We start from the raw sequence: 72,089 nt of genomic DNA, 5'->3' as shown, positions 1-72,089 counted from the left end.
AATACAAAACTGTAACTTTTTTGCTAAAAATTTAAAATGCTATTATTCTGGTGGCCAACATACAACAATCTTTGCATCTTTCAATTGAGTATGATATCAGTTATCAATTAAAATGACATTTTAAACACATACTTCTCTGGTGTCATCTGCAATGACAAACTTTTTGCATGGCTCTTTTATTTGGTCTTTAAGTTGAAAGATGTTTTCTTTCACTGTTTTAATAGTAAATGCATCAAGATTGGCACATATCTGGAAAAGAAACATTTATCAATATTTAAATAATTAGTTTTCTCTCTCACAATTGATTCAATGTAAGGTTTTTTTTTTGTGTGTGTGTGTGTGTGAATAGCATTTTAGTATTGCTTTATCAGTGGATCTGATTAACCAATAATCAATAATGTTTGTCCTGATAATGTAAAAAGGAGCTTCTAAATCAACTTGGTGGATAATGCCAGAAAAGCAAGTTCATTTTCATTCTTTACATTCTATTTTCTAGCTGGAAAAACTGACACGGAAGGAGTGTAGCAACTTGCAGAGATTAGCAGATAATGTTAATGAGAAAACCATATTGCACGAGGCATTTTAAAGGTCATTTTGACCTCCCTGGATCATATTACCACCCTCTTCTACAGGAGAAAGCTAGGAGCAGCTGAAGCCCATGTGCCTAGATCTAGATTAGAATTTGTCCTTAATTCCAGCAATAAAATATATCTTGGAGCCAATAATTGTACCTTTGTCTCCTCTACATGATTTTTGCTCTATTCAAATTAAAATAGGGACTTAAAAATACAAATGCAATTGACCTTGATGCCAACACACTTCTTGGGTTATTTTGAATTCATTTAACACTTGAGATCAACAAGAGTACTTTATGTGCTGTTACCATTTGGGGGTCGCTGAAGACTAACACGTTTTTTTGTTTTTAAATTCTTTATTAGTTAAGGTATTACAAATGTGTCCTCATCCCCCCCATTAAATCCCCATCCTCCGCCCCCGCCCCCCCCACACATGCTCTCATCCCCCTGTTGTCCATGTCCATTGGTTTGGCGTATATGCATGCATACAAGTCCTTTGGTTGATCTCTTCCCCTTACCCCCTCCCTCTGCAACTTTCCTTCTGAGGATTGATAGTCTGATCACTGTTTCTCTGTCTTTGGATCTGTCCCTGTTCATCAGTCTGTGTTGTTCTCTATAATCCACAAATGAGTGAGATCATGTGGTATTTATCTTTCTCTGACTGGCTTATTTCACTTAGCATAATGCTCTCCAGTTCATCCGTGCTGTTGCAAAAGGCAAGAATTCCTTTTTTTATACCGCAGCATAGTATTCCATTGTGTAGATGTACCATAGTTTTTTAATCCACTCATCTGTTTTTGGGCACTTAGGCTGTTTCCAAATCTCAGCTATGGTGAATTGTCCTGCTATGAACATAGGGGTGCATATATCCTTTCTGATTGGTGTTTCTGCTTTCTCGGGATATATTCCTAGAAGTGGGATCACTGGGTCAAATGGGAGTTCCATTTTTAGTTTTTTGAGGTAGCTCCATACTGTTCTCCACAGTGGCTGCACCAGTCTGCATTCCCACCAGCAGTGCAGAAGGGTTCCTTTTTCTCCACATCCTCTCCAACACTTGTTGTTTGTCGGTTTGTTGATGATAGCCATTCTGACCGGTGTGAGATGATACCCAATTGTCGTTTTGATTTGCATCTCGGTATAATTAGTGACTTTGAGTATGTTTTCATATGTCTTTCAGCCTTCTGTATGTCCACCGGAAAGTGTCTATCTAGGTCCGTTGCCCATTTTTTGATTGGATTGTTTATCTTCCTATTGTTAAGTTTCATGAGTTCCCTGTAAATGTTGGAGATTAAACCCTTATCAGTGATATCATTGGCAAATATGTTCTCCCATGTAGTGGGTCTTTTTGTTGATGGTTTCCTTTGCTGTGCAAAAGCTTTTTATTTTGATGTAGTCCCATTTGTTTATTTTCTCTTTAGTTTCCAATGCCCTAGGAGCATTATCAGAGAAGAAATTCCTTTGGCATATGTTTGTGATTTCGCTGCCTGTGGATTCCTCTAGTATTTTTATGGTTTCCCATCTTACGTTTAAGTCTTTTGTCCATTTTGAGTTTATTTTTGTGTATGGTGTGATTTGGTGGTCTAGTTTCATCTTTTTGCATGTATCTGTCCAATTTTCCCAGCACCATTTATTGAAGTGACTGTCTTGACTCCATTGTATGCTCTTGACTCCTTTGCCGAATATTAATTAGGCATAGTGTTTGGGTCGATTTATGTGTTCTCTATTCGACTCCATTGATCTATATGTCTGTTCTTTTGCCAGTACCAAGCTGTTTTAAGAACAGTGGCTTTGTAATAAAGTTTTATATCTGGTATTGAGATCCTACCTACTTTGTTCTTCTTTCTCTGGATTGCTGCAGCTATTCAAGGTCTTTTTTTATTCCAGATGAATTTTTGGAATGTTCGTTCTAGATCTGTGAAATATGCCTTTGGTAATTTATTTATTTATTTATTTATTTATTTCGTTTTTTTATTATTATTTTTTTATTGCCTAAAGTATTACAAAGGGTATTACATATGTGTCCTTTTATTCCCCCGCCCTTGACAATCCCCTGGCCACCCCTACCCCCCCCCCCAGTGTCTTATTTAATGGGGATTGAATTGAATCTATAAATTGCTTTGGGTAGTATGGACATTTTGATGATGTTGATTCTACCAATCCATGAACACGGTATGTTCTTCCATCTGTTTCTGTCTTCCTCTATCTCTTTTTTCAGTGTCCTGTAGTTTTTTGCATATAAGTCTTTTACCTCCTTTGTTAAGTTTATTCCTAGGTATCTTAATTTATTTGGTGTGACGGTAAAAGGGATTGCTTTTTTAGTCTCACTTTCTGTAAGTTCATTATTGGCGTAAAGAAATGCCATGGATTTCTTGGCATTAATTTTGTATCCTGCTACATTGCCAAATTTATTTATTAAGTCTAATAATTTTTTGATGGAGTCTTTAGGTCTCTCTATGTACCATATCATGTCATCTGCAAATAAGGACAGTTTTACTTCTTTTCCAATGTGGATGCCTCTTATTTCTTCTTCTTGTCTGATCGCAATGGCTAGTACTTCCAGTACTATGTTGAACAGAAGTGATGAGAGAGGGCATCCCTGTCTTGTTCCTGTTTTTAGGGGTAATGATTTTAGTTTTTGCCCATTGATTATGATGTTGGCTGTGGGTATGTCATATATGGATTTTATTATGTTGAGGTATGATCCCTCTAATCCTATCTTACTGAAAGTTTTTATCAAGAAAGGATGTTGGATTTTGTGAAATGATTTTTTCCGCATCAATTGATATGACTATGTGGTTTTTTTCTCTCAATTTGTTTATGTGATGTATCACGTTTATTGATTTGTGGATATTGTACTATCCTTGCATGCCAGGGATAAATCCTACTTGGTCATGGTGTATGATCTTTCTGATGTACTGCTGGATCCGATTTGCTAAGATTTTGTTGAGGATTTTGGCATCTATGTTCATGAGGGATATTTGCCTGTAATTCTCTTTCATTGTGTTGTCTTTACCTGGTTTTGGTATTAGGGTGGTGCTGGCTTCATAGAATGAGCTTGGAAGTGTTCCTTCCTCTTGAATTTTTTGTAGTAGTCTGAGGAGGATAGGTTTTAGCTCTTCCTTGAATGTTTGGTAAAACTCCCCTGTGAAGCCGTCTGGTCCTGGGCTTTTGTTTGCTGGAAGCTTTTTGATGACTGCTTCAATTTCTTCCATAGTTATTGGCCTATTGAGATTTTTATATCCTTCCTGATTGAGTTTTGGAATGTTGTATTTTTCTAGGAATTTGTCCATTTCCTGCAGGTTGTCTAGTTTGTTGGAGTAGAGCTATCTATAGTATTTTTTAACAATCATTTGTATTTCTGTGGGGTCTGTTGTTATTTCGCCTCTATCGTTTCTGATTTGGTTTATTTGGGTCCTCTCTCTTTGCTTCTTGGTGAGCCTGACTAGAGGTTTGTCAATCTTGTTTATCCTTTCAAAGAACCAGCTCTTGGTTTCATTGATTTTCTGTATTATCTTTTTGGTCTCTTTTTCATTTATTTCTGCTCTAATCTTTATTATCTCCTTCCTTCTGCTCACTCTGGGGTTTTCTTGTTGCTCTCTTTCTAATTCTTTGAGTTGTAGAGTTAGATGATATACTACCATTTTCTCTTGATTTTTGAGATAGGCCTGTAGGGCTATAAACTTCCCTCTCAGGACTGCTTTCATTGTGTCCCATAGGTTTTGGATTGTTGTGTTTTCATTGTCATTAGTTTCCAGGATGTTTTTAATTTCTTCTTTGATCTCATTGGTAACCCAATCAATATTTAATAACATGCTATTCAGCTTCCAAGTGTTTGAGTATTTTGGGTTGTTTTTTTTTTTGCAGTTCATTTCTAATATTATGCCATTGTGGTCTGAGAAGTTGCTTGGTATGATTTCAATCTTCCTGAATTTGGGGAGACTTTGTTTGTGACCCAATATGTGGTCTACTTTTGAATGTGTCTTATGAGCCCTTGAGTAGAATGTATATTCTGTGGCTTTGGGGTGAAGTGTTATGAAGATGTCAATTAAGTCCATGTGATCAAGTGAGTCATTTAGGGTTGCTGTTTCTTTGCTGATTGTTTGTCTAGAGGATTTATCCAGAGATGTCAGTGGTGTATTAAAGTCCCCTACTATGATTGTATTGTTGTCGATCTCTCCTTTGATATCTTCCAGGAGTTTTTTTATGTATTTGGATGCTCCTGCATTGGTTGCTTATATGTTTACCAGGGTTATATCTTCTTGTTGTATTGATCCCTTTAGTATTATGAATTGGCCTTCCTTATCTCTGGTTATGGCCTTCACTTTGAGGTCTATTTGGTCCGATATAAGTATTGCTACCCCAGCTTTCTTTTCCTTTCTATTTGCCTGGAAGATATTTTTCCATCCCTTCACTTTCAGTCTGTGTGAGTCCCTTCTAATGAGGTTGGTCACTTGTAGACAGCAAATGTATGGGTCATATTTTTTTATCCATTCAGCCACTCGATGTCTTTTGGTTGGAGCATTTAGTCTGTTTACATTTAAAGTTATTATTGGAAGGTACTTGTTTGTAGCCATTTCTTTTTTTGTGTGTGGCTGTTTTCTTTCTGAGCTTTTTATTTCTTCTTTTTACACCAGTCCCTTTAGCATTTTTTGCATTGCTGGCTTGGTGGAGATAAACTCCCTTAGCCTTTTTTTGTCTGTGAAGCTTCTTATTTACCCTTCAAATTTGAATGATAGCCTTGCTGGATAGAGTATTCTTGGATTCAGTCCTTTGCTTTGCATCACGTTGTAAATTTCCGTCCATTCTTTTCTGGCCTGATGTGTTTCTGTTGAGAAATCATTTGATAATCTAATGGGAGATCCCTTGTATGTAACTTTCCATCTCTCTCTTGCAGCCTGTAAGATTCTCTCTTTGTCCTGAACATTTGCCATGGTAATTATGATGTGTCTTGGTGTGGGTCTTTTTGGGTTCATCTTGCTTGGGACTCTCTGTGCTTGTGTGACTTTTTTCTTCCCCACCTCAGGGAAGTTTTCTGATATTATTTCTTCGAATAGGTTTTCAAATCCTTGTTCCTCTTTCTGTTGTTCTGGCACCCCTATTATTCATATGCTATTTCTCTTCAGGTTTTCCCAAAGCTCCCTTAGACTCTCCTCCTGTCTTTTAATTTTTTTCTCCAATTGCAGTACAGTTTGGGTGTGTTTTGTTTCCTTGTCTTCTCATTCACTAATTCGGTCCTCTGCTTCTCCTAGTCTACTGTTGATGCTTTCAATGGTTTTTTTTTTTTTCAGCTATATCTCTCTTCATTTCTTGTTGGGTCTTACATAAGTTATTGATTTTTTCATCTATTTCTTCTTGCTTCTTGCATAAGTAGTGGATTTTTTCATCTGTTTCTTCTTGCTTCTTGCATAAGTTTTTGACTTTTTCCTTTGTCCGGTATATGCACTCTAGGACCCTTATTCTGAATTATTTTTCTGTCATGTTGCATGCTTCTGTATCACTTAGCTGATTTTCTGGTGAGTCCTGCTTTTCTTTCTTTTTCGGGTTTCTTTGCCTACCCATGTTTGATCTCACTGACATATCTAGATGTTGAGTCGTTCAGTGGCTGCTCCCCGGGTGGCTGTGGCTCCTTGGGCTGTGGTTGCTGCTTGGACTGTTGCGGTAGCAGCTACTTCTCAGTTGGCAGCAGCTCCTCTGGTGGGTGCTGTTCACAGCTGTGGTGGCTCTTCTGGCTGGTGGGGGTAGGCTTCACGTACAGCTGCTGTTCCTCAGACAGAGGGTGTGGTGATCAGGAGGCTGCTGTTGCTTGGATATGCTGCGTTGATTTAAAGGCACAAAATACAACACAACAAGGCACAATGTTTCAGGCACTGAACACAAGTATATTCACGATATTAATAACCCCAAATAAAGGTGACCACCCGAATTAAGAGAATTAGGGGATGAGGAAGCAAGAAGAGAAGAAGATAAAAGAGAGAAAAGAAAAGAAAAATAAGAAAAAACGAACAAAAAAGGAGTGCAAAAATGGAATTGGGAAAAAAGAGGGGGGGGGGAAGAAAAAAAAAAGAGTGAAAAGAGAGAATGAAGTAGGAGAGGGGAAGAGACTGTTTGTATGAGGAGCAAACGCCGATAGAACTGCCACTAATCCCAACAAATTCCAGCAACAGATCCCTGGAGATGAATGTAAACTACAAACCACCAATAATATCAAGATGGGCAAGGAAAAACAGAAGCACAAAAATAACCGGGGGGGGGGGGGAGGGAAGAGAAAAACCAGCAGAAAAAAAAAATAAAAAGAAAAACAACCTCACAACCAGTCCTAAAAAAGAAAAAAAAAACACAAAACAAAACAAACAAACTAATAAAAAAAAACAATATATTCAACAATCAAGCAAACAGCAAGAAAACAATAGAAAGATAAGAGAAAAAATATGTTTGGATAGTGAAGAAGGATATAGGATAGGTGTATAAGGGTTTAGAGCAGTGGATTGGAAATAGGATATATAAGTAGGGTGGAATTATACAGGCGGTAAAAAGACAGAAAGGGGAAAATCTAAAGCAGGAATAGGGTAAGAGAAACAGGACACCATAAGGGGAAAAGTGAGGAAGAGGATTTTAGCATAGAGATAAAATTGTGGTAGGGAAAATTGATGCTAAAGGAACGATGAAAATAGAATGGAGAACACTACTCCCAAAATAAAAAAAAAAGAGAGAGAGAAAATAAAATGGCACTTTAAAAAATGGTAAAATGGTAGCAGTAATAATAATGGTTAAAAATAAAAATGTAGTAATTAAAAGGGTAAAATCAGGTGATGGAAAAAGAAGAAAAAGAAAAAAAAATTGGTTTCTTAGTTAAAAGGCGAGAAAAGAAAAAAAATTGCAGTAGTAAAGGTCTTTTGGTTCTTCTACTCTTCAGCCTGGCTCGCCTTAGTCCTGCCAGGTATTCAGGAGAGTGTTGAATTTCCCTGCAATACACTGTTCCTCCGTGTTAATCACAGTCCTGATTTTAAAGCAGGCCGTATTTGTGATCCAGACTGCCTTAATTTGTGTTCACCTAAGAGTCGGTTTGTGGCTCAGCCTCTGGGTGGCAGTGTTTTGGTGTTGGCCTCTGAGGCTATACAGCTTTTCTACCCAGCAGCAAGGGTTTATTTTTTTCTATTGCACTTAAAAATGGTTTGGGGAGGGCAACTGCCCAGAGCTGGTTCTTAAATAAATGTTGCCCTGCTCTGTGTTGTTGGTGGGACTGAAAGTCGCTCTGTAGGCCAGACCCTGGTAACTCCCAGGGACTAATCAGATTATTTTAATCCTTTATCTTGTACAGGATGGAATCTGGGTGTGGCTGTGCTCCTTGCCTGGGGGGCTGGGGGGAGGAATTCCACCCTCTGGAGAGAATGGCTGCCCCAGTCCTGGGCCCAGGGGTGTCTCAGCACTCAATTCGCTGCCACCTCTGCCGGCTCCCCCTCTCTCCTCAGCCCCTCCCCAGATTCCACTCGTCCGTACCTTCTGCCTCTCTTCAGCACAGTTGAGGGTCTGTATCCGAACTCTCCTATGAGCAGGGTTCAGTGAAAACAAACAAACAAACAAACAAACGCCGGCTGGCCGCGGAAACGTTCCTCTCTTACCAGCACTGCATGATCTGGGAAACGCTCCTCTCTTACGGGCACTGCATGATCTGGTCAGTTCCTCAGGGTGCCCCCTTTAGGCTCAGTTCTCTGCAATAACAAAATCCAAATCTCAAATCTCCGGTGCCAGCAAACCCGTGGAACTCCTTTCCCCAGTCAGGGGCTGTGTCTGTCCCAAGAGACTCGGCTGTCGGCCACGCGGTCTCCCTCCGACCCTCTGAGCTCAGAGGTCTGGCAAACTTTCCTGCCCAGATCCCTGGTTTTTTACCTTTCCAGGGGAGCTCTGCCCTTCCCGGTTGCAAACTGTCTCACCAGCTGAGTAATTTCGCCAATTCGGGGTGGGTGTTAATAGTTTCAGATGCTTACTCCGTTTGCTCCGGGACAAGACCTGGGATGCGTCTGCCTATATCGCCGCCATCTTCCTTCACCCATCCTCAATTTTGATTGATAGCCTTGCTGAGTACAGTATTATTGGATTCAGACCCTTCGTTTGCATGACTTTGTATATTTCATTCTATTCCCTTCTTGCCTGATGTGTTTCTGTTGAGAAATCAGTCACTAGTCTGATGGGGGAATCCTTTGGAGGTAACTTTCTGTCTCTCTCTAGCTGCTTTTAAGATTTTTGCTTTGTCATTGGTGTTTGCCAATTTAATTATAATGTGCCTTGGCGTTGGTCTTTTGAGGTTCATTTTGTTTTGGACTTGTGAGCTCCTTGGATTTGCATGAGTTTTTTTTTTTTTTTTTCCCTACATCAGGGAAGTTTTCTGTCATTATTTTTTCAAACAGGTCTTCTATTCATTGCTCAGATTCCTCTCCTTCTGGCACCCCTATTATTAGGATGTTGTTTCGTTTCATGTTGTCCCAGAGTTCTCTTAGGCTCTCCTCCTGCTTTTTAATTTTTTTTTCTAGAAGCTGCTCTGCTTGGGTATTCTCTCATACCTTGTCTTCTAGCTCACTGATGTGGTCCTCTGCTTCTTCTAGTCTACTGTTGATGCTTTTTATTGAGTTCTTTATAGCAGTGATGTCATTTTTCATTTCTTCTTGGTTTTTCTTCATTTACTCTTGGTTCTTACACATATTGTTGAATTTGTCTTCCATTCTCTTCACCCACCTTATGGCCATTTCTCTGAATTCTTTATCTGACAGGTTGCTTGCCTCCATTGCCTCCATTTCTTTACTTCCTTTTCTGGTGATGCCTGTTTTTCTTTCATGTGTGGGCTGGTTCTTTGTCTCACCATGATCTCTCTTCTCCAGGTGTTTGGTTATGTAGTTCTCTCTCTGCTGCGTTGATTTAAAGACATAAAATACAACACAACAAGGCACAACATACAAGGCACTGAGCACAAATGTATTCACGATATTAATAACCCCTATTAAAGGTGACCATCCTACCAAAGAGAATTAGGGGATAAGGAAGAAAGAAGAGAAAAAGAGAAAAGAGAAAAACAAAAAAGGAGTGCAGTAATGAAATTAGGAAAAGGGAGAAAAAAAGTAAGAGAGAAAAAAGAGAGAATGAAATAGAAGAGGGGTGAGACTATTTATATGGGGAGAAAACTCCAAGAGAACTGCCACTAATCCTAAAAAATTCCAGCAACAGATCCCTGGAGATGAATGCAAACTACAAAGAACCACTAATATCAAATGAGGCAAGGGAAAACAGAAGCACAAAAATAACAGGAGGGGAAAAAAACAACAACAAAAAATAAAAAGAAAAAGCAAAAAAATCTCACAAACAAGCATAAAAAAACCAATATACACAACAATCAAGCAAACAATAGCAAAACGATAGAGAGGAAAAAATTGGATAGTTAATAAAGATAAGAGAGAGGTGTATATGGATTTAGAGCTGGGGATTGGAAATTAGATATATAAGTAGGGTGATATTTAGACAGGGGGTAAAAAGAAGGAATAGGGAAAATCTAAAGCAGGAATAGGGTAAGAGAAACAGGACAACAAAAGGGGAAAAGTGAGGAAGAGAGTTTTGGCATAAAGGTAAAGTTGAGGTAGAGAAAAATGATGCTAAAGGAATGATGAAAATAGAATGTAGAACACTAATCCCAAAATAAAATAGAGAGAAAGTAAAATGACACTTTAAAAAATGGTAAAATGGTAGTAGTAATAATACTGGTTAAAAATAAAAATGTAATTAAAAAGGTAAAATCAGGTGATGAAAAAATAAAAAAAATAATAAAATAAATAGTTTCTTAATTAAAAGGTGAAAAAAGAATAAAAAAAAATAAAAATGTGCAGTAGTGAAGGTGCTTCAGTTCCTCTACTCTTCTTTGTGGCATGCCTTAGTCCTGCCAGGTATTCAGGAGAGTGTTGAATTTCCCTGCGATACACTGTTCCTCCATGTTGTAAACCACAGTCCTGATTTTAAGGCAGGTCATATTTGTTTCCAGACTGCCTTTATTTGTGTTTACAGAAGAGTCAGTTCGTGGATCAGCCCCTGAGTAGCAGTGTTTCTGGATTGACATTTGAGGCTATAAGTCCTCTTTATCCAGAAGTTAGGGTTTATTCTCCCTAATGCACTTAAAAATTGTTTGGGAGAGTCGACTGCCCTAGAGCGTGTTCTTTAATCATTACTCCCCGCCGTGTTTCCCAGGTTCCACAAACATAACATTCCCCTGCCGTCTCTGCGAGTGACCCCAACTGGGCAATCCCATGCACTGGGTTTAATAATCAAACACAAAGATTTAAGAGGAATAGAAAAAACAAGAGCCTGAGAAGTTACATGAATTCGCAACCCTCCACCTTCCAGCTCTGTGCCCAGTCTCTTCTGTGCATCCTCTCTCCCCTGGCACTAGGCAGCCGGCAAACTGGCAAAACCTGAGGCAGCTTTTTTGCATCCAGTCCAGCAATGGGCTTATTTTTAGCGTTCCCTTTTGCCAGCAGCCCTGCGGGAGCTCTTCCACGCTTGCAAATCACGCTGGCCCCAGTGGCAGCGGACTTTGTGGAGCCCAGATTTCCCCTGTGCGTGTTCCTCTCTCCAACCTGAATTGCAAACCGCACCTTTAGGGGAAATCTGACCTTTCTGTGAGGAGAAGCAGGGTTCCTCTAAGTCCACATAGTCGTGCTGCTTGAGATCCATTGTTTCCAGGTTAGTAGCGGATCTCTGGATGCTGTGGATACTGGGTCTTTGGATGTATACGCTTCCAATAACAGCCATTCAAAGTGGCGCAGTCTCACGGGCTGAGCCGACGCTCAGGGAGAGATTTCCGCCGCAGTCTCCAACCGCCCCCTTTCTCTGGGAGTCCTCTGTCTTTCCAGGCTGCAAACTGTCTCTCAGCTGAATATCTTCTCCTTATTCGGGCTGTATGTTACCCGTTTCAGCTGCTCACCCTTATCTGATCCGGGACAAGGCACAGGGCATGTCCGTCTATACCTCCGCCATTTTCTTCCCAGGCCTTGAGTAATACGTTTTTAATTACAGATCTGCTTGTCCCCAGTTTCCCATTTAATTTGGATTACCCAAAATCTGAGAATTACACAGAACAAAAAAGTTAGCAGCAAAGACATGATTTGAAATTCACTGAGTATGAAAATAAGAAACATTTATAGCTTTATTTATATTCCAATATCAAATACATCATTAACTTTTACACTAGGAGGAGATATTTAAAAGAAGGTGTTCAATTTGCCCCCACATTTCATTAATTATATCTGCTTTCCATAATCTTTGTGATTTGTTCTGTCATAATTATTTTTTAAGGCATATTACTGTTTTGTAGAAAACTGAATATACTTACTTTAACTAAAGCAAATAGATTTTATTTAACTAATGATCTTGGAATACCTCCTTTAATGCACTTGTGGAAAATGAAATAAAATTCAAGCGTTTAGCATACTACGAGGGCAAGAGTTTCATTTAATGATGTTCTTATAATTAATAACATTTCATAATACTTATAATTGTTAGATAACTATTATTTCATGCTAAAGCTGCTAAATTCACTCAATAAATTATGTATATTAATGTAGTCTTTATCCATTGAAAGTGGTCTGAGTGTCACACATTTGGGCTAGAAGTAGAAATGGGTGAAAAATATACACATAGTATGTTATTGACAAAACTTCTCTGGAAGGAGACAATATACAACTCTCTAAAACTACAGGTACTGTCTGATTAGCCATTTATATTTTTAAGGTCAGGTATCTTCAGTTATATTTACACACTGGAAATGACTCTTTTTAGGTATATAGTTTGACAAATGTTTACAGTTTGTCACCACCATCACAGTCAAGATTTTTCCATCATCTATAAAAACCCCTCACCCCCCCCCCTTTGTAGTCAGCTCCCTCCTGCTGTCCCCTGGCAGTCACTGACTTGGTTTCCGTCCTTATACTTTTGTCTTTCCAAAATATCATATAAATAGATTCATGGAATGTGCAGCCTTTATGTTTGGCTTTAACTTAGCGTAGGCAGTTCGAGATGCATCCATGTTGTTCTCTCTATCAGTAATTTGTGCCTTTTTATTGCTGACTAGTATTCCCCTGGGCATCTGTGACATCTATGATTCCCCCTTGCAAGCTGGGTAAGCCTATTTAGCTTAGGAAAGAATGGAATTACCGCCAAGCCAATCAGATAAGTGAGGTATCTCTCATCAAAGTTAAGAGAATGCTATTAATAAATTTGTAGAAAAATTCTCAATGAACACACATACTGTTTAAGTACATTAGCACAACATAAATATACTAATGTGAAAATACTGTGCTTATCAGTTGTGGTAGATTAGCTCTAAATCTCGGATTTGAGGAATCCCTTATGATCACACGGGGAAACCTGTACTTCTCACTGAGAGAATTTAAACATGGCACTTTGCAATTGTTGTTAGGAGCTCGGAGGTGAGCGCGGGATAGAGCTGTCAAGTAGAACAGTGTTTTTGGGCAGATGTACTGATGAAAAGAGAATGTGATTTGTAAGAAAAAGGCAAGGTGTGAAATGAGATGGGGAAAATACCATTGCAAGGATAACTCCCAATCTTAGATGTATATACCAAGATTTTAGAGACAAAAAAAATTAATTTTGACATGCTTTTCATATGCTGTATTAAATGTGGTACTGAGACTTGAAAACAATACCCAAAATATGGATAAATACTAATAAATATGATCTACAATCTAACACTGTAGTTTTAAGTTTCCAACTACGTGTAATCCAAATGGAAATTATATTTGATTTCTATTTTGTTTTCTAATCACTAACAGTTAAATCATAAACTTAAACCTGCTGCATGTAAGTGTATAGTAAAGATTTTCCCCAAGCTTTGTTTTAACATGCATACGATTGGGGGAACCTATTTAATGCAATGCATGGAAATAATTAGTGAATGTTAAAGACAGCTCCTACCCCAAATAGGGTAGGATTAATTAAGTTTGCGATTTGGATTATTTTCATCTAATCAATAAATCTGCAATGTGTCACTGAGCTTTGTGCTTTCACAGATGCAATATAAATTACGTTTTAAATTCTCAGCATCCTATGTGGTACATACCCATTATCACCTCCATGTTCTAGGTGAGAAATCACAGCTCAGAGAGGTTCGATCAGTGATTCAGATCACACAGCTAGAATAGGGCAGAGCTGGAAGTCCCATTATCTGATTCCATGTCCAATATCCCAGTGCCTTTACCCAACACTAGGCATGGCTGATAATCTATGCGACGCTTTGTAAAGAAGCAGACAATCCTGTAGCCATACTTCTAAGTGAAGTAAAGTTGTTGTTTTTTAAGCATATGAATAATTTCACTGTAATGTCAAATTTTCTATCAATCTTGAAACAGCTTGTCTTTGCAAGAAAAGTTGGATTTTTTATTTTGCTAATATTTCTGATTTCACCCATAGACTGTTGTTTACTTTACATTTAAATATCCACACTTATGTTGAAACAATTTTCTGCACACAAATAAAAGAATATTTATATCCTGTTGACGAAATTAATTGCAATAATTCTGCTAAAGATCATATGAAAGTGAAAGTGAATATCAGAGGTCTATTTGTCATTTTAAGGATATATGTTTCCAGTTTCTCAGTACAAATAAGTCTGTTTCCTAGACCGCAAATGCTTATGCATTTGACATATTTTTATTTCATATAATATAAGTACTCTAGGAAATAACTTTAATAATAGAAGAAAGTATATTGTATCTCCTATAACATTGAGAATATCTTCCCCAGATATTTGATTTTCTTTCTGTATTCATTTTTAAAAGTTATGTTACACACACACCAAAAAGCCAGATTGAGAAAGTGCTTAAGTGATACCAAAATTAAACCAACCTATTGAGTTTATAAGCCAAGAATTCCTGCAATGGACTATTTAGAAATATCTTGTTTCACTCTGTACTTTTCACAGTATGTCAATCTGAACTGATGTTCTAATGGATAAAGTCATGGGTCTATGATTTTAAAATAGATCAGATAAAATCAAGTCAATTGGAGACTGAGGATTGCCATGAAAAGAATACATGCTGTGCAGTCAGACAGATCGGTCTCCAGATCTACTCTCAGCCACTGCTAACAAGTGATTTAACCTTTTAAAAAATTTGCAATACAAATAGTAGTTTCTACTTTCTCATTTATTGTGAGAATTTATCAAGAAATAAATCATGAAGAGAAACATCTGAAATTCTTGTGAAGTTGCAGTTTAAAGAGGCTTTGTATATTGGAGTTTTATTACATAATACATTTAGTTAACTTTTACGTTCGTCTTACTTCCTCTAGGAAAAATACCAAAGCTAGTTATGAAACAGATCAGAAAATGCTGGTTATTTCTGTTAAAGAATAGCAGTTATTCATATCAAACTGTATGGAAATGAAGTAAAGTGTTACTCATCCAGTTAAAAGATAAGACTTTCTGTAATCATTTTGTAAACAACACAAAAAAGAACCCTTTAACTGCCAAAAGAACCCCATGTTAGGGTATAAGTCACAGTTCTATGCTTGCTGGGGCCATGCTTTGGCAGAATCTAAGCTGAGCCAAAATTACTTGCTACTAAGTGACAGCCAACATTCTCTATAAACACATAACTTTCTGAATTTCATTTTCTTTTATTAGCGTTCATTTTATAATATACTGGCGGCCCAGTGCACAAAACTCATGCATGGAGTGGGGGAAAGGGTGTCCCTCAGCTCAGCCTGCACACTCTCCAATCTGTTTCCCTCTCACAATCCAGGACTGCTGGCTCCCAAACACTTACCTGCCTGCCTGCCTGATTGTCCCTAACCACTTCTGCTTGCCATCCTGATCACCCCCTAACTAATTACTCCCCTGCCAGTCTGATCGATGCCTAACTGCTCGCCTGTCGGCTTAAGTTCCCCTAACTGCCCTCCCAGCCTGGTCACCCTTAACTGCCCTCCCTTTCAGGCCTGATTGCCCCCAACTGTCCTTCCTTTCAGGCCTGATTACCCACAGCTGACCTCTCCTGCCAGTCATCATGTGGTGGCCATCTTGTGTCCACATGGGGGCAGCAATCTTGTGTGTTGGAGTGATGGTCAATTTGCATATTACCTCTTTATAAGATAGGATAACATTTTATAATCTGTCTATTAATTGTATTATAGTTTAAATAATCATGTAAACCCATAACTCTCATATAGTAGACCCTTGAACAACATGGAGGATAGGGGCATTGATCCTCATGCAGTTGCAAGTTCATGTAAAACTTTGGATTCACCAAAAATTTGATTTCAGGGCCCCCTCTGGATAGTAAAGTCCAAGGATGCTCAAGTCCCTTATATAAAATGGCATAGAATAATGTATACAGTTGGCACTCTGCATCATGGATTCCCAACCACAGACTGGAAACAATTCAGGTATTTATAGAAAAAATCTACATATAGGAATTCAGGAGCACACCTTTATGGAGACCATTATATAATGACTCATAACTGTGCAGATTTAGACCTCCAGATTTTTTAACACAGTCATGATATTAAGTGCTATGTGCTAAGCTTTTTACAAATTTTATCTCAATCAATTGTCAAGATTCAAACTTGGGAACTGCAAGGTTGAAATTGCAATCAGGAAATAAAATTTAGGTGTTAGCCAAACAACTCATGAACTCTGTGAGGGTTTGAATTGATAGGCAAAACTGAGTGCCTACTTAGTGCCAAACATGCTTACTGAGCACCGGAAATCTTATTAAGAAAACGAGGATAAATCCTTTCTTTCCCCATGACTGACCTTGCAGTTGGTTATCTATATATATAAAAGCCTAAGTGACCGACGGACCAAAAGACTGAATATCCGAACAACCGGTTGACCAGTCAACAGGTTGCTATGATGCCCACTGACCACCAGGGGGAAGACGATCAATGCAGGAGCTGGCCCCTGAAGGTCAGTGCACTCCCACAGTGGGAGCAAGGCTCAGCTGACCACCCATCCCAGCAGCCCAGCAGCCTCGCCCCAGCCACTCACTCCCTCAGTAGTCCTGTAGGTCTAATCTCCGGAGAACAGGCCAGACACTGACAGACCAGCACCACCAGCATGACCCAGACAGTGCCACTGGAAGTGAGCCTCAGGCACTGCAACTGCTTCCCCTCCCTAGATGCTCAGCAAGGAAGGAACAGTATAAAAGCGCCTGCCAGGTGGCTCCCAACAACCGGCTGGAATGTCAGCGGGATGGATCCAAATCCCAGGAAAGCAAGAGCATCCCACTGCCCACCCGGATGGGCAATTGTGTCCTGGAACCCTAACCCCCTTTGGGATGGGAGCCAGATGCAGGGCTCATGGCTGCTGAGCACTGCCTTGGTGGCACGAGCCTTTCCCGATTGGGACTGTATGGGCACGAGCCCACAGCAGGCACAGCGGGGCCAGGATGAGCAGGAGGAGCAGGCAGGAGAGGCAGGTGGCTTTGTACTGCTGGTTTCTGCCCAATCCCCCCAGGCCACCCTGAGGGACCCCACCCATGCACAAATTCGTGCACCAGGCCTCTAGTTCAGTAATAACTTTCCTTAATCACTTAGGACTTATATTCAGCTACAAATATCAGATACTCAGCATGGACAATAGTGTGATGATTGCCGGGGCCAGGGGTGGGGGGTGGAGGAGAAAAAGGGCATAGCGGGGATAAATGGTGATGGGATAAATAAAATAAAATAAAATAAAATAAAATAAAATAAAATAAAATAAAATAAGATAGTGGCTCATTCCAATGAAGGGTTTTTCTCACACAATGTGCAGTAGTCAGTGCAGAAGCAGAAGGGCAGCTCTGTAATGTCATCAGAGCCCAGGCTTCCCTCTTTCTGCTCCATCACCTGAGCGCCTGCTTGCCTCATGGCACAATATGGTTGCCATCCTCCAGCCATCCCTGTTGCCTTTCTGGCAGGAAGTTGGATGGGCAAGGAGTAAACAAAACATGCCCACCGAGTCAGCTCCCCTTCAATGGAGGTTTCCCAGCATCCTCACCTAGTAGCTTCCTCTTGCTTCTCATTGGCCAGATTTTTGTTACCTATTCACCCCTAAATGGAAAGGTGGCTGAGAAACTGGGAAGAGGGATGTTTGCTATCCTAGGCCTGCCGCGCACCTTTGAGTGTTGGTAGACTGTCTCTTGCTTATACAGTCACTCTGATAACTCTTGGACTGGGGCTCTAGGCTTACGAAGACTCAGAGCTGCCCATACATTGGGGATCAAGGAGTGCAGAAGGCTCAAAGGCCAAGTACTGTAGCTTGGTAGTGGCTATATGACTAAGATTTAACGGGTGAATGACATGCTCTAGGACAGGGGTGGGCAACCCTTGGCATGCGTGCCAAACATGGCACACCAGTAACTTGCTGGCAAGAGAAACCCTCTCTTATAATCTTCCATTTACAATTTTTTTCTTAATATCGACTTTTTTATTTTTCATATAAATTCAGTGTAGGTGCATCTTAGATAAATAAATAATTTTACATAACAAGTTATCTTAAAGACCACAGACATGGGTTGATGAGAGAGGGAAAGATCAATTTCAATAGTGTCGAAAACGAACTATTGAGGACTTGGAATGCCATTCCAGAACACTTGTTCTGTTTAAAAAACTTCGCAACAGCGTTACTCTCCATGTTTTCATCCACATATGCTTGTGAATCTTTGTTCTCAGTGATGAATTTTGTTAAGTCTCATCATAGGAGTAGCCTGGCAGATGAAAGTAGTAGTTCGTGCATATCTCTGAAGGTCACGAAATATAAACCTGATGTAAAATCTCTGTCATCAGTGATGCAGCAGCAAAAGTCCCACTGATAATATCAAACGGAGTCATAAAGTTTTCTGTCAGACTATCAGTGTACATGTATACATTAAAAAATAAATGTATTTTTCATCATCATATACTGTGTTTTTGTCGCTTGAATAAATTTGATTATTTCTTGAAGGTTCTTCACGTACATGCACCTTAAGAGATATCAAGTAGGTGTAACATGTTCTCAAAAATTAAGGTTGTCAGGCAGAAGAATTTTGAGTCAGAGATTTTGCTGGTTTTGGCACGCACTCATAAAAAGGTTGCCCACCCCTGCTCTAGGACATACAGGAAGGGGGTTTGAGTTAGCTTCTCATCCTGTGGCTTCCCCCACACTACACAAAACTCATAACAGACTTTAACCTCCTCAGTGCAAGTAGGAACATCCTGGGGTGGGCGAGTTCAAAGGTCTGGTGAAATATTCTCACTTCACTGTGAAGTGCATGGGAAATCCCCTTTTGGCCATGTTTGCGCTTGTCCAGGAGATGGCAGCAGACAGCTTCAAATCAGTTCCAGAGACAGCTCACTGGAGAGGGACCCAGCAAAGGCTCAGGTGCCCCTCCAGGGAAAGAATCTCAGCCAGACACAGCACAGAGGCATGTAAGCACTCTCCATTGCTCCAGTGCCCTCTGGGCGGATGTGGGGTGGCCAAGATCACAGCCTCTGAGAGTCCAGGTGACAGGATGGTCACAGAGACGTAAATGAGGGCAGAGGGAACAGAGTCAACAATATTGTGATAACTATGCCGGGGCCAGGTGGGTCCTGCAAATATCAGGGGAGCACTCTGTAAAGTACATAATTTTCTAACCACTATGCTGTACTCCTGAAACGAATGCAGATTGATAGTGAATGTAAAGTGTAACTATAAACAAAAGATGCTCGTGATGAGGGTTTTGGTAAGGGGACGGCCTTACCAGGTGAGGCTGGTTTCAGAAAAGGTGAGGCTGGCTGTGGACTCCTTAGAAAGAAACAACAAAACAACCAGCTTCATTCTGTGAGGACATGGACCCTCCCTGGCCCCGGGGAAATCTCCCCAGTGATCTCATCATGTTATTATCTAAATATTTGGTCTACACAGAGGAGTAGGAAGTGCAGGGCTGCTAAAGCCACAGGACAGGGAACAAGTATCACCTCTCAGTGGTGCTTGTCTCTTTTTGAGGCAAAAAGAGAAAAAAGGAAACCAAGAAAAAAAGCACCCAACTCCAAAAGAATCCTTTTCTGTGTGTCAAATGACACTGAGGCTTGTCCTCTACAGCTGCTACCAGCAAAAGTACAAACGCCTCCCCATGCGCCCTCCCTACCCTCACACTGAGCAGCCAGCCCACACAGCGTGAGGCAGGCCCCTGTCCGCTGGGCTCTGGGCTTGGTCCAGCTGTTGGGTCATGTCAGCTGCCTGTCCTTATTTCTAGAGCCCTTTCAGGTTCAATTTCACATTACAAATCAGTGCTTTCACCTGTGCCTTGAGTCACTAGGGCTTTACCCAGTGGCCCAAAGCTGTCTCCCTCCACAACCCCTCAGGTGTTTCTACTTCTCCCTGTTGAGTCCGTTTTCGTTTGGCGGGGTGCAAGAGTTTTTAGATGCATTTATAAATGTTAGCAAAATGATAGCAACTGAAGCCCTGTAGAGAACTTAGAGATCTTTGAAGCAGTCCGATTCAGAAACAGATAAATGGACCATGCTACAGTGTGCCTTTAAGCTCCCGCTGCCTGCCACAGCAAGCCTGTGGGTACATGCATCTGAAGCTCAGAGCCCAATGTTCCCTGTGCCCTTGCTACCCAAAGTGTGGTCCATGGACTAGCGGCAGCAATGCCACCAGGGAGCTTTTTAGATGTGCACGATTTTGAAGCTCAACCCAGAGCTACTGGGTTGGAGTCTGTATGTTAACAAGATCCCCAGGGGATTGGTATGCTCTTTAGAGTCTGTGAAATGCAGCCCATGAGACCCTTTTTAAAGCTAGTTCCGATAGCTAGTAGTCTAAGACCAGGGAGGACCAGAGAGCTGTGCCCTGCCTCTCGGGTGGGCAGGTTATTATCAATCACCCGGAACTGTTTTCTGTCCCATCGTCCAATCTGAGGAGAGACTAGGGATGGAGGTGGGTATCAGCACATTTCCTTAGATAATAGTCTGGGGCTACGTCTCTGGGCCATTTCAGAGCAAAAGGCGTGGATTAGTGACCTAGAGACAAAGATAGCTCTACTGATGAGCAAGTAATGAACACAGAGTGTCCTGGAGGGAGAGGAGGCGGGAAAGGGCAGGAGAGCAGTGGGATGTTGGCACAGACACGTTAGTTCAGCAGCCAGAGACCTGGAAGTGTATGGCAGTTCCTCCCATGAGAGTGGGGTGAGCAGCTGGAGCTGAGCATACCCAGCCTTTGCAGGGAAAACCAAAGATGCCATGGGATTTTTTCGGGCTAAGGGCTCCAGGCACAGCCTCAGACTGCCCAGGGCTGTCCCCAGTGGTGCTCTGTGCTTAGTGAGACAATCTGAGGAGAGACTGCATAGTTGGGTGGGAAATGGAGATAACATGCAGGCAGCAGTATGCAGGTGACAGCACTCAGGGTGAAAGATTTTCGTGCCCATTAAAGAGGATATTGGTGCCTAACGAGGCCATTCCTGTGCTTTCCCTGACCATCACAAATGCCAGTCATGTCTGCCTCTGTGCAAGGGCCACAAGTGCTTTGAAGCTGGATCCAGCTTTTGTCTGAGGTGAAGACAAACTCCTCTCTATTAAATTCACAGACTAGTGCAATGGATATCGTCTCGGATCTGGATTCTCTTACTTTTAAATAAGAGCAATGTTCATTTCTACCGTTCAGGAAGGAGATGGAGTGAGGGAGGTGCCGCCCTGCAGAGAGGCATGGCCCCAGCTTGGGTGGGGAGAGCGCAGGTGGCGTGTTTGGGTGGAAGCAACATACGGTTCCTTTCTCATCATTAGACACCAGGCTGCCCATTCAGATGCTTAGTTTCCCCCCTTACCCCTGAGCTCCAAGGCCAGCCAAGTCTTTGGAATTTAGTCTTGGCACAAGGAGAGGAAAGAGCACCCCTCTCCTGCCATGGCTCCTTTATTCCCGGGGCCTCAGCTCCTGGGCAGGCTCTAGTTCCCATCTGCAGGATACAACCAGGGAGCAATAGGACCCTGAGGGGAAGTGGTGCTGGCCTCTGCCGGGCAGGTAGGCCTTGAAATTAGGCCAGAATCTCAAATCCGGAAGCTGAGTCCCCTGCAGTCAGGCTGTGTGCCCCAGTGATTCCTCAGCAGCCAGCCAGCCACTGCTCTGGTCTCCGTCCCTTCAGTGTCCGCCCGAAGGACGGGGTCCTGCCATGTCCTCTCCTGCAGGTGTGTCTGTGGCTCGCCCCCCTCTGGACCCTGGCGGGGGAATCTGAGCCACTGGATGCTGGGCCCCACCAGCTGTAATTAAGCAGGTGGTTTTATTCTGATGTTTTGACATCTGGGCCCTGGATGACCCTGGAGAGACTGCCCTCCAGGGTCACCAATTCCTCATCATAGTGAAGATCCCACCTAGGAGAGACCCTTCAGATGCAAACTATCCAATCCAGGGCCCATACCCACCACCTCCCCTACCAGGCTCTCACCCTTGGGCGCTGTCTCCTCCTGTAAGCGCAGCAGGGCCAGCTGCTGGACAACTAGGGGCAGCCTCGATGCCCGGAGCCTGCCATGCCAGGCTGCTCATCCATTCCTTCCCAGGGGAACCACGAGGAGGGTGGTGCCCAAGTTTCCTCCTCACCCCCATGTCTCCTGGCTGACCCGGTGCTCCCCGACCTGGCCCTGTGTCGCGTACTATGGCTCCTGTTCTAGGAATTGTGAGTATAAACACTGCTTTTCTGCTCTAGCTGATTTGGCTTGGTGGATAGAGCATCGGCTTGAGGACTGAAGGGTCCCGTTTGATTCTGCTCAGGGACACATGCCCGGGTTGCTGGCTTGATTCCCCAGTAGGGGGTGTGCAGGAAGCAGCCAATCAATGATCCTCTCTCATCAATGATGTTTCTATCTCTCCCTCCCTCTCCCTTCCTCCCTGAAATCAACAAAATATATATATATATATTTTTTAAAAGCCATCTTTTTGTGTGACAGGTATTTGGAAATACATGTCTGTGTGTCTTTCCATCCCTGTCTTTCCATTGAAATCTGGGATACGTTTTAAAACATGAGCCATCCTACCCTTAGATTGAGACTGGTTCCAGCTCCTTGACCCACAGTTCATGTCCCCTCTGGGTACACTTCCTGTCCTTCCTGAATTCCAATTTGGAACCCACCCCCACCTTGTGATACTTTATTTTTATCTGATTAGCTATTCCAGGATCAGCGGCATCTGGAAATGAGGAACAGGACTCTGGTGTACACGCCAAACACTGCACCTGAGCCTCTGAGATGCATTTCCTGAACTGGGGCTCTTACTTCTGGTGGGTGGATTCCAGGAGTGAAACCGCTGGGCTGGGGGATGCCTCTGCAGTTCATTTTGGTAGATGTTTGCAGATAGCTTTCCAAAGAGCCTGTCACATTCACATTTCCACCAGCAGGACGTGAAGTGACCTTTCCCTGCCAGCCCCTGGGGATCCTGGCATTCTTTGGAGTCTAACCCTCCAGCGGCCCAGGAGTGGTGCTGGCCTCTGCTGGGCAGGTGGGTTTTGAAATTAGATGCATTTATAAATGTTAGTGAAATGATAGCAACTGAAGCCCTGTAGAGAACCTAGAGTTCTTTGAAGCAGTCCAATTCAAAGGGTTTGCCTTAAGCAAACCCCTCTCTTCCAGGAGCATGGGGCACCAAGGGGGCTGGGGTGGGGCTGCTGGCAACTCGACTGTGTTGAAGTCACCCAAGAACGCAGGCTGACTGAAGGCTGGGTCCTCCCACAGGTAGTGTTGGTTCTTGAACTTGAGGTCATGCAGTGATGTTGCTCTGGCCATGCTGCCCGAGGGGCAGTTACTGTGCTAGAATGAATCTACAGGGCAGGAGGAGAGAAGTCCCTCTCAAATGGCTTCTGCTACATTTGTTTTCATGAACAGTTGGATACCAAGAATATTTTGGTTACTGTGTTGTCTTGTCTGTTTTCTGACTTTCTCATCTACGTTAATGCCAAGTTAAGACCAGTCTTGGTGGCAGGTAGCTCTGTAGGGCGTGGGATTTCCTGGTGACACTCAGGACCCAAGGCCTTGCTGCTTACTCCTCAAGACCATGCCAGTGACTTCCCCTGTTGTGCGGGGCCTCCCTTACAAATTTTTTAGACTATTGCAACATTATTTTTTACTAGTAGCCTGATGCACGAAATTCGTGCACTGGGGTTGGGGAGGGGGGGAGAAGGGGCCCCTCAGTTTGGTCTTCACCCTCTCCAATCTGAGACCCCTCAGGGAATGTCCAGCTATCTGTTTGTGCCCACACTTTTAACAGATAACAGCTCAATTGTTGTTTCTTTCTTATGCTTAAAACCATTGGAATTAGTAGGTATTCAAAGTGTATATACATTTTAGGGGACACCCTGTATATCTCTAGTCAGTGGTGAAAGAAACCAACAGCAGATTTGGAACCCCCAGACAGGGAACCTTGCTCACGCCCCACATGTCTCCCCACTTCACCTTCGTGGGCAGCAGGAGAATCAACATTTTCTCTCATTAATTCGGAAAAGCACGTCCTGTCACCCGTTGCCCGGAAGGAGTACGCTAGGCCCCAAGCAAGCAAGGCTCAGTCAGGGCAGCCTTCGCTCATGGGTGCTGGCACCCAAAGTGCACATTCCTCCTCTACAGTCGCCCCGACTATCCCACTGTTTCACTGAGAGGACGGAATTCCTCTCTGCCTCTGGGCGCTTGATCTTGATCGCTGACCAAAGGCACCTCAGAGAGGGCTGCCCGCGCCTACCAGGTGTGTCTGTCTGCACCTGCTCCTGCCTCAGCACCTGCATTAACTCCCCAGAGGTGATCTCATAGCTGCACTGGCCTCTGTGGGAACAGTGCATCACCACTCCGCCCTCTCACTGTCATCTCACAGGCGCCCACTCTCAGCACCCAGAACACCCAGACACTCTCCAAAGGATGTGAGCGCATCAGAGGGGATGTGTGCACAACCTTTAGGGGTGTTCGGCATGCCGGGTTGATGGAAGTGCGGTGGAGAGGCAGGGGGAACTTGTGCATGCCTTGGTTTGCAACTGTTGCAGACGTGGGAGGGTGACAGTATGCTGGGGGATGTTCGCCCGCCAGGGGGTATGTGCACACCAGAGGCCTCTGGCTTTGCAGATCCGCAAACCCCCGTGGTGCGGCCAGGAGGACATCAGTCTGGCCCGCCAAGGTGGCTGTCCCTGTGATCCTGCACCTTCTGGGCCAGGAGGCAGATCTTGCGCAATCACTCCTGGGCGCTGATGGCTGCCTCCCCGCCATAAAGGGTGACGGATCCAAGTCCCAGGACCGTGCACAGCCTCAAGAGCTGCCCCCTGCCCGGCAGGGTCACAGATCCGTTTCTTGGTCCCGTGGACAGCCTCAAGCACTGACCCCTACCCGGCAGGGTCACAGATTCGGGTCCCGGACTGCAGACAGCCTCCCATGCTGCCCCTCTGCCCACCAGGTCACAGATCCAGGTCCCGGGACCACGGACAGCCTCAAGCACTGCCCTCCGCCTGGCAGGGTCACAGATCCGGGTCCCAGGACCTCGGACGGCATCAAGCACTGCCCCCCACCCGACAGAGTCACGGATCTGGGTCCCGGGACAGCAGGCAGCCTCAAGCACTGCCCTCTGCCCAGCAGGGTCACGGATCTGGGTCCCGGGACAGCGGACAGCCTCAAACACTGCCCCCCGCCCGGCAGAGTCACAGATCTGGGTCCCGGGACAGCAGACAGCCTCAAGCGCTGCCCCCCGCCTGGCAGAGTCACGGATCAGGGTCCTGGGACAGTGGACAGCCTCAAGCCCTGCTCCCCACCCGGCAGAGTCACAGATCTGGGTCCCGGCACAGCAGACAGCCTCAAGTGCTGCCCTCCGCCCAGCAGGGTCATGGATCTGGGTCCCGGGACAGCAGACAGCCTCAAACACTGCCCCCCACCCGGCAGAGCCACAGATCTGGGTCCCGAGACAGCAGACAGCCTCAAGCACTGCCCTGCCCAGCAGGGTCTCAGATCCGGGTCCCAGACCGCAGACAGCCTTGCCTGCTGCCGCCTGCCTTCAGTATGTAAATTAGCCACCATCTAGTTGCTTCAGGTGGGTGTCCCCACTGGGGTGCCTGGCCAGTCTGGGTGAGGGGATGAGGGCTGTTTTCAAGCTGGCGGGCGACTGAAGCTCCAAACCTCTCCTTTTTTTCGTTTTTTTTTTTTTTTATTCTGACATTTATTTACATTCTATGCCTGTCACTGGAGCTGAGAGCTGGCTTTCTCTCTGAGGCTCGGCTGCTGAAAGCAGGTTTCTGGCCTTTGTTTACCTTCTGTATTCGAAACAATGTTGCGGTCTTGCTGGCTGAAGCCTGGCTGACTAAAGCCAGTTTCTGGGGTTTTGTTTAGCTTCTATATTTGTTACAATGTTTCAAACTGCAAGCTGAGAGGCCAGCAGTGCAGGCGGGGAAGCTTGGCTTCCTCCGTCACTGAAGCAAGCAAGCCTCCCTGTTCGCTTCAAGCTGCCTGGCTGCCGGCCGCCATCTTGGCTGGCAGTTAATTTGCATATCTCACTGATTAGTCAATGGAAAGGGTAGCGGCCGTACGGCTAATTACCATGTTTCTCTTTTATTAGATAGGATAGGGAAAAGTACAGTTAATCAAAAGGAAAAAATAGCCCTTACCCGTTTGGCTCAGTGGATAGAGTGTCAGCCTATGGACTGAAGGGTCCCAGGTTCGATTCTGGTCAAGGGCATGTTCCTTGGTTGTGGGCACATCCCCAGTAGGGAGTGTGCAGGAGGCAGCTGATCGATGTTTCTCTCTCATCAATGTTTCTAACTCTCTATCCCTCTCCCTTCCTCTCTGTAAAAAATCAATAAAATATATCTTAAAAAGAGAGAAAAAATTACTTAAAAGCTCCCTCATCAGAAATAGCAATTACTAGCAATTTTGGTTGGGTTGTTTTCCAAACTTTTTTATGAAAAAAAAATTATTATTGGTCTGTAACCTGCATATTTCAACCTGAAAAAAGTCTTGCATTTTATTCCTTGTCAGAATATTGACTCACAGCAGTACTTTCTATGGATTCCTAAGTATTTTGTCATACCTCAGATTGTTTAACTGACTGCCTATTTTTGGTTGACTTTCCCTGACTTTTTGCTATTGCAATAACTTCTATGATAAACAGCTTTTCACATATCTACACTAATAAAAGAGAAACATGCAAATTGGTGTCACTCCGCAACACCCACCAGCCAATCAGATGAGTATGCAAATGAACTCAACAAAGATGGTGGTTAATTTGCATACGCAGGCAGAGCGAAGACTGAAGACAACTGAAGGTGGCGGCGGCCAGGAGCTGGAGCGAGGAGGAGGCTTGGGTTGCTCCCGGCAACGGAGGAAGCCAAGCTTCCCACCAGCCCTGGCTTCCACTCAAGGAGGGGCTGGGGGCCTGAGTCCCCAGGGGGGCGTGGCCAGCCTGAATGGAATCAGGGCACCCTTCAGGGCAAACCAGCCAGCCCCCACCCATGCACCAGCCTCTATCTATACTAATAAAAGGGTAATATGCTAATTAGACTGGGAAACCTTCCAGGAGACATTCCAGATGTTCTTCTGGACAAAGCCATGGTGGCAGGGCCGAAGTAGAGGCACTTAGAGGCCAAGAGGGGAGGGCAATTTTGGGTGATCAGGCCAGTGGGGGGGGGCTATGGGGGTGATAAGACCGGTGGGGGTGGGCAGTTGGGGGTGAGCAGACCAGCAGGGCAGCCAGTTAGAGGTGAGCAGGCCATCAGTGGGAATCAGTTGGGGATGATCAGGACTGCAGGGGGGCAGTTTGGAATGAGCAGGCCAGCAGGGGGCAGTTGGGGGCGAGCAGGCCGGCAGGCAGAGTGGTTAGGGGCAATCAGGCAGGCAGGTGAGAGGTTAGGAGTCAGCAGTCCCAGATTGTGAGAGGGATGTCTGACTGCCGGTTTAGGCCTGATCCTTGTAAACAGGCAGTTGGACATCCTTTGAGGGGTCCCAGATTGGAGAGGGTGCAGACTGGGCTAAGGGACACCCCCCTATGCATGAATTTCGTGCACTGGGCCATTAGTCCTATCTAATAAAAGAGAAACATGCAAATTGACCAGAACCCCGACACCATTCCCATTCGCTAATCAGCATATCCTTATGCAAATTAACTGCCAACCAAGATGGTGGCTGGAAGCCAGGCACTGAAGTGAACAGGAGGCTTGCTTGCTCCAGTGATGGAGGAAGCCAAAGTTCCCCACCTGCCTTGCTGGCCTCTGAGCTTGCACTCTAAGAAACAATGTTGCAAGTATAGAAGCTAAACAAACTCCAGAAACCTGCTTTGAGCCAGCAGGGCTTCAGCCAGCAGGACCACAACAGTGTTTCAATTATAGAACCCAAACAAACCCATACCTGCTTTCAGCAGCCAAGCCTTAGAGCTAAAGCTGGCTCTCAGCTCCAGTGACAGCCATAGAAGGTAAATAAATCCCAGAAAAAAAGAAAAAAGAAAAAAAGGAGAGGTTGGGAGCTTCAGTTGCCCGCCAGCCTGAAAATGGCCCTCAGCCCCTCACCCAGACTGGCCAGGCACCCCAGTGGGGACCCCCTCCCTGAAGGGGTGTGACTAGCTGCAAACAGCCCTCATCCCCTCATCCAGACTGGACAGGCACCCCAGTGGGGACCCCCACCCTGCAGGGGGTGTGACCAGCTGCAAACAGCCATCATCCCCTCACCCAGACTGGCCAGGAACCCCAGTGGGGACCCCCACCCTGAAGCAACAAGATGGCCAATAATTTCCATACTGAATGCGGGAGGCCTTGGGCAAGGCTGTCCGCAGTCCCGGGACCTTGGTCTGTGACCCTGCCGGGTGGGGGCAGTGCTTGAGGCTGTCTGCAGTCCAGGACCTGGATCTGTGACCCTGCTGGGCAGGGGCAGTGCTTGAGGCTGTCCATGGTCTGGGACCAGGATCTGTGACCTGGCGGGCAGGGCAGCAGCGCTTGAGGCTGTTCATGTTCTTTGACCCGGATCTGTGACCTGGCGTGCGGGGGGCACCACGGGAGGCAGTCCGCAGTCCTGGGACCCGGATCTGTGACCCTGCGGAGCAGGGGGCAGTGGTTGAGGCTGTCCGCGGTCTGGGACCCGGATCCATGACCTGACGGGCGGGTGGCAGTGCTTGAGGCTGTCCGAAGTCTGGGACCCAGATCCGTGAGCTGGCAGGCAGGGGGCAGCGCTTGATGCTTTTCGTGGTTCTGGGACCCGGATTTGTGACCCTGCTGGGCGGGGGGCAGTGCTTGAGGCTGTCCGCGGTCCCGGGACCCGGATCCCTGACCCTTCCCAGCGGGGCAGCAGCTCGCACAGGGGTGGATCAGCCGGGATTGGGCAGGGCAGGATGCCTGGCTTCCGCCTAGCCCCAGTCACTCTGGGCAGGTGAGCAGTGCAGAGAGCCTCTGGACAGGGGAGGCAGGCCGGGCGGAGGGCAGCCTGTACGCCACACATGGCGGTGGTGACAGCTGTGAGTGGCTGCGCAAGATCCGCCTCCTGGCCCAGAAGGTGCAGGATCACAGGTACAGCCACCTTGGCGGGCCAGACTGACATCTTTCTGCCCGCACCATGGGGGTTTGCGGATCTGCAAAGCCAGAGGCCTCTGGTGTGCACATACCCCCCCTGGTGTGCGAACATCCCCCAGCACACTGTCACCCTCCCACTCCTGCAACAGTTGCAAACCAAGGCATGCACAAGTTCCCCCACCTCTCCACAGCACTTCCGTCAACCCAGCATGCCTAACACACCCACAGGTTGTGCACACATCCCCTCTGATGCTCTCACGTCCTTTGGAGAGTGTCTGGGTGTTCTGGGTTCTGAGGGTGGGCACCTGTGAGATGACAGTGAGAGGGCGGAGTGGTGATGCACTGTTCCCACAGAGGCCAGTGCAGTTACGAGCTCACCTCTAGGGGGTTAAGGCAGGTGCTGAGGCAGGAGCAGGTGCAGACAGACACACCTGGTGGGCACAGGCGGCCCTCTCTGAGGTGCCTTTGGTCAGCGTTCAAGATCAAGAACCCAGAGGCGGAGAGGATTTCCATCCTCTCAGTGAAACAGTGGGATAGTCGGGGCTACTGTAGAGGAGGAATGTGCACTTTGGATGCCAGCACCCATGAGTGAAGGCTGCCCTGACTGAGCCTTGCTTGCTTGGGGCCTAGCGCACTCCTGCCGGGCAGAGGGTGACAGGACGTGCTTTTCTGAATTAATGAGAGAAAACATTGATTCTCCTGCTGCCCACAAATGTGGAAAGTGAAGTGGGGAGACATGTGGAGAGTGAGCGAGGTTTCCTGTCTGGGGGTTCCAAATCTGCTGTTGGTTTCTTTCACTAGAGATATACAGGGTGTCCCCCCAAAATGTATACACACTTTGAATACCTACTAATTCCAATGGTTTTATGCATAAGAAAGAAACAACAATGGAGCTGTTATCTGTTAAAAGTGTGGGCAAAAAACAGGTAGTTGGACATTCCCTGAGGGGTCTCAGATTGGAGAGGGTGAAGGCCAGACTGAGGGGGCCATTTCCCCCCCTATCCCAGTGCTGGAATTTCTTTCACCTGGCTACTAGTGTCTATATAATTGTCCAATTATATTCTTAAGCAAAATGCCTAGAGTGAGATTACAGAATGAAAGCATTGTCACAACTTCAAGGCTTTTGTGTTGAAATGCACTCCAGAAAATGTGCATCAACTTACTCTCTTCCAATAGGTGTTTGAGTAACTATTTCCTCAAACTGCCCAATAGTTAAAAATTCTTACTATTTTTCATCTTGGACAACTTGATAAGTGCATTTAATATATTCACCAATAAAGGAAATAAACCCCATTCTCACTTCCAATGAACCTCTATCCTTCACCACCTCACTGTCGCCCATGAAGGGCTAAGAACTTGGGGTCTGCAGTCAGAAAGACCATGTGTATATGATCCTAGGAAAGTCACTTGATTTTTGTGTCTCAGTTTCTCAACTCTAAAATGGGCATAATAGAGAAACTTGCATCACTGCATTGTTGAGGGTTTGAATGAAGTAATGTAGGGGAAGTGCTCAGCATGGAGCTTGGCACTCATGCACATTCTATTTTTTTTTTTTAAAGAATTTTTTGTTGATTTACAGAAACATCGATGTGAGAACAAAACACCAATCAGCTGCCTCGTGCAGGCTCACTACCAGGGATCAAGCCCACAACCCAGGTATGTGCCCTGACCAGAAATTGAACCAGCAACCTTTTGGTACATGGAACTTGGGACGATGCTCAACCAACTAAGCCACACTGGTTTCAATAAATATCTTTTTATAGAGTCTTCGAGATGTCACCTGGTCTGTCTTTTGCCTTAAGCAAACCCCTACTCAAGCCATAGGAACCTTTCTTTAAGAGGCAAGATCCCAACTGTGGGGAGCCGGCACGGCCATGGCATTCTCAGCCCCAGGGCGCCTTATTTGCCATGCCAGCTCAGCCTGGTTCAGTGACTCTGAGTGGGGGTGAAGAAAGGCTTAGAAAAGACAGACTTGAGAATGAAAGCTGGGTCTCGGTGGGATGCTGCCCCTCTGATGGACAGCGCCCATGCCCACAAGCCCTGTCTTTATTTTATAGTAGATGCCACAAGGCAAACTAAGGGCCTGATCAAAATGTTTACAACATTCTCATGGGTTTCAGTCCCACTCAACTGTATACACCTGAACTCTATCGAGACCACATCACTCAGGCACGTGGGGCCATGTGTTCAGACCACAGGCTCAAGCTTACTATAGCTGTTGGCTATAATTGTGCTGGGAGGGCTCTGCCATCCAAGCTGGGACTTGCATGTGGCCACGAGAGGACTGTGCCCTCTCCTTAGTCCAAGGCTTGAACCTGTCCGAAATACTGTAGCCGCACCCCATATATCCCCCTTTTCTTTTGTTTTTAAACAGGTCTATTTACATTATCAAAAAACTCTAAACAAATTATTCAGTACAATCAAAACAACAAAACAGACTTCTGGCTATTAGCAATGTTAACACAGCAGCTAGAGGGAACAAAACTCTGGCTAATAATAAAGCAATACCAATGCAAAACCAAATTTCAAGCATGTTTACGTTTTCCAGGATATCTTACTCAGAGTCCTTAGATTTAGCTCCTCAAGATTTTACAGAAAACTGGCAGTTCACCAACCTTAGCATAGCTTCCACTTGCTTTTCCAAACATCTGCTTGGCCTCAGTCATCATCTTCTTCAGTTCACTCCATGTTGATACCTCGGTCACTTGCGTAGTAGAATGCGGCTGATGCAAAGATGTTGTTGATGCAAAACTAGTCCCCTGGATTAGGCCGTTTGGATGGTTGGCCTTGGCACTGAGTGGGCACCAGTCCCAGTCAAATCAGCCCCGTCCACGAAGGTGAAAGTCTGGTCCCTTCACGGCTTCTTTCTTTAGCCGTTGCTGGATGGAAACAAGCAGCCCTCGGTCCTGCAGAGCTGGAGACCTTCAACTCTGAGTCTGGCATCTCACACAGACCCAAAGTCCCAGGGAATTATCAGGTCACACATGCAAAGACAACCAAAGCCTAGAAACAATGCAACTGCTGCAAGAGCTTACAATCCAGGTCAGAAATAAAAATTACTTCCTTAGACAACATCAACCACAGCCATTTCTTGCTTTACAGTGGCTTAACCAAAACCTAGGAGATTTCTACCTTACTTTGTACCTCCTAATTACTTATTTTCTACCGCTTGCAAAGTTATGGTGTAAACTCATATTCTGCCTATGAAGTTTTCTGAAACTGTATTATTCTTCGGTTGGTTTTTGTTACCTACATACTAGACACGTTAGCCAAGGACAGATGCTATTTTTTCCCTTGTGCCCTCTTCTGTTTCTCAGTTCTCTCTGTTTGAAAGGGAAGAGCATGCAATTTCATTTTGCACACTCACCTTTCCCAGCTCTGTGTTACATGTAGTCTGCTCGGGGGGGGGGGGAGGAGATACAACGTTGTTCTTCAGGCATCTCTTCTGAACGAATCAGCTGACACATTAAACCAGCTAACAGCAAATCCTCGAGTTCTACCAATCAGCCCCTTTCCCTCTTTTCCATCTGAACAATTAGTAAATATATCATTTTTTTTCAATTTTATATAATACATTTTTCAAAGTCAAGTCCTACCCCTCTTTCAACCATACTGCTCCTATGCCCTTCTTATGTATAAGGACACTTCTCTTGGGAAAAACCTGAAAGACCACAGAGACCACAGTGGTTTGTTATCTGTACCCTCATTTCTTTTTGTCTCTTCTTAATCCACTGTCAGTACATCTCCATCATTGTTTTGTGGGACAACTTCTAGTGGGTTCGTGTCGGGTAGGGATGGATGTGGAAGCCAACTGGATATCTTTGTTATGACCAAACTAAACCTTCTGTTTCCCCTCCAGCCTCTAAAAACCTCCTCCTCATTCAGTGTTTACAGCAAGTCCTTAAATAATATTGTTTTTTTCAATGTTGTTTTGTTATAACATTGATGAGATGCCACAGGAACTTAACTCATGTTTGTATCAATTAGCCTATGGTAAAATTCGTTTTATTGCATGTTGTTTTTTTTTCGCTGAAAGGCACAGAACCTATCAATGGCATTGGGTGGCATATATAATTACACATATCTGTACAGACAAATACATATATGTGTGGAAATAATAATAAAATAAATTTATAGATCTCTTAATATGGTCTAATTACATAAATAAATTTCCTAATATTAAAACATCCTTGGTAATTTGGAATAAATTACACTTGGTCATGGTGTATTAATGTTTTTAATATGCTGTTGGATTCTATTTGCTGATTATTTTTTAGGATTCCAAAATCAAGATTCATAAGCGAGATTAGCCCATACTTTTCTTTTTGTTTCTTCTATATTTATCAAGTGTAGGTTCCAATGATAGTTTATTAAAAGAATTAGGTCATTCTTCTCATTATTTCCCCTAGGCTTTGGAATAATTTATGAAGCATATTATTTACCCTCTCTTTGAAAGTTTGATAGATGTTCCATGAGAAACATTTTATGAGTTGGTTCTTTAATACCTTTGAATACTTCTTTTATGGAAATCATTTTGATCTCTACTAGTAACTATTTTTTAAAATTGCATTAAAAATGTATCCATATCTCTTAAGTTTTAAAATATTTTTATTCAGCACTTTCAGCAGTCTCAAATTTGTGTTAATTCACCTGTTTCAATGGTTATTTCCCAATTAATTTTATTTTATATATAAGGCTGGGAAAAGTAGGTTTATAGACATAATAAATATAAGTAACAGAATAATTAAGAAATAATAATACAGGAATAAACTCTGTGTTTCGTGTACTCACAACTGTAACTCTGCTCAGCCCTGTATTGTTTACTTTTATTCTTTGCTTAGGTTGGCTAGTGCTGTTCTATTTTATTACTTTTTATTAAGTCCTAATTTTGATTTATTATTCCTACAAATTATTTTTTTCTACCCAAAGTTGTTAAAGATTTTAACTTTATCATTATTTTCTGAGGGTTTAACACAATGTTAATTGGTCTTGAATTTCATTAGGTGTGTTTGCTACATTTTTTCAAGCAAGCATATTAATTTTCTTCTGTTTATTTCTGATAGTGTTGTGAATTACATGGGTGTGTAAAACATGATAAACCACCCAGAAATTCTTATAATGCACCATGTTTGTATTGTTATGTTTTTCTTATATATTGTTAGATTTGATTATTGATGTTTTGTATAGGATTTTTCACCTCTGTTCGTTAATCAGATTGGTCTTTTCCTTTTCTATAAAATCTGTAAGATTTTTGTATCAATATTATCCTGGCCTCATAAAATGAGCTGGGAAATATTCCTTATTTTTTTCCTTATTTTGAAGAGTTTTGTAATGTTGATGTATTTTCTTCCTTAAATGTTTAGAATAATTCACCTGTTAAGCCATCTGGGCCTGAAGTTTTTTCTGGAAAATTTTAAAAATAACACACCCAACTTTGAGAGTACAAAGAGGACTATTAAGATTTTCCTATTATTTGTGACTATTTTAGTATTATTTTTAAAATAATTTGTTCATTTAATCTAATTGCCAAATTTGTAAGGCATACATTTTTATGTAATACAGAGGTGGGCAAGAGTAGCTTTATAGTTTGTGAGTATGCTAAACACAGAGTTAATGAAGCTATTGTAATAATCATAACCCACATGTATTTTTTTCCATATGAACAACTGTAAACCTACTTTTGTCCATCCCTGTATGTTCTTATTACACTTTTATTGTTTGTAAAATCTTTAGCATTTTCCCCTTTTATTATATACTAGAGGCCCGGTGCACAAAAATTTGTGCACTCGGGGGGGGGGGGGTCCCCCAGCCCGGCCTGTGCCCTCTCGGAGTCTGGGACCCCTCCCGAGAAAACGACCTGCTGGCTTACGCCTGCTCCCGGGTGGCAGAGGGCACGCCCAATCCCTAGGTGCAGCCCCTGGTCAGGCTCAGAGCAGGGCCGATTGGGGAGTTGGGGCGCCGCCTCGTCATGCACAGAGCAAGGCGGATCCAGAGGTTGCGACGCCACCCTCAGTCACGCTCAGGGTAGGGCCGATTGGGGGGTTGGGGCACCGCCCCCTGTCACACTCAAGGCAGGCTCGATGGGGAGGTTGCGGCGCCACCCCCTGTCACGCACAGAGCAGGGCGGATCAGGGGGTTGGGGTGCTTCTCCCTGTCACTCACAGAGCAGGGCCCATCAGGGGGGTTGGGGCTCCGTATCCTGTCACACACAGAGCAGGGCCCATCAGGGGGGTTGGGGCTCCGTACCCTGTCACACACAGAGCAGGGTTGATCAGGCGGTTTGGGAGCTCCCCCCTGTCACTCACAGAGCAGGGCCGATATGGGAGTTGGGGCACCGCCCCCTGTCACACACAGAGCAGGGCGGATCAGGAGGTTGGGGCGCTGCACCCTGTCACACTCAAGGCAAGGCCAATGGGGAGGTTATGGCTCTCCCCTGTCACACACAGAGCAAGGCCCGTGGAGGCGGGTTGGGGCGCCACCCTCTATCACCCAAAGAGCAGGGCCGATCAGGGGGTTGGGGCGCTGCCACTGTCACACTCAGGGCAGGGCCTATGGGGAGGTTATGGCTCTACCCCGTCACACACAGAGCAGGGCCCGTGGGGGCGGGGGGTTGGGGCGCTGCCCTCTATCACCCACAGAGCAGGGAGGATAGGGAGGTTGTGGCCCCAACCCCTGTCACACACAGAGCCGCAGGGCGATCAGGGGTTTGGGCGCTGCCCCCTGTCATGCTGATCCTAGTGCCGGGAGGCATATTACCCTTTTACTATATAGGATAGCGGCCTGGTGCATGGGTGGGGGCCGGCTGGTTTGCCCTGAAGGGTGTCCTGGATCAGGGTGGGGGTCCACACTGGGGTGCCTGGCCAGGCTGGCTGAGGGGCTGAGGGCTGTTTTCCAGCTGGCAGGTGACTGAAGCTCCCAACGGCTCCTTTTTTTCTTTTTTTTTTATATTCTGGGCCAGCTTTAGCTCTGAGGCCTCAGCTGATGAAAACATTGATACAATGTTGCGGTCCGGCTGGCTGAAGCCCGGCTGACTGAAAGCCCGTTTCTAGGGTTTTGTTTAGCTTCTATATTTGCAACATAGTTGCTTAGAGTTGCAGCTGAGAGGCCGGCAAGTCAGGCGGGGAACGTTGGAGTCCGCAGTCACTGGAGCAAGCAAGCCTCCCTGTTCCCTTCAGTGCATGGCTGCCGGCCACTATCTTGGCTGACAGGTAATTTGCATAAGGATATGCTGATTAGCCAATGGGAAGGGTAGCAGTCGTATGCTAATTACCATGTTTCTCTTTTATTAGTGTAGATTAGAGGCCCAGTGCACAAAAATTTGCGGTGGAGCGTACTCAGTTTTGCCTGTGCCCTCTCACAGTCTGGGAGTCCTCAGGGGATGTCCTACAGATGTCTGGCCTCCCTCTGCAGGAGGTGACTGGACAGGCAATCAGGGGATGGCGCCGCCCCATCACCCTGCCTTTGCCACCCAGCCTCCCTCTGGGGGAAGCAACCAGATGGGCCTATCAGAGGATGGTGCTGGCCCCCCTATTGCCCCTCCACCATTGCTGCTGGTTGCAGCCCTCCTCCCCCCCTCAAGGCCATTCCCTCCCTCTGCCCCTTGGCATGTGCCTTGGCTGGCCTTGCTCAGCCTGCTCGCTGGTCTCACCCCCTGGCAACTGGTCATTCTGCCATTCAGTTGACTTGCATATTTCCTTTTTTTATATAGGATACTGGTAACTTTTTCTGTCTTTTCTTTTTCTTGCCTAGTCTTTCTAGGAACTTATTAATTTTACTAATCTGGTCAGAGAACAAACTTTTGGCTTTCTTCGTTTTTATTGCCAATTTTTGTGTATTTCATTATTTTCTTCTTTTTCATTTCCTCTAGTTTACTGTTTGAGAGTTGAAGTTCTTTTTTTCAATTTTTTGAAGAAAAAGTTACGCTATTGTTTTTCTAACTTCTTCTTTTCTAACAAATGTATTTAAAGCCATCTTTCACCCTTAAGCACTGCTTTAGTTGTATCTCCAGTTTGTATTTATTATATCTTCATTATCATAGAATTTGAAAGTATTTAATTTTATTTTACTATGATATCTTCTTTGACCCATGGGTTATATAGAAGTCATTGCATAGTTTCAAGCAGTTGTGAATATGTAAGTTATCTTTTTTTTTTTTTTTTTCGTTTTTAGCTTAATTCCACTGGGTGAAAGATCATACTCTAAATAATTTTAATAATTGAAATTTATTGATTTTTGATCCCGCATAAGTCAATCTTGGTAAACATTTAAAGTGTACTTAAAATATTAATTTTATTTTTCCTAGGTGCAATATACTATAAATGTTAAGTGTATTTAGTTGATTGAGTTTATCAGATCTTATGGATTTTTCTGTTGGTTTGCTCTGTCAGCTCAGCCCTGAGAAAGAAGAAAATTCTGCCATTTACCAACAACATGAATGAACTTTGAGGGTATTATGCCTAGTGAGATAAGCCTGACAGAAAATAACAAATACTGTATAATATCACTTATATGTGAAATCTAAAAAGCCAAACTCATAGAAACAGAGAGTAGAATGGTGGTTACCAGGGCCTAAGGGTGGGGGAATTGGGGAGACATTCTTTTTTTTTATTTTTTATTGATTTTTTACAGACAGGAAGGGAGAGAGATAGAGAGTTAGAAACATCGATGAGAGAGAAACATCGATCAGCTGCCTCCTGCACATCTCCTACTGGGGATGTGCCTGCAACCCAGGTACATGCCCTTGACCGGAATCAATCCTGGGACCTTTCAGTCTGCAGGCCAACGCTCTATCCACTGAACCAAACCGGTTTCGGTGGGGAGACATTCTTAAAGGGTACAAACTTGCAACTAGAAGATGAGTAAATTCTGCCATCTAATGCAGAGCATAGTGATTAAAATCCACAACACTGTATTATTTACTTAAAATTTGCTAGAAGACCACAACTTAAATGTTCTCATGCCCTGAAGAAATAATCATTATGTGACCTGATAGGTTTGCTAAAACTAAGGTGGTAATCATATTGCAATAAATAAATGTATAAAACTTGCTCATTGTACAACTTAAACAATGCTATATGTTGATTATCTCTAATAAAAAAAGCCTAATATGCTAATTAGACTATTCGTCCTTCTGGAAGACCTTCCAGATGAAGCCACAGCTGCGGTGGGGGCTGAGTTCCTTGTATTAATTTTGTGCACTGGGCCTCTAGTGTTTCAATAAAAAAGAGAGGAATGGAGTTGGCAATGCTGTATGTAAAAGCCAAAAGTGTCTGGCATGGCAATCGACATCAGACTGGCCCAACATTCTGGACAATGCAGAATGGGGAGATAGGGTACAAGGCATGATGGTTACTTAAATGTCAGCAGGTGCCAGGCAAGTGAGATGCCTAAGTAAAGTGGGTCAGGGGAAAGTGCCTACTGTGTATATTACATGGGTGTGGGTATATGAGCGGGTGTGCAGTTTGTGTGTGTGTGGGGGGGCTGTGTGTGTGTGTGTGTGTGTGTGTGTGTGTGTAGGGGGCACAATAATGAGCTGTGACTCTTCAAAAGGAGGCAGCTGGTATTCATCTCCAGAACAGATTTGTTTTGTGGGTCTAATGTTGCCTGATGTCCTAATCTTTCCAGAGAAGCCAGAAAACAATACATTTATATAAAATATTATGAGTGACCAAAGTTGGCTCAAAATGTTAACCACACGAAACAATGCCTGGGTACCAGAGTTGGGTTGTGGACTTCAGGCTCAGGAAGAAGAGATGTTTGGAAGGAATGGGGGCATGAAGAAGTGCAAACAGACATCATTAAAGATGCTTGAAGGTTTTATTTAAGTATGTCTTTGATATATTGAAAGATGAGCATTTTTATGACAAAAGTTTCAAGAAGAATGTTTTCTTTCCAGTTCCACCACTGTGGCCACCAGCCCAAACCTTATTTTAACGCGCCGATGCTGTGATTGGAATAATTTACATGTACAAATTATATCATAGAAAAACAATTTCATTGCTAACTATAAGCAGGTTAGGGTACTTCATCCAAAACAAGAAGAAAATAAGATTTTGCACTTTTATATTTTAAAGCTGATATTTTAGCAATAGTTTGATAATGGTTTATTCCATTTACACTCTTTTGGCAACACAGCCTTAAAAGACAATCTATTCATTGGCATGCAAAGCATCATGGCTTCAGAATACACCTCTTAAATTTACAGAACTTAGAATTTCAAACATCCCATGTGGCTGGAAGTTGACGTTATGAAGATGATCTTGAGTAGTGACATACTTACTTCCTAAAGATAAAAGAAAAAGACAGTCATATAACAGAGCTATCAAACTCAGATGATGCTGGTAAATTATCCAGGAAATATTTTAAAGATTTATTTGGGTAAAAGTTATTTATTGATCATTTTGTCTTATGAATCCCATAGTCTTTTTAACTTTTCAAATATTTGCACTCAAAGATGACATCCTAAAGTTCCCCGGTCAAGGAATATAAAGTGTATAAATAGTTATAAAAAGCCATTATAACCCACCAAGATAAGTGGTTACTTTTGGTGTTTAGATTTTTATTATTATCCTTATTACATTAAGTATATAATACCAAATTTATTTGTGCTAAAAATTCAAAATACATAGCAATATAGAATGTCACATTATCACGTGAATGCTGTATATTTCCATGTTTCATTCTTATCTGTGTTCCTAGTGCCCTGTCCCTTAATTGACACTCCGGAAATATTTTTGGAGTAAGTGGGTGAATGAGTAAATGTGTAATTATCTAAAACAAATATAATGATGTATTCTTAAATGAGTCATACTTTTGCTTATCTACCAAGAGAGCAAAGACTCCCCTCCTCACACAAGGAACAACCTGTCGCTATTTATGAAAGTTTTGATGGTTCTCAGAATGCACTAAAATGCAATCACCTGTCGGTAATTTTGTTTTGCAGCAGCCAGTTATAAATTCCAGGGTGGCAAGATTCCTGTGTTCATTTCATCAGAGAAAGAGCCATCGGCATGTCTGCGGCGGTCCATATCAGGAAACACTACTAGGGAGCTGAGGACAAGGGGGATAAAAATCGGTATTTGGTTAAATGCTTTATATACAGGCTTTCTCATTGCGTATCACTGGTAACGTGTGCGGGTCACTGAGAAAACAGGATGTCATATTTACAGGGGGCCGACTGTGGGAACCTGCATGAACTGGTGCGTGTCAGAATGGACAATCTGGAGGTAGTGAAGAGCAGAGCAGGACGGGAAACCCAGCCTGTAAAACTTCATGCCTTCTGCAGTGGTCCAGCTGCTCCAGAGATTTTATATATTAGCAACACAGAAGTTATTATTGAGACTATTAGTCAGTTTAAAATTCAGAAAAATGTAAAACTAGTGGTTATCAGAACAGCCTTGCAGTATTAAGGGATTAAACTTTATATTAGATTTTCTGTCTTTATTAGTTTAATTGGCAGCATTTTGGCACCCCTTTAAAATATCATAAAATATCCTCAAGTATAAGCAACTATTTTACCACTGATTTTGTAAATTGGGTCATCAATGTTTAAAAAAGCAGTGACAATATCAGGTTATTAGCTAAATAGTAATACAATCCCTTTTGTCTTAAGATTTCTCCAAGTCTCAGTAAGCTTGCTTTAAATTTCACAAAAAAATGAGTTGAACATGAATTTCCCGCTTCTCATAATTCAAATGTCAATCAAAATGGTCAAGAGAAAATGAGACGGTCCAGGGGTCTGTTTGGTTGTGGTAAGATCCAAGAAGGTACCTAACGGGCTTAGTCTCATTTTCAGCTGTGAAACTTTAATGGCTATTTATAGGACAGTCCCATCAAAAATGGGGATGTTGTTAAATATATGGATGTTTGCACTCAAAATATTTATATTTTGAGTGTCATTTCATTAAACATCTTAAGTTTAATACCTTTCAGTCTTTATCAGTTTATTAGCTAAACATTAACACAAATATATGTTGATCCTATATGTAAATACTTAAAGTCAAACTTTAATTTTTCAGCATTATTTCTTTTTTCCTCATCCCTAGTTTTTCTAGTTTAAGCTTATCATCCTGATGTATTTCTCAATAGCACCCTCTTCTCAAACGTGTCTTGGATTGACAAATGAATAGCCTCATTATAACACAACTCTAATGTGGGATAAAAATACCACCTGTCTGACTCTATCATTAATACTTGCTACTACAGATAAAACATTAAACTCTTGTAGATTGTCTCCCACCAATAGGACTTATTTCCTTACTTTGCGAGACTATACTAATTGCTTCTATAACTCAAGTCAATAAATGGATAACTGTAGTGTAAGTTTTCAACATCATGCAAAAATAAAAAATAAAGTTAAATAAGAGTGTACAGACTTAACTCTTGCCTTCCTAGGCCTTTCACTAGCCAAGCAATGAATTCCTTGGCAGCTTGGCCTTCCAAATAAGAACTTAAATTGCTGGTAAAGGTCCCTTCAGTGTGTCTCTCAAATTCATCATGACGTTTGGCAATGCCATTCCTGATAGAAATGTGAACAGTATATTGAAGATCTGACTCTTTAGCAATATGGTTCTCACCTGGAAGTAGTGGCAGCTTGGGGTTGAAGAGACTGAGGGAGATTTAGGAGATGAGGGTAGTTAGGAGACTCGTCCTGAAACTACATGAAGTATCTGAACGGACGGTTGATGGGCGAGAGATAATAGCAGTTAAGGGGAGCATTGGCCCACTCAGCACACCCATTTCCACCTCTTCTGCTTATCCCTGCCATTGATTGTTACTGTTGCATTTACTTCTGCCTCAGTGTATGTGGACTCTCCAATATGTTATGCAGCTTGCAGACAAGGCAGCTGTTTGTTAATACTTATGGGATCAGACATAGTTAAGTGAGTCAAGGGAAAGCTAGGGACCATCTCAAAATGTCATCAAAAGAACCACGTGATAATGGATGAAAGGAAACATGTGATGGGACAGCAGTGAGGAAAGCTAAGATGCTGACTCCACATCATCCTCAAATGTGATCTGTGTAGGTGGTTGACCAGCTGCCCTCCCGCATCTATTACCCTGGAAGGTCTCATCTTAAACACACAACAGAAACCGCCTGAGAGTGAGGATTATTTTACATTATATTACCAAATTGTAGCATTCCCTTTCCAGAAATGAGGATAATTGTTTTCTTTTTTTCCAAATTTCTCTTATTTCACCAATGGCCATGTCTGTAGTCACTAACAGGGACTTCTCCCAGTGTCTGCTCTGACCATGACCACCATCTTTCCTGTCATGCCCTCCACTTGAACAACTTTTGGTATACCACTCTGTCTCTCCAATTTTTCCAGCTGACCCATATTCATTAATTCTCTCTCTCTCTCCTCTCTCTCTCTCTCTCTCTCTCTCTCTCTCTCTCTCTCTCTCTCTCTTTCCAGGCAAATCTATGTCCTTATCCTGATATTTAGATTTCTTCAGCTACTTTGGATGCACAACTCCCTTCCCTTGTGGGCCACTCTCCAAAGAAATTGTGAAATTCCACCCTCTCGGTGAAACCCTTGTGAAAGATTTCCCCCAGTAGCCTACATGCACTGTAAAACCCAACACTGTCAACGAAAATCCAACATTAAAATGTATGCCTTGCCGAAACCGGTTTGGCTCGGTGGATAGAGCGTCGGCCTGCAGACTGAAAGGTCCCAGGTTCGATTCCGGTCAAGGGCATGTACCTGGGTTGCGGGCACATCCCCAGTGGGAGATGTGCAGGAGGCAGCTGATCGATGTTTCTCTCTCATCGATGTTTCTAACTCTCTATCTCTCTCCTTTCCTCTCTGTAAAAAATCAATAAAATATATTTTTTTAAAAAAATAAATAAAATAAAATAAAATGTATGCCTTACAGAGGGCTTTTGCTCTTATTTGCCTTCTTCTCTCTTTATGTGGTGCAGCCAGGCTATAATTTTAAATGTGTATCTTGGATTGTATTCTACAAGAAAATGACTGCATCTCTTTCCATTCCTTACCACGATTACCTTGGCTAGGGGTTACTTTAAATGTGATTACAGTCATGAGTTTGAACCCTACAAGGGAATGTTGAATTTGCTCTTATCTTTTGGTCAAAAAATAGATTCCTCACAGTTCATGTCTAAAAAGTCAGCTTTCAATTTTAATAGAAAATGGGTAAGAGAGTAAATATTGCTAAGACCACAGTGGGGAAAATGATTTAAAATCTACGTGTCATTACAGGGTGGGTAAGGCATTGTCAGGGTGAGAGGTGGGACTTTCAGAGGCATAATATGCAGGATAGCATCACCAACCTTGAAAACATCAAAGCTGAAAGAGCTTATACGCCCTATTTGATGAGCATAATAACATAATGAAAGTCAGGAGATATTTTAAACATATTTACGTAACACATTTGTGTGCAAATTTGGGGCTAGGTTTAGATGCTCACATTTGGTGCCGCGTCAGCCATGAAAAGAAATCCTCGAGACACTCGGAATTCCCAAACTGGTGAAAATCAGTGATGACCCTTCCTCTCTTTCCACCGAAGGGATACCTCCTTTCCTGGCGCTTCTCTTTATGTATCTGATGCAGATCATTGAGCGAGTCTGTCCGTGGAGCTGGGAACGAGCTGCGAAGAAAGGTGATTGGTGCAACAAAGTCTCTTCTTGAGTGGACTCACTCAAGAAGCACCTTGAAAACACAAGACCACAGGAAATTGAAAGGCAGTTGCCTTGAGCATTTCAGTTGATATGAGGGACACCTTGTTTGCCACGGGAATCTCAGAGTTTTGTTAGAGTTGAATGCACTCTGATTCTAAATCCTGGGAGCAGATTTTTAACTGGCTTCCTCTTTACTGAAATAAGATTAAATAAATAGTTTTTTTAAGTAATTAATGTACTTATGATTCTGCTAGTAATGATAGAAGAGAGCAATGGCTTGACTATTTTAAAAAAGTGAAGGATCTCAAATCATTTGGGCAGCTGATCTGAGTTCTGAATTTTGTTTGCATGTGCCAATATAAAAATGTAGCTCCATTACCTGGTTACATGATAGCTGATGATGAAAGAGAAAGACAATTAAAATTTTAAAGAATGCCAAGAAAAATCCCACTTGCTAATTTTAAACTGTGTGGTGGACAGTCCACATGCCAGTAATCAACAGTTGTTTGCCATGGCAAATATGGAGAAATATTCAATAGTATTAATACTCAGAAATAAAATTGAGATACTATTCTGACCTGTCAAAATAGCAAAGACTAAATATGGGGGAAGGTATTATGAAAGGAGTATTTCTGTAAGGCTGAGCGGAGTGTGCATGTGTATGACTTTTTTGGAAAGCAAGCAGGCAAGATATTATAAAATACTTAAACTTATTCAAACCCTTTGACACAGTAATTTTAGAACCAAAAATCTAGCCTCAGGGAAGAGTAAAAAAAATGTAGGGAGAAAAGTTATTTGTAGCATTCTTTGTAGGAAAATGTAAGAACTCAAGTGTTCAATAGAAGAGGAATAGCTAAATAAATATTGTACACTGATGAGATGAAATAGTATGCAGCTATTAAATATCGTACATTTAATAGGTATTTGTAATGCTATACGAAAGAGCTAAGAATACAATGCTAAGATAAAAGGCATAATATGAAGCTGTATAATCATCTGAGATATATGCTATATACAGTACTTACATAACATTTTGTGCATATTTTGTATCATGAGCATGTATGACTTTTACAATTAGTAAAAAACAGTGTTATTTTTAAAAAAGGAACAAAAAAGAAAAAGTTGGTGTGAATAATTAAAATAATCTACTATGCAGTGTGTGAGTAGTGAATGGATAGATAGGATCAGCTGAAGATTTCAACAAGCTATAATTTCCCATGTAACACATTTTCCAACATAACCTACTCCTTTGGTTTTGAAACACCATACTCTGATCTATACTCAAGAAAAAGCTTTATCACAATGATATTTTAAACTTTTTAAAATTGTACTGAGTGTTTACTCTCAGTTACTGAGACCGCTTCACAAATTATAGTTTTCACAGACTGTATTATAACCATCGTGCTATGTTTGTTCAAGTCAAAAAAGGGAATACCTGGACTTCTCCTCTGTGTCCTGTAGGGAACGTTCCCAGCTGCCTTGGACCAGCATCACAAATAATGCAGCCACAAAGTAAATGCTTTTCATGTTTGCTGCCTGTTGGTGCACAGAGAGTGGGAGAGGTTGGGGGAGGGAGAAAGGCAACCATATTTAAACATGTCAGGCTCAATTGATTTAATTATGATAAAGTAAATATTATTAAAAAATTCTACTTTATTTTTAGTATATTTTTAAAAGTAGATTATATTTTCCCCCAGATTTCTTTTTTGGTGGCAAAAAAAAAAAGAATTTAAAAAATGTGTACCACCTTTAAGGTTTTTCATTAATGTAGGACACTTCTGTTAATAATTAGAAGGCTCCTTTTCAGATTTAGAATTAAAAATGTCAATGATAAACATTTAAGATACCCACTGTAGATGATATGCTACATATGGTTAGCCTGAATGTCACCTTATCCATAATGCCACCCCCTTCACTATCAGTCTGGCTTTGAATTAATAGTCTTTCACTTTCAAGCATTTACATTATACTGCATTTCAACCATCTTAAAGCAGCCTTGGGCTACAACTTGGCATACCAGCTCTCGGTTCAGATGTATTATTCATTTATATTTTAAATAGTATAACTTGGTCTCGACTTTGTAATTATAAAGCAGCCAACAGAGGTGAGGTATTTTAGGGTGCTTTGACCTGTTCTAAATTAAAGGGAAAAAATGGTTTTAAAGACAAGCAATTTGCAACAAGAACAAATGCTTCTGGCAACTTGAACAAGTAAGAAACTCAAGAGATCACTGCCATAATGGAAATTAATGCCTGTTTCTGAAGTCTCAGAAGTCCCCAGGTTGTTTCATAATTGGACTTAGTCCAAGATTTGTCATTCACTGCTTGTAACACCCTAGGCCTAGTTGTGGGATACACCTGGTTGCTTGTCCTTGTACCACAAGCAGATGCCCCATGAAGCCACAGGAGGCCAAAGGCATGATGAGGCAGTGTGTAAGGTGGGAACTAAAATGAATTTGGGGCAGAAGATCCCCACAGGGCAAGCTCCTCTATTTTCTGAATAGAAACCTCAAGTCCAGCATTTGTCATGGATTCTCTCTACTACTCAAGTCCCACCATGTTTCTGTGAGATGTGGGGATTTCAATCCAAGTTTGATTATGTTTATCCATAAATAATTTGAATGAGTATTTTTAGCAAATGGCATTTGGTTTGATAAGGATTTTAAAAATATTATCATTTCAAACTATCAATCTTTTCTTTAACATCCTAGCCATATTTACTGTCTAGCTTTGGCACTAAAACATGGAGACTGGAATACCAGCAGTGGTATTTTTTTTCTTTGAAATTTAAGTCTCTTTAGATTAAGTAGTTAGTTAAACAAAGCAACATAATAGTAATTACATATTCTCCCTTCTTCATTCATCAACATGAAATTACTAATTTGGCATTTTGCTATGCTTCGGTTGATCTAGTCGTAAACTTTGAAATGTTGCCATATATGTAGGTAGTGTCTTCTGATTATACATCTCAATTATAAATTCATGCCTTCCGGAATTAAAAAAAATCAAAGATTTATTTTAGAATTACACCACTGTTGCAAAAACAACGAGTCCCAAGTAATTTCTTCTATGCAAAGTCCCTAAAGGTTTTACAAAATCTTCACTATATTCTATATGGAGGGAGATTTAAAGCATGTGCTGTTCTGCTGCTATGGGAGCCATTGGAGGGGGAAACAGTAGTGAATGATCCAAGACTTCTACAGGCAGTGAGTTGAGTTCTACTGAGAGAGAAACTGATTTTTAAAATTTCATTTGTTCATTTTTAAGTTTATAGAATTGTGAAAAACTTTGAGAATAAGTTTAATTGTTTGAATGCCACTACTGAGGAAGCAAATGTTTATATTATTTTAGATTCAAAATCTTATTCAATAATAGAAGAATTTCCAATTACTCCCCTCCACATCCTTCAGATAGCCTAAGGAGAGAATGTGTACTTTTGTAAAAACCACACATTTCCACTCAAATTTAAAGGGAAAATATGGGAACACTAGCATTATCTGTGTAGGAAGTCTTTTAGAAAATTAATCTTAGACATAAGAAAGGTGGCATTATATAATATCTCTAAATGTATTGGTGTTGTAGGTCAAATACATACTTTTTAAAACTGATCAGCTTATTTCTTCTCATAGGTCCTTGGTATGTGTAGGAAAACACACCACTTGATCATTTACTCCATTGAGGATCTTTGTAAACTTATTCTTTGTCCCCAAGGGCTTAAATAGGTATTTTAGAGCATCTGATTTTGTTTCTATATAGATTTACTAACATTATATTTCATATTGTGGGCATTTTAGACATTTTATTTATTCCTATTGCCCCTGAATACATAGTAGACAATTATTAATAGGCGGTTTCTCTCAGCTCCATTCAAACAATTTCCAATAATTGATTAGTTTACTGCACCAAATGTGCTGTCTTATTTACAAACAGCTGATTTCATGGACTTTGAGTTTTTGATAGAGTTATCAGAAATTTGAATATTTGAAAGATGATGTTGATTCTTCTCTTTTAGAAAATGATAAATTTTCACTGGTAAGGAGCAATTGCTATTATAGCCTCTCTAATGGACACATTTCTGCTGATTGTAAAAGGGGCCTTCTGTTCAAAGTGATAGACACATTAATCAAATCTAAGGAAAATATTTATATACTTAAAATGTTACCGTTATTTTAAAAACACAATTCTCATAACAGTTAAGTCTTATATCAAGTTCATTGATTTGAATCTTTGTTTTTCTTTCAACCTCATATCTTTTTAGTGAATTAGTTTTCCGACTCATTTTGCGGCTTCACTGTGTTGACGTTTATGTAAATATATTTTGTATCACTTTTTTCAACTCAATTCTACCCTGTGTATTATTAGTGAAAAGTATAAGATGAAAGAACAACATTAGAATTCTTACTTTATCCCCTTAAAAATACTTAACTATAAACAAATCAGAATAGACAGTCTTACAATCACTCAATAGGAATCTTACCTTCTGATATCAGGCATAGAATAGAGCAGGTGGAGAGAGAGCGAGCCCTCTTTGGAACTGGAGATGAGCTGTGTCCTGAGCTCTGTACTTCTGCACCAAAGCGCACTGCTTTTATATACTCTCTAGCGCTGCTGAGCCCCACAGATATTACGCTGACAATATAAATTTCTCCTCTGTAAGTAATGGGCTTTTGTTACAAACGCTTTTACTCGCCCACTCCCTTCGCTCATCTCATTCTACCCTTGCACTGGGTGGGATCTCAGAGGCCAGGAAACTTTATTTACTCTCATGTTTTTTTTTAATTCCTGAGGAATGGAAAGGACATTTGGGACACTCACCTTTCACTCACCAATCAGGTATGAAAATTGCTGATGAACTCTTGTTGTAATGGACCCCGCGAGTCGAACACAGGACGCTTCAGTCACGGAATCAAATCAAGGAGTCTTCAATTCAAAAGCTAGCAGCTACAAGGGGGCATTAGCTCTCTCCAAATCTCGAAGTCCTGAGTGAGTACAGCAGCAAGCTTATAAAGGCAAAAACCACATCCTGCTAGATGTTGGAATGTGGAACTACCTTGTGAAAGCAGTTTGTACAGAAGCCAAATTGAGCAAAGTTACCTATCTCTAAAGGTTATCTATAGTTTCAGTTCCTGGAGCCACTGAGTCAAGGGAAAGCATTTTTGGGGCTCTGGTTCTCAGGCAAGGACAATAGCCTTTGTAAAACCACAAGGGGGCCGGCAACAAAATGGGGTGATTTATGTGAGTTTCCAGGTCTTATTCTGGAAACAGAGGTCAAAATGGAGTCACTTAGGCTAACTACCCTATTATTTAAACAAGCAAATGTTTACAGAAGCCAGAATATCAGGGTTAAAATTTGAAACAGCAGTTTTTACCCAAGATGGAGGTTACTATGCTTCACTCTGAAGTGAATTTTGATGCTGCGGATGTGAAATTACTTATTTTATGGCTAACCTTTCTGTGAGGATGGCCTCAATTAAGGGTCTTACAAGGCTTTCCATTTTGCTACTTAGTTATGATGAATTTATCTGAATATAATCCTTTCATCTCCCCAAATAAATACATCACTCACTTAAAACATGGTTAGTAATCTTCTCATCCACACTATATGAAATTAATTTTTATTTGGGGGCAATTTTAAAGAATATTCATTCGAACCTAAACTGTTCTATTGCAATAAATAGGAGTCCAGAAGAAGGATAAAGCAAAATGTGGATTAAACATCCAAGATAGGGGATGCTAATAAGACAGGGTTTAGTATTTCTTTTTCCTTCTAATGGATATTTAAAGGCTAATTCTACTGATAAGAGAGCTGGACACTAATTTACAAAAGGACAAGATACAATCATGCTATCATATGTATTTTTTGAGCTTCATCATCTGCCACTTAGGACTTCAATGATCTATAGGATTTAGCAGCTATGAGTCAGATCACTTTAGACAAAGAGAAATATAGGAAGTGACTGGACAGACAGCATGAGGACTGTGTAAGTGTGACTAGATTTTAGTCTGGCTGCTGTCAACATGTTGTGTGACTGTGGTCCAGTCACACAGCGCCCTGTGCCTCAGCTTCTGGAACTGTAAAATGAGAGGGTGGCTTCAACGACCCTTCTAAAATAAAAATCTAATTCTATGTGACAAACCCATCACCACATTTTCTAATTAGGTTTCAATCTTCTAATATCATCAGCAGCGTGATGAACCTGATGACTTATACAGAAGTAAAACACTGATACAACTGGAGGAACATTTCCAATGTACTTAAACTTGTCAGTTGTGGATTGGATCCACTATTGGGTAGAGAACTACTTACATGCCATAGGGATTAATCCTACCTGAAATTGGAAAACCTCAGGAAGGGGTTTCCATGCTGGTGATTTCTGATGATAGAAGGCGGTGCTATTCAAAGCATAGTCTATGGACCGGAATCACCTGCTAGAAATGTAGACTCTGGGCCAAGCCCAGACTTACTGAATAAGAACCTGCATTTTACCAAGATTCCAGGCAATTCATAAGCATATTAAGGTTTGTGAAGCACAGCTGCATAAAACACCATCTCATTTCTCCACCTCCTCCCTGGTGCTTGCTACAGTTTTGACCTGAGGACTGCCTCTTGGCACTGCCAGCAGGGGGGGCAAAAGAGCAGAGAACAGTGACACTCAGGGCCATCTGGATGAACACATAAATGCAGTAATGGCATGAGAGTGTGATTTAGTTTAACATATGATCAAATTGTGCTTCCCTCTTGCCCTGATCCTCATGAGTATATTGGCTACAGTTTATTGTTTGGCATTCAGTTCTACTTTTTGTTACTTGCCCATGTGGGTAGATGTTTCTTTGCCTCTCTCTTTCTGTGTCTCTGTTTTTCTTTTCTTTTCAGGTGCTGCTTGCTTATGGAGCAGTCCTAATGAGGGAGCTCTGCAGATGATGTAAAGATATAAGATATCAAGATATTAAGCCAACACAACATCTGGCATCTCAGTAAATGTCCTCTCCCAATATCTCACGAAAACTTGTCTCTTTCCCCCCACCCCACGTGCTTTCTATTTTAGAAGTGATGATTCCAAATTCTTCCAGGAAATTTCCTCTGGCTTCATCTCCAGCCCATCAACACTGATTCTTGGGGTGCTTCACACCATAATGATAAGCATTCTGAGAAAACAGAAGCATTAAGAACCCCACTATATAGCGCACAGTTCTAGGAAGGGCAAATCAAGCTCTTACGGACATTGCATTATGAGAAATTAAGACAAGCATCAAGTGCATTTTGAATGTATAGATCTTCCAATATTGTCCCAACACCAGCCTCCAATTGCCATCATGGCAGTAATTTATTTAGATGAGAGTCAAGAAAAGTAGTGGCCTTATATTTATGACTAGTGTTAAAAAGCTTTTCTGGAAGTAGGGAAGTTCTGATTGACGTCACCTATAGTTTTCTGATCAGGCTAAAAGGGGGTGCCTGGTGTTCTGAGCCAGTATATGTTTGACCTCAATATGAAAGGTCAATTTAATTTTATAAAGGTAATATAAAACACAATTAATATATGGAATAGACTGCAAAAATTTACACAATATTAGATAAAATAAGGTAATTATTGAAATTTTTTTTTATTATGATGCTTTGGAGCATGGATAGCATCCATGGGCTTATGACCGGTGCCATTGCATGTGGACACATGCTTACAAGGGCTCCATGCTTGGCTTAATGCTGTACTCTTAGTATCTTGAAATTTTAATGATTTGAACAAGGGTTCCATTATGTGATTTTGTACCTGGCCTCCAAATTATGTAGCTGGTCCTGCTTAGTACCTCACCTCACAAAATCGTGGTGTGTGAGGTTTTTTCATGTTTGTTTTCCTTAGCTGTTAAGGATACTTAGGTTGAAATGTTTGAGGATGGTGAAGATCCAGGTATGCAGTGTACTCTGTTGGCAAGAATATGGACAAGATTGATGGGAGTGCAACATGTCACAAATGATTGGAGGCGAAATTTGAAAATAGTATCAAAATTATAAATAACTGTAACCCTTGGTCTACTGATGCTAAAGCGCCATTCTGAAAATTAATCATATATGTATATATAATGGTGTCAGTACACCGTTCTTCATTGCAGTATTGTGGATAATAGTAACAGTTTAGAACCAATCCAAGGGACCATCAATAGTGCAGTGTTTAGTAAAAGAATGAAGAACAACCTCTTTGTTCACCAATATGGGAAGACACCAAGTTATGTTGTTAAGGGAAAATAGGGAGATGCATTATGGATAGATAGTACGCTACCTTTGGTAGGAGGAGATGAAAGGGGCAACTATGTTAACTTACTCATAATTGTATTTAAAAATGACAAGAATGTACAGGAAACTAAGGAAAGTGTTTTCCTGTAGTTTGAAGCAGTGGGTTAGATGGGAACAAGGAGGAAATAATACTCCTCATCATATACTTGTTAAGAGGTTTGGATTTTCTAGGCCATTTAATTTAATTATCAATTTAACCCCCTCCCCAAAAATCTATTTACAACCACTTTGGGAAAAGGTTAAACTTTAAAGCTAAAGGTACAACTACACTTTGATTCATAATTTTAATTTTATCCAAGAAATAAAAACATGTACCCACAAAAAGCCTCATAAAAAATATCCACAACAGAGAAACCAAGATGGCAGCATAGGTAAACACCGGAAATTGCTGCCTCCCACAACAACTTCAAATATACAACTAAAAGACAAAACGGACATCATCCAGAACTACAGGAAGGCTGGCTGAGTGGAAATTCTACAACCAGAAGGAAAAAGAAAAGCACACTGAGACTCAGAGGAGCTGCGGAGGTGGAGTGCAGAGGTACGGAGGTGCATGTGGAAAGGGCTGGCAGCTGAGAACGCGGCTGTCTTTTTAAAATCAGAGGGAGTCACAAGCCCCTGACTGCTCTGAATTCCAGTTCCGGAAAGTCTCTGGGGACCCAGACTCATACAGGGAGAAACTGGACTGTCTGGCAGCGGGCAGAACTCGGAACTCGGGGGTGGCTTTCTCTCAGAGGTGCTTGCAGAGATTACTGGGACACTGAAGCATGGGGCCCCTTAGGGAAGGACTGAGGATCAACCATAGCTGCTTGCTCTACCCTGTTGATTCCCTGAGACCCCGCCCCACCCAAGCTGCAGCAGAGGCTTTTACATATGAATGCCCTGGCCCTTTGCAATCTGAAAATTACCTAACAACTGCAGCTGGGCCAGACAGACCCAGAACTTCCAAGAGAAGGCCCAAGGCCCCATAGCAGCTTGCATTGCTTCACAGCTAGGCCTCATCTGGGCACCTCCAAACCCCAAAGAAGGAAGGGGAATTTGCAGATCTCTTTGTAGCTCCTGCTGGATAGCCTCAGGTAGAGGCTAAATCAGTACTTCCGTAGATCCAAGAGCCAGTGTACCTAGTTGTCAGAGTGGGACCATCAAGATTACAACTCCTCAAATCCATAAGGGACACACTCAGGGGGCAGATTCAGTGAGCAACAAAGCCCCACTGAAGCAAGTCTTGCCCCATGAGGGTGTCTTCAGCACAGAAGTTCTCCCACCATAGACACAGCTGATTCTCCCAGCCAATTGGCCTGGAGGTCAATTCCTCCGGGTGATACCTACAACAATCAAGGCTTAACTACAACAAGACTGTGCACAAAGCCCACAAAGGGGTGCACCAAGAGTGTCCACCTCAGGTAATTGGGAAGGCTGAGCCACTGGGTCCTATAGGACACCTAGCACAGAAAGCCACTCTACCAACACAGGGAAGCATAAAAAATGTGGAACAAAGAAACAGATCACAAATGACAGAAATGGAGGAAAGCAAACTACTGGATATAGAGATCAAAACTACGGCTATCAGGTTTTTCAGGAATTTTCCAGAAACTGCCGATAAATTTAGTGAGACCCTGTAGGATATGAAAAAAGAACAACTAGAAATTAAGCATACACTGACTGAAATAAAGAATAATATACACAGATCCAAAAGCAGACAAGAGGATCCCAAGAATCAAGTCAAAGATTTGCAATACGAAGAAGCAAAAAATGCCCAACTGGAAAAAAAGAAAAGAAAAAAGAATCCAAAAAATATGAAGATAGTGTAAGGAGCCTCTGGGAAAACTTCAAGCATACCAACATCTGAATTATGGGGGTGTCAGAAGAAGAGAGAGAGCAAGATATTGAAAACCTATTTGAATAAATAATGATAGAAAATTTCCCCTAGCTGGTGAAAGAAATATACTTACAAGTCCAGGAAGCACAGAGAACCCTAAACAAAAGGAATCCAAAGAGGACCACACCAAGACACATCATAATTAAAATGCCAAGGGCAAAAGACAAAGAGAGAATATTAAAAGCAGTAAGAGAAAAACAGTCAGTTATCTACAAGGGAGTACCCATACAACTGTCAGCTGATTTCTCAACAGAAACTATGCAGGCCAGAAGAGAGTGGCAAGAAATATTCAAAGTGATGAATACCAAGAACCTACAACCAAGATTATTTTATCCAGCAAAGCTATCATTCAGAATTGAAGGTCAGATAAAGAGCTTCACATTTAAGAAAAAGCTAAAGGAGTTCATCACCACCAAACCAGTATTATCTGAAATGCTGAAAGGCATTCTTTAAGAAGAGGAAGAAGAAAAAGTTAAAGATAAAAATTATGAACAGCAAATACATATCTATCAACAAGTGAATCTAAAGATCAAGTGAATAAAAAATCTGAAGAACAGAGTAAACTGGTGAATATAATAGAACCAGGGGCATAGAAAGGGAATGGACTGACTATTCTTGGGGCGGAAAGGGTGTGGGGTCAGCAAGAGACTGGACAATAATCGTACACCTATGGATGAGGACAGTGGGAGGGGTAAGGTCAGACGGTGCTGTGGGAACTGGGTGTAGGTGAGCTATGGGGAGAAAAAAAAAGAGGAAAAACTGTATTAATCTGAAGAATAAAGATTTAATTTAAAAAAATATTTGCAGAAAATGGCGGAGGTTTAAATGGACGTGTAGGTGCTTTGTCCCGGAGCAGATAAGGGCGAGCAGCTGAAACGGGTAACATACAGCCCGAATAAGCAGAGGAGATTCAGCTGAGAGCCAGTCTGCAGCCAGGAAAGACTGAGAACTCCTAGAAAAAGGGGACAGTTAGAGATTGAGGCTGAAACCTCCCCCGGGGCACCGGATCTGCCAGGAGACCTCGCCATCTTGAGTGGCTGTTACCGGCATCCAGAGATCTGCTACTAACCTGGAGGCAAAGGCTCTCAAGCAGCGCGATTACATGAACTCAGAAGAGCCCTGCTTCTCCCCACGGAAAGGTTAGACTTCCCCCAAAGGTGCGGTTTGCAATTTAGGTTGGAGAGAGGAACGCACACGCGGCGGGGGGGGGGAGCGGTGGGGAATCTGCGCCCCACAAAGTCCGTGGCCATTGGGGCCAGCGTGACCCGCAAGTGGGGAATGGCTCCCGCAGGGCTACTGGCATAAGGGAACACTACAAATAAGCCCATAGTTGGACTGGATGCAAAGGGGCAGCCTCAGATTTTGCCAGTCTGCCTGCTACTTGGTGCCAGGGGCCAGAGCATGTGCAGAGACTCTGCGCAGATCTGGAAGGTGGAGCCCTGCGAGTTCGAACATCTTCCCAGGCTCTTGTTTACACACTTTCTCTTAAATCTGTGCATTTAATTGTTCAACCCAGTGCATGGGATTACCCAGTTGGGGTCACTTGCAGAGCCTGTAGGGCAAGTTTGTTTTTGGGGAGCCTGGGAAACAGAGCTGGGAGTGGCGACTGGGGAACCAGCTCTGGGCAGAGCTGGTTCAGGTACAATAGAGAACTCCTGGTCAGAGAGTACTTATAGCCTCGGAGGTCAATCCAGACACACTGCCACCCAGAGGCAGAGCCATGAACTGACTCTTCTGTAAACACAGATAAAGGCAGTCTGGGGAACCAATACGGCCTGCCTTAAAATCAGGACTGTGGCTTACAACACGGAGGAACAGTGTATCAGAGGGAAATTCATCATTCTCCTGAATACCTGGCATGCCAAAAAGAAGAGTAGATCTGAAGCACCTTTATTACTGCACATTTTTATTTGTATTTTTAATTATTTTTTCACCTTTTAACTAAGAAACCATTTTTTTTTCTTTTTTTCATCACCGGATTTTACCCTTTTAATTACTACATTTTTATTTTTAACCAATATTATTACTGCTGCAATTTTACCATTTTTTAAAGTGTCATTTTATTTTCTCTTTATTTTATTTTGGGACTAATGTTCTCCATTCTATTTTCATTGTTCCTTTAGCAACATTATTCTCTACCTCAATTTTGCCTCTGTGCTAAAACCGTCTTCCCCACTTTTTCCCTTTTGTTGTCCTGTTTCTCTTACCCTACTCCAGCTTTAGATTTTTCCTATTCTTCTTACCCCCTGTCAAAATTTCACCCTACTTATATATCCTATTTCCAATCTCCTGCTCTAAATCCTTATACACCTCTCCCTTATCTTTCTTCACTATCCAAATTTTATTTTTCTTCTTTTCTCTCTCTATTGTTTTATTGTTGTTTGCTTGATTGTGAGTCTATTGGTTTTTTTTTGATTGTTTGTGAGGTTATTCTGCTTATTCTTTTTATGTTTTTGTCCGCCCCCCCTGGTTATTTTTATGCTTCTGTTTTCCCTTGTGTCGCTTGATACTATTGGTTGTTTGTATTCATCTCCAGGAATCTGTTGCTGGAATTTGTTGGGATTAGTGGCGGTTCTATTGGAGTTTCCTCCTCATATAAATAGTCTCTTCCCCTCTTCTTTTTTTAAAATATATTTTATTGATCTCTTACAGAGAGGAAGGGAGAGAAACAGAGAGTCAGAAACATCGATGAGAGAGAAACATCGACCTGCTACCTCCTGCACACCCCCTACTGGGGATGTGCCCGCAACAAAGGTACATGCCCTTGACCGGAATTGAACCTGGGACCCCTCAGTCCGCAGGCCGACGCTCTATCCACTGAGCCAAACCAGTCAGGGCATTCTCTTCCCCTCTTCTACTTCATTCTCTTTTCTCTCTTACTTTTTTTTTCTTCTTTTTTCCCCTCCCTTTTTCCAATTTCATTTTTGCACTCCTTTTTTTTCTTTCTTTTTTCTCTTCTATGTTTTTCCCTTCTTTCTTCCTTTTCTCCTAACTCTCTTAGCTCGGGTGGCCACCTTTATTTGGGGTTATTAATATCATAAATACATTCGTGTTCAGTGCCTGGTACGTTGTGCCTTGTTGTGTTGTATTTGGTGCGATCCAAGCAACAGCAGCCTCCTGATCACCACACCCTCTGTCTGAGGAACAGCAGCTGTACGTGAAGCTTCCCCACACAAGCCAGAAGAGCCACCACAGCTGTGAACAGCACACAGCAGAGGAGCTGCTGCCAACTGAAGAGCAGCTACTACCACAACCACCCAAGGAGCAACCACAGCCCAAGGACCCACTGCAACCCAGGGAGCAGCCACTGAACAACTCAACATCTAGATATGTCAGTGAGATCAAACATGGGTAGTTAAAGAAACCCCCAAAAGAAAGAAAAGGAGGACTAGCCAGAAAAGCAGCTAAGTGAGACAGAGGCATGCAACATGACAGAAAAAGAACTCAGAATAAGGGTCCTAGCATGCATACCGGATGGAAGAAAAAATCAACAACACATGCAAGAAGCAAAAAGAAACAGATGAAAAAATCAACTACTTATGCAAGAAGCAAGAAGAAACAGATGAAAAAATGAATAACTTATGCAAGACCAAAGAAGAAATGAAGAGCGATATAGCTGCAATAAAAAACACCATTGAAAGCATCAACAGTAGACTAGGAGAAGCAGAGGACCGAATTAGTGAATGAGAAGACAAGGAAGCAAAACACACCCAAACTGTACTGCAATTGGAGAAAAAAATTAAAAGACAGGAGGAGAGCCTAAGGGAGCTTTGGGACAACATGAATCGAAACAACGTACGAGTAATAGGGGTGCCAGAACAACAGAAAGAGGAACAAGGATTAGAAAACCTACTCGAAGAAATAATATCAGAAAACTTCCCTGAGGTGGGGAAGAAAAATGTCACACAAGCACAGAGAGTCCCAAACAAGGTGAACCCGAAAAGACCCACACCAAGACACATCATAATTACCATGGCAAATGTTCAGGACAAAGAGAGAATCTTACAGGCTGCAAGAGAGAGACAGAAAGTTACATACAAGGGATCTCCCATTAGATTATCAAATGATTTCTCAACAGAAACACATCAGGCCAGAAAAGAATGGACGTAAATCTACAAAGTGATGCAAAGCAAAGGACTGAATCCAAGAATACTCCATCCAGCAAGGCTATCATTGAAAATTGAAATGGGAAATAAAAAGTTTCACAGACAAAAAAAGGCTAAGGGAATGTATCACCACCAAGCAAGCCATGCAAGAAATGCTAAAGGGACTGGTGTAAAAAGAAGAAATAAAAAGCTCAGAAAGAAAACAGCCACACACAAAAAGAAATGGCTACAAACAAGTACCTTTCAATAATAACTTAAAACGTAAACAGACTAAATGCTCCAACCAAAAGACATCGAGTGGCTGAATGGATAAAAAAACATGACCCATATATCTGCTGTCTACAAGAGACCCACCTCAGTAGAAGGGACTCACACAGACTGAAAGTGAAGGGATGGAAAAATACCTTTCAGGCAAATGGAAAGGAAAAGAAAGCTGGGGTAGCAATACTTATATCGAACAAAATAGACCTCAAAGTGAAGGCCATAACCAGAGATAAGGAAGGCCACTTCATAATACTAAAAGGATCAATACAACAAGAAGATATAACCCTGGTAAACATATATGCACCCAATGCAGGAGCACCCAAATACATAAAAAAAACTCCTGGAAGATATCAAAGGAGAGATCGACAACAATACAATCATAGTAGGGGACTTTAATACACCACTGACATCACTGGATAAGTCCTCTAGACAAACAATCAGCAAAGAAACAGCAATCCTAAATGACTCACTAGATCAGATGGACTTAATAGACATCTTCAGAACACTTCACCCCAAAGCCGCGGAATATACATTCTACTCAAGTGCTCATGGGACATATTCAAAAATAGACCACATATTGTGTCACAAGCAAAGTCTACCCAAATTCAAGAAGATTGAAATCATAAAAAGCATCTTCTCAGACCACGATGGCATAATATTAGAAATAAACTACAATAAAAACAACCCAAAATACTCAAACGCTTGGAAGCTAAATAGCATGTTATTAAATATTGATTGGGTTACCAATGAGATCAAAGAAGAAATTAAAAACATCCTGGAAACTAATGACAATGAAAACACAACAATCCAAAACCTATCGGACACAATGAAAGCAGTCCTGAGAGGGAAGTTTATAGCTCCACAGGCATATCTCAAAAAACAAGAAAAAATGGTAGTAAAACATCTAACTCTACCACTCAAAGAATTAGAAAGAGAGCAACAAGAAAACCCCAGAGTGAGCAGGAGGAAGGAGATAATAAAGATTAGAGCAGAAATAAATGACATAGAGACCAAAAAAAAAAAAAAAAAACAATTCCAGAAAATCAATGAAACCAAGAGCTGGTTCTTTGAAAGGATAAACAAGATTGACAAACCTCTAGCCAGGCTCACCAAGAAGCAAAGAGAGAGGACCCAAATAAACAAAATCAGAAACGATAGAGGCGAAATAACAACAGACCCCACAGAAATACAAATGATTGTTAAAAAATACTATGGATAGCTCTACTCCAACAAACTAGACAACCTGCAGGAAATGGACAAATTCCTAGAAATATACAATATTCCAGCACTCAATCAGGAAGAATCTAAAAATCTCAATAGGCCAATAACTATGGAAGAAATTGAAGCAGTCATCAAAAAGCTTCCAGCAAACAAAAGCCCAGGATCAGAAGGCTTCACAGGGGAGTTTTACCAAACATTCAAGGAAGAACTAAAACCTATCCTCCTCAGACTACTACAAAAAATTCAAGAGGAAGGAATACTTCCAAGCTCATTCTATGAAGCCAGCATCACCCTAATACTAAAACCAGGTAAAGACAACACAATGAAAGAGAATTACAGGCAAATATCCCTCATGAACATAGGTGCCAAAATCCTCAACAAAATCTTAGCAAATCGGATCCAGCAGTACATCAGAAAGATCATACACCATGACCAAGTAGGATTTCCCTCATGGATGCAAGGATGGTACAATATCCGTAAATCAATAAACGTGATACATCACATAAACAAATTGAAAGAAAAAAAACACATAGTCATATCAATTGATGCAGAAAAAGCATTTGACAAAATCCAACACCCATTTTTGATAAAAACTCTCAGCAATGTGGGAATAGAAGGATCATACCTCAACATAATAAAAGCCATATATGACAGGCCCACGGCCAACATCATACTCAATGGACAAAAACTAACACCATTTCCCCTAAGAACAGGAACAAGACAGGGATGCCCACTCCCACCACTCCTGTTCAACATATTCCTGGAAGTATTAGCCATTGCAATTAGGCAAGAGGAAGAAATAAAAGGCATCCAAATTGGAAAAGAGGAAGTAAAACTGTCCTTATTTGCAGATGACATGATATACATACAAAACCCTAGAGACTCCATCAAAAAACTACTAGACTTAATACATGAATTTGGCAATGTAGCAGGATACAAAATTAACCCCAAGAAATCTGAGGCATTTCTATACACCAATAGTGAACTTTCAGAAAGAGAGATTATAAAAACAATTCCATTTACCATCACACCAAAAAAATTGAGCTACCTAGGAATAAACATAACTAAAGAGGTAAAAGACCTCTACCCAGAAAACTACAGGACGTTGAAAAAAGAGATAGAGGATGACATAAACAGATGGAATAACATACCGTGTTCATGGATTGGTAGAATCAACATCATTAAAATGTCCATACTACCCAAAGCAATCTATAAATTCAACACACTTCCCATTAAACTACCAACGGTCTATTCACAGATCTAGAACGAACTCTGCAAAAATTCATCTGGAGTAAAAAAAGACCCCGAATAGCTGCAGTGATCCTGAGAAAGAACAAAGTAGGTGGGATCTCAATACCAGATATCAAGCTGTATTACAAAGCCACTGTTCTCAAAACTGCCTTGTACTGGCACAAGAACAGGCATATAGATCAATGGAATAGAATAGAGAGCCCAGAAATCAGCCCAAACCAATATGCTCTGTTAATATTTGACAAAGGAGGCAAGAACATACAGTGGAGCCAAGATAGTCTCTTCAATAAATGGTGTTGGGAAAATTGGACAGATATATGCAAGAAAATGAAACTAGACCACCAACTTACACCATACACAAGAATAAACTCAAAATGGATAAAGGACTTAAATGTACGACGGGAAACCATAAAAATTCTAGAAGAATCCAAAGGCAACAAAATCTCAGACATATGCCGAAGCAATTTCCTCACCGATACAGCTCCTAGGGCAGTTGAAACTAAAGAGAAAATGAACAAATGGGACTATGTCAAAATAAAAAGCTTCTTCACAGCAAAAGAAACCATCAACAAAACAACAAGAAAACCCACTGCGTGGGAAAACATATTTGCCAACGTCATATCTGATAAGGGCCTAATCTCCAAAATTTATAGGGAACTCATACAACTTAACAAAAAGAAGATAAACAATCCAATCAAAAATGGGGAAAGGATCTAAATAGACACCTTTCAAAAGAGGACATTCAGAAAACCAAGAGACATATGAAAACATGCTCAAAGTCACTAATCATCCGAGAGATGCAAATCAAAACAACAATGAGGTACCATCTCACACCTGTCAGAATGGCTATCATCAACAAATCAATAAACGACAAGTGCTGGAGAGGATGTGGTGAAAAAGGAACACTTGTGCACTGCTGGTGGGAATGCAGACTGTTGCAGCCACTATAAAAAACAGTATGGAGTTTCCTCAAAAAACTAAAAATGGAACTCCCATTTGACCCTGTGATCCCACTTCTAGGAATATATCCCAAGAAACCAGAAACACCAATCAGAAAGGATATATTCACCCATATGTTCATAGCAGCACAATTCACCATAGCTAAGATCTGGAAACAGCCTAAGTGCCCATCAGTAGATGAATGGATTAGAAAACTGTGGTACATCTACATGATGGAATACTATGCTGCTGTAAAAAAGAAGGAACTCTTGCCATTTGCAACAGCATGGATTGAATTGGAGAGCATTAGGCTAAGTGAAATAAGCCAGTCAATGAAGAAAAAATACCACATGATCTCACTCATTCATGGATAATAAAGACCATTATAAACTTTTGAACAATAATAGATACAGAGGCAGAGCTGCCTCAAACCGATTGTCAAACTGCAGCGGGAAGGCCAGGGAGGGTTGGGGGGCAGGAGGGAGGGGGGTAAGAGATCAATCGAAGGACTTGTATGCATGCATATAAGCATAACCAATGGACATAAGACACTCGGGGGTGGGGGGCAGGGGATTGTCAAGGGCGGGGAAAAAAAAAGGACACATATGTAATACCCTTTGTAATACTTTAAGCAATAAAGAAAAATATTTGCAACAGCTTTATATACAAGAACTAAAAAGTGGAAACAACCAAACTATCCATCAACAAAAGAAAGAACAGACAAATTTTGGCATGAAATTGGTCCAAAGGGAGACTACTAAACAATAAGAACAAAAAGGAACCAATAACATACTGGTAGCAGCATGGATGAATTCCATTGTATTATGCTGAGTAAAAGAAGCTGGACACAAAAAGCTATAGGCTGCATGAACCACTTTGTAGATGTTACAAAACAGGTAAAACTAAGGTTAACAAAACTCAGAACTGTGGTTGTGTCTTTCTCTGGAGACAGAAATATTCTGTATTGTGAAAGGGGCGTGTGTTACCCAGGTATGTTTGATTGTCAAAATGCTGTAGCTAAGATTTGTCATTTCAATTTGTGTAAATTTTAACTAAAGAAAAAAAAGTAATAAAATTAAAAGAGGGGTATGGGTGAATGAATAAATAATATAAGCATGGCGGAATTATTGCAGCTGGCTGATGATTAGAAACGTTTTACTCTGAGATGCTGCTTACTTTATATATATGTTTGAAATTTTTCAAACTAAAAAATTTAATTAAAACTATAATTAAAAAAAGTTTGGGAATGGGGCTTTAGCAACAATTAATCAGTTACCTTGGATCCTTCAGTTACTACTGATAAGTATGAGCTAGGAAAAGCAAATGTAGCTTGAAGACAATTGGGAGTATCAAAGCTGGAGGTAAAATGGTAGCAAGGTCAGGGCCCAGGAATAGAAAAACAATTGCAATGAAGACAGGGCAAGGGAGTTACCATTCATTCAGAGATAATAGAATAATGATTCCAGATTCACGTTTTAATCTTCTTCCAGGCCCATCCTGAGTGTGTGTCTCCACTCTGTTACATGAGACCTAGTAATACCCAATGAAACTTTCCTTAGGACAGGGTGGCCATCCCTGACATCCATGCCAAACATGGCACACCAGTAACTTTTCCTGGCACGTGAAACCCTCTCTTATAATCTTCCATTTATAATTTTTGTTAACATTTGAATGACCTAAATGTTAAATTACAAGGAAGTGGCAAGACACTTGATGTTATGTTTGGTTACATAAAGGCTTTTGAAAAGAAGCTGGAAGTCTTTTAAAGAGATGTGGATGGTGAGAGATTTAGATATTTCCCAAACCTCAAGAGGCACATCAAAGACCTCCCAAAGATGACAGAACAGACTATCAAAGCCTTCAAAAGCTGTTTTTAAACATCATCGAGTCAACTGTGGAGCAGTTCTTCTCACGATTAGCTAAATTCAGAGAACTGGAAGAGACAGCAAAATTCATGAGGTTTCCAGACATCATGAAACTGGAGGAACTAAACTTACAAATGTTTTCATGGATACACATGGCTGACTTTGAAATGCAGTTGATTGAATTTCAGAGTAGCTCAATTTGGAAGCAGAAATTTATTGACCTTACAATTGACTTGTAAAACATTGAAAAAAAGTGATTAGAGACAGGAGTACCAGAGAGAAGAGTCAAAAACGAACTATTGTGGACTTGGAATGCCATTCCAGAAAACTTGTTCTGTTTAAAAAATTTTGCAACAGAATTACTCTCCATGTTTTCATCCACATATGCTTGTGAATCTTTGTTCTCAGTGATGAATTTTGTTAAATCTCGTCATAGGAGTAGCCTGACTGAAGACAGTAGTAGCTTGTGTGTATCTCTGAAGGTCAGGAAATATAAACGTGATGTAAAATCTCTGTCATCAGTGATGCAGCAACAAAAGTCCCACTGATAATATCAAACAGAGTCATAAAGTTTTCTGTCAGACTATCAGTGTACATGTATACATTAAAAAATAAATGTATTTTTCATCATCATATACTGTGTTTTTGTCGCTCCAATGAATTTTATTATTTCTTCAAGGTTCTTCACATACGTAGACCTTAAGAGATATCAAGTAGGCGTAAAACGTTCTCAAAAAATTATGGTTGGCACACAGAAAAAATTTGAGTCAGAGATTTTGCTGGTTTTGGCACGCACTCACAAAAAGGTTGCCCACCCCTGGTATACGAGAAAAAGCATTAAATTACTTATTATGCATAGTAAACTCAATTTTTGCTTATAGTATATATACTCATCATTAACTCACTAGAAAAGAAATCTGAGCACTGATTAAGAAATTGGTATTAAAATACCATTTCAAAGGTGGAAAGCATCTGAGATGAATATACCTTGAGGCTATCATTGCTGGAACTGGCACTTCTATGGGACCTACGTGCTCAGGGGAAGTGGTATCGACAATAAATATCCGAACAACAGGATTCTTAGCTCCAGCCTGACAAGAAAATAAAGATAGATCAGCTCATAAAATTCTAATTATCACCAACATTTGAAAAACATTTAAAAAATTTAGGCATGTTTTTATAAGATAAAAATATTAAGTGTATTTTGTTGAAAAAAAAAATACTGATAACATGACCAGGAAATTTATTTCAATTTTACTTGCAGGGCAATTACAAATGCTCTGTCAATTAGTGTGAAAACACATATTTTAAGTGATTAATTAAGATGCTTTGATTCATAGAAAAAATATTTTGGATACAGTTCTGTAATTGATATTCTCTTTTCTGATTTTAAAGCAGATTACTTCCCATTTATGATGATGATGATAATTATTATCATTATTATCATTTTTTCCCTCTCCTGGGGAGATTGTGGTTGGGAGGCATGTATGAAAATACATAGTGAAATTTACTTTTTGCTTTTACCCTATAATTTGGTCCAAACAATCACCAAACAGTCTCCTAGCTGGTTACATTACTACTGCTACCATCCCTCCAAACTTAGGAAAGTTTCATCTCCAAATATGTTTTGTTTTGTGTTTTCTATGCTGTTATACACTCTAAATATATATGACAGTATAATTCACGCCCAAACAGCTTCTTATAGATTCTCTGTTATTTTACCACAGGAAAAGAGAATCTTGTAATTGTTAATTAACTTAAATCAACTGTTTAGGTCAGTAGTCTTAAATGACTCCCTGCTATTTGGATTTATCTATGGACTGTGCACGTTTTCCTCTGACCACCTGTTTTACTGAAGGCTCAGCTGGAACTTCTTGCTTCTTCCAACTAGTCTCACCTCTCAGTCCAAAGTCAGATGATTTAACAACTTTAGTCTTCAAAGAAACATGGGGATTTGGGGCCAAACTTCTCTGTCAGTGCCAGTTACTCCTCAGTTCTTCATCGCTTTCTGCTCCCTAAAGATCCAAGTCTTTTTACATCATGGATCCCAAGTATTACATCTCTCGCTTCCAAACATCTCTAGCTTCCAGACTTTATAGTCAACCCTTGAGAGGTCTCATACCTAAACACTCACCTCTATTCTTTAATGTTCCTCCTACGACTTTAAAATGAATTTTAAGCTGTGTAACATTTCTATTTCTGTCTCTATAGCCACTTCAAAAACTGCTAGTGTGTAGGTATATCCATCTCATCAATGTCACAAAGGGACCCACTGGGTCCATCCATGGCAGTGTCCCCTGGCAAGTAAAAACAATGTGGAGGAAAGGACATTGTGCTACTTTCTAAAATCATTTTCACTCCTTGTGCAAGTGGAGAATTTGTGATTTGATCTCCTTTCAGATTTATTGTCTAAATTAAATTAGGACATGATGTTCTCCACTGAGACCTGGCCATTCTCCAACTGCACATACAGGTCTCTCCAGACGTGGGAATGAATGAAAAGTGTGTACACTAAGGCTTCTAGAATGTTTATGCAAAAGTCTTTGGGCTCACACCTAGTCTAATTCACTGAAGGCTCACAAATTTAAGCTACCTTTTCTGTTAAGAAAAGAGCATAACTCATGCTTGCTTCTACCTGACAGGAACATCAAGTTCAACATTTGTGTTCCCCATTCAAGCTTGCATTTACATGAGAATTCAAGAAGGAACTGCAAAAAAGAACTTTACCCTGAATTCAGAGCATGAAATATGAAAAAAATTAAATTTAAGTTAAGCTTGTTTTCCTCCATGATCTAGTCCAGTGATGGCGTACTTTTTGAGCTAGGCACGTCAGTGTTTTAAAAACCCTAACTTAAATTCTGGTGCCATGTAACATACAGAAATTTTTTGATATTTGCAATCATAGTAAAACAAAGATTTATATTTTTGATGTTTATTTTATATATTTAAATGCCATTTTACAAAGAAAAATCAACCAAAAAAATGAGTTCGCCTGTGAACTCTGACACACGTGTCATAGGTTCGCCATCACTGATCCAAACCATATGTTTTTCAAAGCTTCTGCAGTAGAATTTAGCAAAGACAACTTCATCCAGCACAACCAGAAGTCCAAAGCTACAGATGTCCACATAAATAATAGATCCCAGTACAATGTTTGCTTCACACTGCACAAGGATAAGAAGCTCTCCAAACTTGTTGATCCCACCTCTCTTCATCGTATTGGTTGCTCATTTTTACACCAGGGAAATAGAAGCATCTGCTAAAAGTATTCAACATACCTTTGGGTATGGAATATTTATTGTCCTAGGATATTGCTCATCACCATAATAGGAATAGGCAATCACTGGGATTTCTGTATCATTAAACTCTGCATATGCCAAAAATTTTCCACTTGGAGACTACCAGAGAACATATTTTGTAGCAAGCGTTTCCTCTGAAAAATAAATACTAGTATATTAATTATAATTGGAACTTACTCTTAAAATCATTATAAATATTTTAAATACATTGTATATATCCATTATTGCCCAAAATAATTTATTAAATGTAGATATGATATATATCCTACTTTGTTTTTGGAAAGATAAATAATCTGGCTTTAGAGGAATAGTTTGGCCTTATACCCTTTATTAGGATTTGACATTAATCAGAAATGTAATTTTAAAATAAATAATAAACATATTAACAAGAATTAACTTTCCCCTTTGGGGCAACTTCTGGTTCTTACAGTCACCTAAAATAGCCAAAACAAGGAAACTGTAATTATGCTACAGAGTAACAAAAACATTGAATGTTGACTTTCACTCCTGGGAATATTATTTTTAAAAAAACCAGTTAAGTCATATATTTATTTAATAAAATGTAAGGACCAGAAAACCTTTTAAAGTCCAGTTATTGCCTGGATCTTTTTGAACCTAGAAAGAGGAAAAAATTCATAGAAGTATAACAAATTAAGAATTTTTTCCTGCAAAATAATATAAACAGTTGTTTAATTTTGGAAAAATATTTCTTAAGAAAAAACAAACCTGAGAAAATGAAATAACACAGCATTTAAGAACCATAAACTTCTTGGAATATAAACTGTTACTACCACTTTATCATGCTCATTAAAAATAAACTCTACCAGTGTGATAAGATTTTGTTCTTTCAGAACATGCACATCCTGTTCATAGCACAGATAACAGCTTTCAGAAATGCCACCATTCCTCTCAGCAGCATAGCACTCATCTAAATGCTACTAAATGTATTTAGTAGCATATCGATCTCTGTCACATAGGGACCCACTGGGTCCATCCATCGCAGTGTCCCCTGGCAAATAAAAACAATGGGGAGGAAAGGACATTGAGCTACTTTCTAAAATCACTTTCACTCCTTGCGCAAGAGGAGAATTTGTGATTTGATCTCCTTTCAGATTTTCAATTAAAAGCCTAACACAGCAGCAGTAGAAAGAAGAATAAAGCTTACCTTCATAAACCCAGTCTTGGATTCCATTAAATATTTTATTTTCTTTTCCATTATATGTTATTTGGAAAGGTGGGTTTTCTGGTCTTTGTTTCAAATAGATATTGTTCTGATACACATATGCGTGAAAGTGGTGGTAAGCTAGTAAATACAGGGAAATTCCATAAGAAATACAATTAAGTCGGTATATTTGCGTTAATTATTGACCTAATGACTTTTAAAATTGTAGCAATTCAGATGCAAAAAGACTCACAGGTACTATCTCACTTCAATAGGTCAAAAAACAACAACCCACTCACATTATCATCTGTTATGATTTTTAAAGTCTATGTCAAATAAAGAATAAAGTCTACTATTTTATTTGTGGTTTTATTACCCAAGTAAATAATTATATATCAGTCATATACATACATATATATATATACATATATATATATATATGAAAATCAATCATATATATATATACAGAAAGTAAAATCAATCTCTGAATATTAATATCTAGCCAGATGTAATCTTTACTTAGAGTCCTTAAATAAGAGCTTGGACAAAATTTCATGTTGTCTGAAGATAGTCTGTGAAACTTGTGAAAACCATATTTTTCCAGAGCTTTCTGGCACCATGAATTCTGGCTGAGTATAAGGATAAAGTTTCTGACTGAGATATTTAGAGAAGTCTATCCATGAGCTTGAGATTTTGCAGAATTCTCAGATGAGTTTCAATTTATCAAAACTCTTCTTGTTTTTACCCACAGGAAAATAGTAATACATTTATTTTTTTTCTTTTAAGCAAGGGAATTTACCAAAGACCAAAATCAAATGGCTCATTTTTATTTAAATGATTAAATACTTCTAAATTCAAACACTTACTAATTTACTCCTGATAGGTGACCAGCAAATATACTGAATTGGATGAGGAAGCTCATTTCTTCTTACAAAATCTCTAGAAGGAAAGAAAGACAGAAAGAAAAAACACACACAAAACCTTGCTGCTCAATGCAAAAAAAAATCTTTATAAACAGAAAAAATAAACAAACAATAAAAACGAAGAGGCATTTCCTCTGCTTCTTCAAACCTAATGGAAAGAATGTGGCCACTTGGGACTGGAGAGATGGGCTGGTAGTTGTAGCTCTTCACTAGTTACTTAGAAGTCATTTAACTTCTCTAGGTCTCTGTTTGCTGGCCTTTGTAGAGAGATAGTCAGTTAAGATGACCTAACTTCTAGGTTTAATGTGAGAAGCCTGAAAAAAGACTCCCTTCCTTCCCTTATCTCCAACAAGGACCTAACATATACCTAATATTTCTACTTTTTTAACTTGTTTAAACTTTGGAAACTATGAAGCCTCATAATAAATATTTGCTTATCTTATTAGGTCATGCAGCATGAGGCGAGCGGACAATGAGGGAGCAGGACACTGGACAGACCCGCTTTGATTGGAGAAAGGGTGGAGGCCCTGGAGGAGGAAGACCATTGGTACGGCCATGGGAATCCTGACTGTCTGAGAGCAGATTAAGGCACCGGCCCCTGGGAGGTCTGGAACATATTGAAAGACATCCGAGGGCACAGGCAAGGAAGTGACCCAACGGGAAAACGTTCTTCACCTGGTTTACTGTTCTGTCTCAAGCCAGTGTGCCTGTGACCTTTGACATTGTAACACTGCCTGATGTTGCCAAATGCTGTGGCATCACCTACCCAGTCATGTAGACGGTGCCAAGCTGCAAATCTCAGCACACAGTCTCTTCATGACCAGCAAGTCACCAGGTGGTCATTTCTGTGTTTTCTAAATAATTCACAGCATGAGAGAAAGTGGCAGAGGCTGCTTTTCAAAGGCTGTCATCTCCTCAGTCTCCCTTCCCTGGTCTGAAACCAGAACCATGTTCATTCTCTCTGTGGTAAATTTTTATGGACTCTTGCAAGGCACACAGAACATTTGCAGTTCATGGTATCCAATTTTGTCTTAATTCTCAACAAATTTGTTATTCATCACTTTCAAATTATTGTATATTTAACTGACAAAAACAACCTGCTAAATTAATAGTTGTGAAGGAAAAAAACAACAACAGTGGTTTGATTAAATTCACTTCACAAAAGCTAAATATTTGCAATGATTCTAGGCTTTAAAGCAGGATGAAAATATTAATATTGCCATATTGTTTTGGAATTCTGTTTAATTTGGTGAACCTCAACATAGGACTTGGAGAATTTCAAAATGATTAAAAGAAAAATAAGGAAATAATGCATGCCTTTCTTAAAGCATTAAGTAATTTAGTACACTTTTTTAATTGTATTGAAAGAGTGGGTTTTCTCCTCGCTAGTCTAAATGTTTCTTGATAGTAGGGTTGGTGACTTCAACTCATTTGTATTCTTCCATATATGCTTTACACAAAAAAGTCCTCAATAAGTAACTCTTGTATTTGGTGACAAAGTGGATCAGAGAAGAGAAAGACACAATGCATTAGATGAGTTTAGATTCTACTTTATGTAGTAGTTCCTATATCTTAATTTGACAGTTTAAGAAGATCAAAGTTAGTCTCTCTGAACATTTAAAAAAGTAGGTAAATATTTTTTGAACTTTTGTGCTCTTGCTAAACAAAAGGGGAAATAGACCATAAGATTTTTAATACCTCTTCAAGATATATAATTATTTTTCCTTTTATAATGCAAATAGCATATTGCATTAAGATGAGTAACTAAACCAATTCATTGTCCATTCTTAGTCAAAGTTATTTTCTAAAGTGCAAATCTGATCATGTTGCTTCCCATTTGAAACTCTTCAGTGATTCCCTATTGTCATCAGAATGAAATGTAAACTCCTTTTAATAGTTTCCTCATTATTATTGCTCTATTATTTTTGCTCTATTCAAATTAAAATAGGGACTTAAAAATACAAATGCAATTGACCTTGATGCCAACACACTTCTTGGGTTATTTTGAATTCATTTAACACTTGAGATCAACAAGAGTACTTTATGTGCTGTTACCATTTGGGGGTCGCTGAAGACTAACACGTTTGTTTGTTCTTAAATTCTTTATTAGTTAAGGTATTACAAATGTGTCCTCATCCCCCCATTTAATCCCCATCCTCTGCCCCCTCCACCCCCCCCACTCATGCTCTCATCCCCCTGTTGTCCATGTCCATTTGTTTGGCATATATGCATGCATACAAGTCCTTTGGTTGATCTCTTCCCCTTACCCCCTCCCTCCGCAACTTTCCTTCTGAGGATTGATAGTCTGATCGCTGTTTCTCTGTCTTTGGATCTGTCCCTGTTCATCAGTCTATGTTGTTCTCTATAATCCACAAATGAGTGAGATCATGTGGTATTTATCTTTCTCTGACTGGCTTATTTCACTTAGCATAAAGCTCTCCAGTTCATCCATTCTGTTGCAAAAGGCAAGAGTTCCTTCTTTTGACACATATGTAATACCCTTTGTAATACTTTTAGCAATAAAAAAAAGAGTTCCTTCTTTTATACCGCAGCATAGTATTCCATTGTGTAGATGTACCATAGTTTTTAAATCCACTCATCTGTTGTTGGGCACTTAGGCTGTTTCCAAATTTTAGCTATGGTGAATTGTGCTGCTATGAACATAGGGATGCATATATCCTTTCTGATTAGTGTTTCTGCTTTCTCAGGATATATTCCTAGAAGTGGGATCACTGGGTAAAATGGGAGTTCCATTTTTAGTTTTTTGAGGTAGCTCCATACTGTTCTCCACAGTGGCTGTACCACTCTGCATTCCCACCAGCAGTGCAGAAGTGTTCCTTTTTCTCCACATCCGCTCCAACACTTGTTGTTTGTCGATTTGTTGATGATAGCCATTCTGACAGGTGTGAGATGATACCCAATTGTCATTTAATTTGCATCTCGGTATAATTAGTGACTTTGAGTATGTTTTCATATGTCCTTCGGCCTTCTGTATGTCCTCTTTCGAAAAGTGTCTATCTAGGTCCATTGCCCATTTTTTGATTGGATTGTTTATCTTCCTATTGTTAAGTTTCATGAGTTCCCTGTAAATGTTGGAGATTAAACCATTATCGGTGACATCATTGGCAAATATGTTCTCCCATGTAGTGGGTCTTCTTGTTGTTTTGTTGATGGTTTCCTTTGTTTTGCAA

General features: G+C 41.2%; 1 protein-coding gene across 1 annotated transcript; it reads right to left on the bottom strand.

Annotated features, from left to right (window-relative positions):
* Positions 1 to 41,416: 41,416 nt before the first annotated feature.
* On the bottom strand, positions 41,417 to 45,230 carry LOC102430225 (glucagon-like). The gene is made up of 3 exons (XM_014459836.1): positions 45,139 to 45,230; positions 43,598 to 43,672; positions 41,417 to 41,669 (listed from the first exon to the last, which is right to left on the bottom strand). Exons 1-3 carry the CDS (start codon positions 45,228 to 45,230, stop codon positions 41,417 to 41,419), a joined length of 420 nt encoding a protein of 139 aa, XP_014315322.1.
* Between the last annotated feature and the right edge of the window lie 26,859 nt (positions 45,231 to 72,089).

This window comes from Myotis lucifugus, unplaced genomic scaffold (assembly GCF_000147115.1).
Source record: "Myotis lucifugus unplaced genomic scaffold, Myoluc2.0 scaffold_116, whole genome shotgun sequence".
Taxonomy (NCBI): Eukaryota; Metazoa; Chordata; class Mammalia; order Chiroptera; family Vespertilionidae; genus Myotis; species Myotis lucifugus.
Note: the sequence above shows the minus strand (reverse complement) of the source record. Positions and strands in the feature narration are given on the sequence as shown.

What these genes read in the sequence shown, in the direction of transcription:
- LOC102430225 (XM_014459836.1), bottom strand. Translation starts at nt 45,230, where the DNA reads ATGAAAAGCATTTACTTTGTGGCTGCATTATTTGTGATGCTGGTCCAA. An exon ending in GACACAGAGGAGAAGTCCAG is followed by an intron (nt 43,673 to 45,138) that starts GTATTCCCTTTT and finishes CTTTCTTCGCAG; the next exon opens with CTCGTTCCCAGCTCCACGGA. An exon ending in GAGAAGCGCCAGGAAAGGAG is followed by an intron (nt 41,670 to 43,597) that starts GTATCCCTTCGG and finishes AATCTCCCTCAG; the next exon opens with TCTCTTCAACCCCAAGCTGC.